Source organism: Hyaloscypha bicolor (assembly GCF_002865645.1).
Source record: "Hyaloscypha bicolor E unplaced genomic scaffold K444scaffold_107, whole genome shotgun sequence".
Taxonomy (NCBI): Eukaryota; Fungi; Ascomycota; class Leotiomycetes; order Helotiales; family Hyaloscyphaceae; genus Hyaloscypha; species Hyaloscypha bicolor.
The window spans coordinates 443,289-510,487 of NW_020194609.1; the positions used below are offsets into that span (position 1 = coordinate 443,289).

A 67,199-nucleotide genomic window follows, 5' to 3' on the forward strand; every position below is an offset into this window, starting at 1 on the left:
ATACTTTATTTATTAATTAGAAATAAAACTTCTATATATTTTTTAATAAATTTAGTTAGCTTTTTATTAAAACTATATATAATAAAAAATAAAAAATAAAATTATAGTTTTATTTCTAAAAATCTCTTTATAAATTAAATAAGCTTTATATTAATAAAAGTATAATTATTAGTTCTAGTATTAATAAAGAAAAAAACTTAATTCCTAATTTATTTATATTAATAATATAAAATATTATAAAAATATTTCTTTTTATTAAATTAAATAAATTAATCTTTATTAAATTTATATTATAAGTTCCTAAAATAAAAACTTTCTTTAGAAATACTTGTTTTTTAGTTCTATATTAGAATTAGAATTCAAATTCTTTAAATATTTTATTAGAATAATAACTAGATATTTTAGTAAAATAGAAACTAAACTAAATTTAATTTTATAAAAAGCTATTTTAGTTTTCTTATTATATCTAATTAAATAATATCTAATATAATAGTTGAATTTATTATAATTATAATATTTAATAATTAAAAGATCTTTAGTTTTTATAAAATATTATTTATATTTATAAGAAAATATATATTTAATAAAAGTAATTAATATAGGCTTTTTAGGTTTTTTCTTAGAATTATATTTTTTAGAAATATAAAAAGATATAATACTAGAAATAAATTTAACTAAAATAGCTTTTATTTTCTTATATTTTTTAATCTTTTTATATATAGCCTTAATTTACTAATTATTAGTAATATAATACTAAATAAAGCAAGTAGTATTAATAAAAGAATTATTATAATATATATATATTAATTTCTAGAACTTTAGTAAAAGCTTTTTATTTAATTTATATTTAATATCTTAAAAACTAATATTACTTTCTATAAATAATTATAAAAAGAAAATATAAAACTTCTAAAATATTTAACTAAAATATATTTAAAGTTTATTAAAGTTATAATAAGTATTTTATATTTTATTAGAATTAAAATATAATTCTAAAAGCTAATAATACTAATTTAAATAATTTTTATTTATATAAGAATTAGTTAAAATAAAAGTATAATTAGTAAATTTATTAGAAATATAAATTAGTATTTTCTTATAACTTATTTTTAATTTAAACTAGCTAGTTATTAAAAATAATATAATTTCTAATAAAAAGAATTAGATCTAGAAGTTTAATTAGTAATTCTAATATTTCTAAAAGAAATATAAGATATAAGAGATTCTAAATAGAAATAAGTAAAAAATAGTTTAGAATTCTTTAAAAAGAAATTTAAAATAGCTAGAATTATAGAAATAATAAAAGTAAATATAATAAAAATAACTAAAACTATTATAAACTAATTTATTATAGCTATATAATATTTAATATTATTCTCGAATTTAATTATTATAATTCTAGTTTCTATATTCTAGTTATCTAATATAGTTATCTAATAGCTAGTATAGGAATATATATAGAGATATTTAGAATACTAGACCTTTTAGAGGCTAGTATATTATAGATATATTTAAGCCTATAGCTTCCTATATTCTAGCTTTCTCTTTTTAGCTTTAAATTGTTTTTATAAAGAACCTTTTATCTTGCTTTTTAAGCCCTAAATACTATATATATAATATTAATATTATAAAATTTAATATTCTCGAAAATAGCTTTATTATAATTATAAATATTTTTATATAAAATAGCCTTATAAATATTTTTTTAATAACTTTTTATAATAATATTAATATCTAAAAATAAAATATTAGACTTTTTAGCCTATTTATATAACTTTTTAATAATAATATAGTTTTTAGTTTTTAGAAACTTTATAATAAAAATAAAGAATTTTATTTCTATAAATTTATTTATAAATTCTTTAGAAATACTAATATAATATTCGATTTAGGAAAAGCTATTAATAGAATATTCTAAATTAATATAAATTTTACTAGAAGCCTTAATAGAAATTAATATAGTTTCTAGTTATATAATATTTTAGGAAATTAATTTATTATATTTCTTTTATTATATTTTTTTTAATAATCTTATTACTAGTATAAATATAAAGCTTATAAGATTATAGAATAGAATTTAAAAATAATAGTTAAATTATTAGCTTATAAATATCTATTATTTTAGAATTTAGTTAAAAAATAATCTTTATTTAAAATTCTTTAATTTTCGAGTTTTTAAATAAATTTCTAATATCTTACTAATATTTCTGAGATTTTATTATTTTAATAGTATTTATATTTCTAATAGTTCTAAATTAGTTTATTTAAAGTTCTTTATAAGATTAAAAGAAATAAGCTTTAAATATTATTATAAATATAATATTATAAATATAATATTTAGAACTCAAAAAGCAAAATAGAAAATTTCTTATAAAAATAATTTAAAGCTAAAAAAATAAAAATTAGAATATAAAAAATTATAAAAGAATATATATATCCTATAATATACTAGTTTTAAGAAGACTAGTTTTCTAAATATTTCTAATATATTTCAAGTATATTTCTCTAGTAAAATAGCTATATTATATATATTTAGAAAGCTATTTAATATTTAACTAAATATTTTAGATATTAGATATCTAGAAATTAAAATAATAATAGAAAATTCTTTATTTTATATATTATATAAATTCTATTTTAGTATTAAACTATATATTAAAAATAATATTTTAGAAAAAGAAATGTTAGTAATATAGAAAAGAATATAAAGAATTTAAATAAAATAAGGAATATTAGAAAAATAATAATAAAAAATAATAAATATATAAAGAAAATATTATAATAAAGAATATATTAATAACAGATTTGAGATTTATAATAAAATTATACTTTATATAAAGAATATTTAATAATTATAATCTAATATAAAACTAATAAATAAATATCTCGATTTCTTTAAAGTTCTAGAAATTATAAAAATATATAAATAAATATATTATTTAAAATTATTATTATTATATTAAATTTATAATATTTTTATATATCTTTTTTAGAACTATAATACCTATAAGCTAGTATTATAATAAAACTAGAACTAATTAAGATTAAAAATAAAGAAAAATTCGAAATAAAATTTATTATAATTTATAAAAAAAGTAAAAAAGAAGAAAAGTATCCCGTTTATTAAAAAGGCTATTTATTAATAAATAATATATAGAAATTATTAAATAATCTAAAGAATATAATTAAAGAATTATAAAAATATTTTAAAAAAAATATTATAATATTATTAGCTAAATAGAAATATAAAAAATAAATACTTTTATTAAAAAACTATTAAAAAACTATATATTTATTTTTAGAAAAACTATATAAAAATTATTAAAAACTTTAAAAACTTTAATTTCTTTATTTTTTAAATATTTTATTTTTATAATTATTTTTATTAGAATTCTTTTAAGAAATAAATAGTAAATTAGCTTAAAAAGCTATTAGCTATTAGTAAAAAATAAAAAGGAAACAAATTTATTTAATATTCTTTAATATTATTTAATATTAATTATATTTTTAAAAATATTTTATATTTATATTAAACTAATAAGAATTATTTAACTTATTTCTTAAATTATTAAAAGAATTTATTAGCTTTAAATAATAGCTTTAATATAAGAAATATATATATAGTTTAATATAAATAAAGAACTATAATAGCTTTTTTTCTTTTAAATAAAAATTAGATAAAATACTTATATATATTAATAATATTTTTAATTTTTTTTTAATTATATTATATATATTTAAGAAACTTTAAATAATATTAGAATAGGAAATAAAAAAAGAAATATATAACTTATAGAATTATATTTCTTATTTTTAGAATAATAGTAATTATATATTAAGTAATTATTACTTTTAATATAAGTAAAATCGGAAACTTAATAATATTCTTGAAATATTAAAAATAATAAAAGTAAATTAAGGCTATAGAAATATTAGCTAAATAATTAATAATAGGCTAATAAGTATTAAAAAGAAAATTCTTTTTAATAAATAAAAAAATAAAAGAAGAAATTAGAAAAAAGCTTAAAAGAAGCTTAAAAAAGACTTGAAAAAGAAAGGCAAGAAATAAGAAAAAGCTAAATATAATATTATAATTAAAGAAAAATAAGATTAATTAGTAAAAAAAGAAATTCTTTTTATATTACTTTTTTTCCGAATAATAATTACGAATTTAGAACTAGCTTTATACTAGAAATACTTATAATATTCTAAAAAAAGAATTTATAAATAAACTAGAAAATTAGATTAATTTTTCTAAGTTTTTAGATCTATAAAATAATAATTTATTTATAAATAAAGGCTAAATTAAAATTTATAAACTAATTAGAAGATTAAATAAGCTTTATATCTAATAATATATATTATATTTATATTACTTTTATAAAAGAGAATTACTAAAGGCAATTTATAAATTAATTAAATAAGATTAATAAATTGTATTCTTAATTCTATTATCTAATATAATAATAAAATAAGATTAATAAATTATATTCTTAATTCTATTATCTAATATAATAATAAAATAATTATAAAAAGTCTTTAGAAGAAATTAATAATTAGAAAAGTTTTAGAAAGCTATTTATAAAACTATTTATAATTTTCTTAGGTCTTTTAAAAATAAGAATATAGAAAAAGAATTAATATAATAAATATATATAATAATATATAAACTTAGTAAAAATACTTTTAGTATTAATAAAGTATTAATACTATATAATATTATTTAGGTATTATAAGAATTAATATATATTAATATTAAATTAATATTTAGTCTTAAATTATTTCTTTTATTTATTATTTAATTTATATAATAATATATTTATATATAATTTTTTTATTTTCTAGTTTTTTTATTAAAGGAATTACTTAATATTATTAATAAAAGTTAATATTATTTTAATTTAAAAAAGTTTTTATATTCGGAAAATTTAATATTATATTTATATTTCTTCTTAGAATATTTATTATAAATAAGTTTTATAAAAATCTTAAAAGCTATTTTTTATTTAAAATAGCTATATTAAAACAAATTTTAATCTAAATTATAAGATAAATAACTAAATAGAAAGCCTAAATTAAATAGAATATTTATATTATTAAAGACTTTTTTATAAGAGAAATAGTTCTAAAATTAGTTATAATTAAAAAAAGAAATTAAGTTCCGGAAATTAATAGAAATTAATATAGTATTAATAATATTAATATTTTATAATTCTGGTATTAATATTTATTAATATTAGAAATTAGATATTTCTATTAAGCCTAATAATATATAAATAAATATTAGATATTATAGATCTAGTTTCCTATTTTAGATAAAGCTTATAATTAGAATTATATAAATTATATAAGATTTTCTAATTAAATAAAAGGCTTTATATATTTAGCTAAATACTAGAGAATATATAAAGAGATATTTCTAGTTTTAGAAAGAAGTATTAATTAGTCTTTTATTAGAATTAATTCTTGGAATTAGTTATATTTATAAATATTACTTTATAGCTTATTTATCTTAATTACTTATATATTATTCTATTATTATATATTTCATAATAAATAAAAATAAATAAAATATTTAGTTTTTTATATTTAATTTAGATTAGCTTTATACTCTTATTATTATAGCTATTAGTTATTTAAGAAATTTAAATATTTTTAATATTATATAATAATTATAATTAATTATAATTAATTAGCCTTAATCTTTTTTAATATACTAATAGTATTTAAATAATTAAATAAGTTTCTTTTATATTTTACTTTTCCCTATTATATCTAAATTTATTTAATTATTAATATATTATTATAGCTTATATATCTTTACTATTTCTAAGGCTTTATTAGCTTTAGAACTTTTATAAATAATTATTAATATACTAATTATTTTTTTCTATAAAATTAATAATATTCTTAATATAAGTATTACTCTAAATAAATTTAGAAAACAATATAAATTAGTCTATTAAAAGTTTAGAAATATAGAAATAAATATATTTTTTAGTTTCTATTATAATCTTTTAATTATTAGAACTATTATTTAGAAAAATCCCTAAAACTAATTATAATATTTCTATATTTTAATAGACTAGATTTAATTTAATTTAATAATTATTTATATTTAGTAAAGAACTAATTAAAAACTAATAATTCTTGGCTTTTTAAAAAAAATATAAGAATATATTAAGCTAGGGAATTATAATACCTATAATATAATTATAAAAAGTATTTCTAATATAAATAAATATATTATAAGACTAATAATTATAAATCTTCTATAGCTAGTTAGAATAGCTATTAGAATATTATAAAAAAAAATTCTTAAAATTAGCTTTTATAAGAATATAATAGCAGAAATAAAGTAATAAAATAAGACTTAAAGATTAATAATTTTCTATATTTTAAGAATTTAAAGCTAAGGAAAATAGAAATAAGATATAATAGTAAATAAGTAAATATAGCTAAAACTACTAAAATACCGAGCTTTAGAAGCAAGTTTAATTTAAACTATAGCTTAGAACCTTAGCTAAAACTAATTTCTTTAGCTAAAACTATATCTATATTAATTATATAATACTAGTTATTATAAAGAGCTTGAAATACAAAACTAAAAAGCCTAAAATTCAGAACTAAAATAAGAATATAATAAGTTTTATAAGTAGAAATACCTATAATAAAAGAAAAATAATATAGTTATATAATAAATAAAAAAAACCTCTAATACTAGAAATACTTCTAAAATCTAAATATAAAACAAAGTTAAAAAGTAAAATAAATAGAATTTCTTCTAGAAAAAATACTATTCTAATTTAAAAGAAATATAAATATAAGAGCCTAGCTTATATTTATATATATATATATATAAGAATATATTTATATACTTATAAAAACTAATAAATACAGATTTTAAAATAGAATTCTATAATTATAAGAAAGCTTATAAAATTATTAAATTTATTTAAAAGATCTAAGAAATAATTAAATATTTCTTATATTATAAAAAGTAATATATAAGAGAATAGCTTTTAGGGCTATTATTAGTATAAGTAAAAAATACTTAAGCTATTTAAGCTATTCTAGAATAGTTTTAAATAAAGTAAAATAAAGTTTAAATAATATAATATAGTATTTAAGTAAAATAAAATAAAATATTATTTAAGAATAACTTAAAAATAATTATATATAAGTTATATAAATATAGAAAATTAATATTTATTTAATTATTAATAAATAAATAAAATACTCATTAAGTAATACTATATAATTTAAGCTTAAGCTTATATAAGGTTATTTAAATACTACTTTTCTTTTATAAAAAACAGATTTTCCTTTTCGAAAAAAAAAATTTTTTCTTTTTATTTCTTCTAATTTGTCTTTAAATAACTTTTAGCTTTTTAAATAAAATATTATCTCAAAAGTACTTTTATTAAGTCTATTACGTAATTTAGATATAATAAGAGTATCTTAAGAAAAGAATCTCTTACTAGTAACCAAAAAAGCAAGAATTTCTAGATATTTCCTAGTTATTAAAGCTAAAATAGGAAATCTAGTAGTATTAGACTTCTAATAATCTAAAGGCTTAGTTTATATATATATTAGTATTAATTTATAAAAAAATATTAAGAGAATATTAGATAATTATTATAATAAAATTTAAATAAAATTTATTTATTTTTTTATCTTTTCTTTTTTCTTCTAAATAAGATACTAATTTGTTTTCTATATTAGATAACTTATTAGTAATATATATATCGTTTTTATTAGAATTAGAATTAGCTATATTAATATCCGAGAAATTAGATCTAGCTTAAAATAAATTATAATTATATTTCTATCTAAATAAAATTAGTTATTAATTAATTTATTAAAAAGTAATTAAAGGAATTATTTATATATTATAATTAGTCTTTAATTTATTATATATTTCCGAAAATATATTACTAGATAACTTAATATTAGTTAATTCTTCTTTTTAATTCGAGAATTAAAAATAAAAACTAAATATAAAGCTTTGTTTTTATTATCTAAAATACCTGTTTTAGAATAATATTTTTAAAGCTTAGCTATTCCTTTATTAATTATATTTATAAATGCTTTATTTTATTAAATATTAATATAATATTATTAATAATATAAAAAGAATTTAAGAAAAAACTTATTTTAAATTTCTTTTTGAAATTTTCTAGTTTATTATATATTTTATATATCTTAGATATAATATAATATATAATAGAATAGTTTTCGGCTTATAACTTAGTAATAGCTTTAATAAATATTGAAATTATATTTAAAATATTAATTAAAACTAGACTTTTACTCTTAAAAGCCTTTAAATTAGAATTATTAATAATTATTTTAATAGTTTTATATATATATAAAAAGTTCTTTAATATATAATAAGTTAAAGACTATTATATTTTTTAATCTATAAAAAATTAGTATTAATTAATAATTAAAAAATTAATTCTTTACTAAATTAAGGAAATTAAGTATTTTCTATATTAAAAGCTTTAATTTAAGCTTTTAATAATTATTAGTTTTTTTAGTTATATTTAAAACCTATAATAGTTTTTTTAATTTTTCTCTAAATTAATAAATTTCTTATAAATTATATAGAAAGCTTATTTATTATTTGCTTTTTTTCTTTTTCTTTTCTATTTTCAAGTTCTTTTATTTCTTATTTATATAAATTAGTAAAATAAAAAATATTATAATTATTTTTAATAAGAGCTTTTAAAATATTTTAAATTATTAAATTTAATATATAAGCTATATAAGAAATATTTCTTTGAAATTTAATACCTTACTTATTATAATACTTTATAAAAGCCTTTAATAAAGTATTATTTAAGCTAGTATTATCTCAAGTAATACTAAATAAAATATATTAGTAATTATATTATTTTAAAGCTTCTAATAAAATAGAAAGTATATAAATACTAGAATATATATTATTTAAATCTTTTATTACTAATGAAATAAGATTTTAATATAAAATTCTTATTTATAAAGTATTTAAAATAAAATTAGTATATATTTTATAAAAATTTAATAATTAATAATTAATTAATATATATAATAACTCTAAATAAAGCCTTTTAATTTATATTTATTTAGATATCTAAAATAATAGAAAAGGTTTTTTAAAATTAATATTTTCTTATAATTCTTTTTTAATATTTAAACTCTTTTTTATATAGCTTAAATTAAACTCGTTTTTAAGTATTTTTATATATAAAAATAGTATTTAACTATAAAATATTAGCTTATATAATAATAATAATAATAATAATAATAATAATATAAATACTTACTAATTTAAATATTTTAAAAGTACTTTAAAGCTCGAAGTAATAATTATTTAAAAAGAGATATTATTACTAATAATAAAGCTTAATAATAATCTCTTAAAGTAATTAATAATAAAACTATTTTCTCTTTAGCTGGATTATTTATTAAAAAGACTATTTATAATTAGTTAAGAGATTTAAAAAAAAGAAGCTTTACTTTTATTTAATAAATAATTAGTAAATAATTCTTTAAATAATATTAATTAACTTACTATTATTTCTATTATTAGAAAGAGTATTAAGATTAATAAATTTATATAAGTTCTAAAAGTAAGCTAAATAATTATTTATTTATTTATTTATTTATTTATTTATTTATTTATTCTATTTATTTATTATTTATTGTATTTATTTATTTATTTATTTATTTATTATTTATTTATTATTTTATTTATTTATTTATTTATTTATTTATTTATTTATTTATTTATTTAGTTATATTTTTCTAAAAAGTTAATTAATATTAAAATTATTAAAATTAAGATTATTAACTTATAAATAGTCTTATACTAAATATCTAATAGTATATATATAAGTATTTTCCGGGTTCTCTTAAATTAGATCTAAAGTCTTTTTTTAAATATTCTTTTTTAAAGAAAAAAGGCTTTTTATTAAAGGATTTTAATATAAAATCAGGATAATTTTAGCTTATATTAAATTTAATTAAGAATTATTAAGACATTTTCAAATATATAAAAGTATTTATAATATAAAATATTATTATAAAAGTAATAATTAAAGATATATAAGTAATTATAAAAATAAAAGAAATAAGAACTTAAAGAAAATAACTTATTCTTATAGAAAATTCTAATATTTTAAAGGGTTTTTAATTATTTTTCTAATTAGAAAAATTATTATATTTTAAAGATTCTAGTTCTTTAATTTCTAATATATAGCTATTATATTAGTAATATAATATAATATATAAGCTATAGTAATTCTAGAGATATTATAAAGGTTCTATTTTATTTACTAAGCCTTATTATTACTTAATTAGATAGTATAGTAGTATTAGGCTCGGGCTATTTTAGAGCCTTATCTAATTAGATTAGTATATTATATATAGTATTATATATAATATTATATATATATTACTTAATTATTTAAAAATATTCTAAAGTAATTAAATAAAGTATTAAATAGAATATAAGTAATAAGAAAAAAACTTAAATAAAATATAAATAAGGCCTATTATTTTATTTTATTTTACTTATTTCTTATATTAGCTATTATATAAATTTTTTAATTACTTTTTAATAGTAAATAAAATATTCTAAATCTTTATTTTAGTTATAAAAGTAAATAAATAATATATTTTTATATTTAAACTTTTAATAATATTAAATAAAATCTTTATATATAAAGCAAATTATTAATAAATAATAAAATATTAAATATAATAGCTTGAGTTCTTTAAAAGACTTAATTAAATAATTAAGACTTTGTTTTTTATATTAGATAAAGAGTTTAATATTATATTTTACTTATTAAATATAATATACTTTTTTATAAAGTATTCTAAAAATCGAATATATTTTATTTATTATAAATTATAATATAAGGCTAGTATTATATAATTAGATAGTTCTAATATATATAAGCTTATTTATTATTTTATTTCTTTTAATTCCTATATATCTAGAAGTCTATTTAATTCTAATATTATAAATAAGTATAATTCTTTAATAATTATAAAAGGCTTATTATAAGAAAAGTAAGATATTATCTAGAAAATATCTAATAACTAAAATACTATTAATATAAAGTTATAGGTAATACTAGCTAATATTAAATAAGAATTCAATTATATAAAAGAGTTCTTTTTAGGCTTTAATAATCTCTATATTAAAAATATATAAAAAGGTATTAATTAAGCTAGAGCTAGTATTAATTTATTATTTATTCTAATAAATAATAAAGCTATGTTTTATTAATTTAATTTCTTATTTTTTTTATAACTATTTAAAAAAAATTATTTTTAAATAAAAAGGCTATTTACTAGACTTTAAAATTATTTAAAGCCGTTTTTTTTATTAAGTTTTTTAATAAAATCTATTTTATTATTAAAAGTAAAATATAGTATTATAAGTTTAAAATAAGAAATATTTAAAAATAGAATATTAAGCTATTAAACTTTAATTTTGAGATATATTTTAGTATTTATATTTTGGCTTTTAATTATATTAAATAAAGTAATATATCTAATAAATAAATAATATTAATTAATTCTTTATAATTATATTATAAAATATAACTTTAATTTTTTAAAAGCTATAAGAACTAAAAATATATTAAAATTCTAATATAATATAATTATAAGAATAGTTTTCTAGATTAATAATATTTTATAATAAATAAAAATAAATATCTTTTTAAAAATATTTATATATTATTTATTTCGAGTACTAATAATTAAATTATAGACTATTTATTAGATTTTAGATATTTATTTCTGGTTTCTATATTATATTTTAGTATTATAAAATAATAATAATAAAATATAAATAATTATTATTTTATAAAAATAAAAGGCAAGTAATTTATTCTTAGTTCTAATAAGACTTTAGATATATTATATATTTTTATAGGCTTTTATAGCTTATTTAATAATATAATATTTAAATATAAGTTTTTAATTAAACTAGATACTAAGCTAGTAAAGTATTAGCTTATTATTTTTAGCTAGAATAATAATAATAGATTTAATAATAAAGTTATTATTAATTCTATATAATAATATATATATATTTTTTTTTTAGATAAAATAAATTATTTCGAGTTTCTTAAATATAAAAAAGATCTTATATTTATTTCTATAAATAAGAATCCTATAAATATTCGAGTCTAGTAATTTAATATTATTATTAAGAAATATAGAAATATAATATAAATAAAAGTTATTAATATATCTAAAATATAAAATAGAATCTTATATAATAAGTTTAGTTAAATAAAATATATAAAGAACTAATTAAAATAAAGAGTTCTATAAAATATTATATTTAATAATTAATATCTAGTAATTAACTTTTTTAGTCTAATTTGAATTTTCTAGTTTATAAAAAAGCTTTTTATAAACTTAATTAAAAGTAATAGCTAGTTTTATTTAGTTATATATATAAATAATTTTTTAATAAATAATATATTAAAGATATTTTAAATATTTATAATAACTATAATTACTTTTATATTATAAAATATAATAAACTTAATACTATAAATAAAAGTAGTAATAAAGTTTATAATAAAGTATTTTAGGAAAGTATTTCTATATTAAAAAAAGAAAATATTATAAGTAAAAGTAGTTTAGATAATATATCTAATAATAATTTATTCGAGACTTTTTAGAATATATAAAAGTAATATAATAAACTTTTAGAAATAGATTAAAAACTTATTCTTTTTTCTAATTTTTAGTAATATAATTATTTTAACTAGTTTCTATAATTCTAGAAAGTAAATAAGAGCTAAATAATAGCTAAATAGCCTATAAATAATATATTTAATATATTCTTAATAAGATTTAAATAATTAAATAGTAATATAATTTATTTTAGAAAAAATATTTAAAATACTAATAATATTTTATATAACTTTTTTAAATAAAACTATTTAGTTCTAGTTAAGATTTCTAGTTTTATTTTAGGTTATTATTTATATTAAAATATCCGAAAACCTTTTTATAAAAGGCTTTAGTTTTTTCTAATATATTTTTAATTTAAATTCTATTAATTTCTAATAATAATATTTTGAGATTAGAAATAAGCTTATATTAGTTAATAATTTTATATAAATCTAAATTGCTTTTTATATTATTAATTCTTTATTTCTTATATTCTCTTTTAGTTTTATATACTAAGTTCTTAAATTTATATATCTCGAATAAATTATTTCTTTTAAATATAGAATTTTATATTATTAGATATAAATAATATATTTTTTAATATTTAGTAGTTTATTAAAAAACTAAATATCTTTAGCTATAATTCGGCTTTTTAGCTATTTCTATTAAGGAAATAAAAACCTTAATAAGTACTTTTATATAGCTATTAATATATATCTTATTTAGTAAAGTTTATAAATCTAAAAGTCTTATTATATTATTTTTAATAAATCTAATAAACTTAAAAAGCTTAGGTTCTAGTATTTAATATTAATTTTATTTAAAAGAAACTAAGCCTTATTCCGGAATAATAGTAACCTAAATCTTATAATTTAATTTACTATATATATTACTATAGATATAAATATAAATAAATAAGATATTAAAGAAAATTAAATCTAGTATATATTTAAATTATTAAATAGATTTATCTGGTTTTCTAATAAAGTTTATATTATTAGTAATTATTTAGCTAATAAGCTTTTTAGATTAGTAATTAGATTTAATTTCCGGTTTAAATATATTATATTATATATTAAAATTACTTTTAATTAAGTAATTAGATAATAATATAAGATATAAAATATAAAATATAAATAATAATCTCTGGTTTTATTAATTATTAGTAATAGTTAAGAATAATAAAGCTATTTATATTTATTTAGAAAAAGTTATAATTATAAATTAGATATTATTATTATATTCTAATATTATTTCTTCTATAAATATAGGTTATAATTCTAGGCTTTTTAGCCTTAATAAATTTAGAGTTTTTATTATTTTATAAATTAACTAGAATATAATAATTAAATCCTAAATAATTTTGGGTTTTAATATTTAAATAAGTTTATAGTTCTTAAATATAAATAATATTTATATTTTTTATATATATAATTTAGAAAAATATAATATAATAAAAGAAACTCTTAGTTATATTTATTTAATAAACTTATAAGCTCTGGTTTCTAGGCTATTAATTATAATATTTATTATAGAATTTTAACTAGCTTTCTAATATTTAGTATTTTTATTATTAATATTTGTATTTATAGTTTCTCTAAAGCTTTTAATTAAGAAAATAAGATTATTAAGGTTTTTATTTAAAATAGTAAAGTATTTTAGGCGGTTTAATAATAAAATAAAAAAGAATAAAAAGAAAATAATAATAGCTTATAAGAATCTTTTTTTATAGACTATTACTATTATATCTTTTTATTTCTTTAATTTAGTAATATTAGTTTTCTAGTTTTATATCTAGAATTAAAATTATTAAAATATAATAGCTTTTATAAAAAAATAATAATATATAAAATAGCTAGAATTCTTTATTATTATAATAATAAATTATATCTAATTCTTTTCTAGTAGATTTAATAACTTTATTATTCTTTTAATATAATATAACCGAATAGTATTTATATTTAATAGAAAAAGATTTATAATAATTAGTATAATAAGTATTTCCTATATAGTTTATTCTAAAAAAACTAATATATTTATTAATTCGAATACTATATATATTATAATATATATATCTTATATATTTTATAGAATTATAAAAGTCTTAATAGCCCGAATTATAATATAAGATAACTATTTTCTTTTTAATTATTTTCGAGAGTTTACTAATATTAAAGAATCTAAAAGCTTTATTAATAGAAACTAGAAAAGAAATAATTCAAGTAATTTTACTAAATTAAGAATCCGATCTATATTAGAAGAATTAGTAACTAATAAGCCTAATAATAATTTATATATAGACTTCTTTTTTAATAACTAAAATAATATAAATTAATATATTATTAAGTTTAGAAATAGAATAGAAGTTAGATAAAAGTTTCGAAATAGTATAATTATATTAAGTTTCGAGATATTTAATTTCTTTTTTATAAAAGATTTATAAAAGAATTTTATTATTTTTTTAGAAACTAAAAAGATTTCAAATAATAAGATTTATTAAAATAATAGCCTAGCTAGTTCGGGTTAGTATAATTAGTAGAACTAAAACTAAAGTAATACTAGTAATTTTAGCTATAAGTTTCTAGTAAAATATAAAAGGTTTTAGCCTATTAAAAAAAGCTTATAGCTTTATAAAAATAAAAAGATATTAGTCTTTTTTCTTTAGATATCTATTATTTCTAGAATCTTTATTAGCTAAGTTTAAATAAAAGAAAGTAAGAAATATTTTCCCGGAAATTAATATAAGTCTATTTTCCAAAAAGAAAATACTAGCTAATTTTGGGATCTAATAATCTATTTTTAAGTTTTTTAGAATCTTTACTATATTTATAAAAGAAACTAACTTGGCTAAGCTAGAGAATAGTATACTAGAATCTAGTAAGCTATAATAGCGGAATTAATATAATAATTAAAGACTTAAAGTTTAAAGAATTTTATATATTAGAAAATATTAAACTATAAAATAAAATAAATAAAATACCTTAATTTTTAGTATTATTTTATTTAAGTAATTTTGGCTTAGCTTTATTTTATATCTATTTCTAATATTCTATTCTTAGTAAATTATATTCTTATACTAGCTATTATATTACTTTTCTCTAAAAAGAAATCTAAATGCCTTTATTTAGGGAATTATTTAGTTATAATATAAATAAAAAAAGAGAAAATAATAGTTATTAATTCTATTTTATATAATTTTTATAGCTTATTTATAATTAAAATATAGTTTTAATTTTACTAGAATAATCTAGTTTCTAATATATTCTAGCTAGTTCTTAATATTTATTACTTATATTATATTTATATCTATATTAATAATATAGCCTAGAAATACTATATAGGCTATAGCTAATATTAGAACTATTATTATTAGGTAGTCTTTAAATAAAAATAATAAATTAAGTCTATTTATTAATATAGGCTTTAATATAGTAATTTACTTGCCTTTTTTCTTAGTTAAAATAATAATATTTAGTTTAATTATACTATTTCTAAGCTACTTAATTAATTTCTAGACTTTCTCGAGTTTAATATATATATTCTTAAATTATTTCTCTATAATAAAGACTTATATATTAAGAATAACTATTTAAACTATTTTATTATTAAATTTCCGGGCTTTAAACTATATAATTTTAGTCTTATAAAAGCTTCTAAAGGATTTTCCGATTTCCTAAATAATATTATATACTAATTTATTAATATTTATAAAGTATTACTTCTTTAATTTGGCCTTTAAAATTATTTACTAGCTTTTAGTTTTAGACTAGTATTTTATATAATAACTACTATTTAGTACTATATATTTTTTAATTATAATAAATATTTTAATACTAGTTTAGCTACTTTTATTATAATTAGAGTTTTTTTTATTACTAGAAGTTTTTCTGTTTTTAGTTTTTTTATTATTAGAATTCTTATTATTATCTAATATCTTATACTTTTTAGATAAGCTAGCCTTATTCTTTTTAATTTTTTTAGTATTTGGCTCTATAAAGTTAATAAGAAAGCCCTTATTAATACTATTTATTTCGCTTATTAAATTATTAGACTTATTATTACTAGTAACTAAAACCTCTATTTTATTATTTTTAAAATATTTTACTAAAATATTTTCTATAATAATTTCAGATATATTCTCAAATATAATATAGGCTATATTTTATATATTAATCTATTTTTAAATAAGGAAATTACTATTTTCGTTTATAAAAATAGTTTAATTAGTAATTATATTAATAATAATAATAATTACTAAACTTGAGATATTATTACTATTATTTAAGTTATTTAGAATCTAGTAAGTAGCCTTATTTAGTCTAGCTATAAATAATATATTACTGGAATTTCTTATTTGTTTTATTTTTATTAATAGTTTAATTAAAGTAATAATAATAATATAAATAATTAAGATTATAAAAGTTAAAGTAATTAGAAAAGTTTTCCTCGATTTTTAATAATATTTTAAACTAATATAGGCAAGTATTTATTTTTAGCTTAGCTTTAAGAATTTACTTTTTCTTTATAATTTACCTAAATAATAAAATATAATCTAGAATAATAAAAGAAGATATTTTATTTAGATTTCTAGAAAAGAAAATAGATACTAATATAATAAAATAAAGAAAATATACTAGAGTTTAAATAAAACCCGGAAAATATCTAGATTTTTTTCTTCTAATTATAAAGGCCTTATTATTAAGGTTTATTATTATTTAGATAATTTTTATTAAACTTATTTTCTTTAGTATATCGAATTTATTTATTTAGTTATATAAGAAATTCTACTTTATTAGAGTTCTATTTATATAATTTAAATATTAAATTCTTAAAGTTTAATATAAGATATTATTTATTATTTATATTTTATTTCTTTTATTTAATCTTATAATAAAGCTTATTATAAAGTATTTTAGAAAAAAGAATTTTCTTGACTTCTTATTTGAGTTTATTATTAATTTTAGTAAAACTAGGCTTTTTATTAGTTTAGCTAGATAATAGATTAGTAGAATTCTTATAAAGTCTATTTATATAAAAAATTAGCTAAATTCTATATAATAGAAAAAAATCTAATTAATATAAATATCTAATTATTTTATTAATCTTAAATAATCTAGTAAGAAAATAGTTTAATTTATTAAATAAATAGTTTATTTTCTATATCTTTTAGACTAAAATCCGGTTTTTACTATTTCTTATTAGTTTACTTAATTTAATATTTCTAAGCTACTATTATATATTTTCGGATATAATTAATAGTAATATTAATTCTCTTAGCTTACTATTATATTTCTTTCTAATTAAGTTTCTTTTTCGATATTTTAAACTTTATTATTTATAATATTTAGTTAAAGTTTAGCCTGAATTTATATTTATAATTAATTATTAAGAGAAATAAGCTAGTTAATTTATATAAGTAAATAGTACCTATAATATTAAATATTAGAAATAAATCTATCTAATTATTCTAGAAATAATTAATAAAAAAGTAAAGTCAGATATTAATAATCTAATTAATAATTTCTATTTATTTATTAATTTAAATATATTTTATAATTAAAAGCTTTAGCTTAGTTCTAGTTAATTTTAATAGTTTATTTATAAAATCTAAAATAAATTAGAATTTTTAGTTATTTATAATAATTATTATAATTTCTAAATATCTGGTATCTGAAATACTTTATTAAATACTAGATATCTTCTAGATATATATAATATAATTACTTTATTAGGAAAGTATACTTGAAATATATTAGAGATATTTAGAAGATTAAGCCCTTTTAGAACTAGTATATTATAGGATATATATATTTTTTTATAGCCTCTTATATTCTAGTTTTCTTTTTTTTTAGCTTTAAATTATCTTTATAAGAAATCTTTTACCTTATTTTCTAAACCCTAAATACTATATTTATAATAATATTTAAAGCTTATTTTCTTTAATTCTATAAATAATTTCAAATAAACTAATTCGAAATTATTAGTAATATAGATATTACTAAAATAATAGAATCTTAGAAATATAAGTAATAGATTTTAGAATAATAAAAATAAAAAGCTTTAAAATTATTAGAGAAATCAGATATTTATATTTTTATAAATATATACTAGTAATATATTAGAAACTTTTCTAAAAACCCGAAAATTAAAGAATTTTAAATAAAGGCTACTTTTTAATTAAGTTCTAAAGTAATAGATATATATAGGCTAGTAATCTAATTATTACTTTCAAGTTCTATTCTATAATCTTATAAGCCCTATATATATACTAGTAATAAAACTATTAAAGAAAATATAATAAAAGAAAAATATAATAGATTAATTTCCTAGAATATTATATAACCAGAAATTATATTAACTTTTACTAAGGCTTCTAGTAAAGCTTTTACTAGTTCAGATTATTTTATTAGTAGCCTTTCTCAAACCGAATATTTTATTAGTATTTCTGGAAAATTTATAAATAAGTTTATAGAAATAGAATTTTCTATTTTTATTATAAAGCTCCTAAAAACTAATAATTATATTATTACTAGAGAATTATATAAATAAGCTAAGAAACCTAATATCTTATTCTCAGATATTAATATTATTATAAAAAGCTATTAGAAGAATATCTAAAAAGCTATTTTATATAAAAATACTTATAATTATAATAAAGCTATTTTTAAAAATACTAAGCTCTATAATACTAAGCTCGAGAATAAAGTCAAATACTATATAGCTATAGTAAATTAGCTTATAATAGCTCTAATTACTTCTATTTTATTTATTCTAGCTATTTCGAACTTCTTTTAAAAGAATTCTAAACTATTTCTTATTTATTTCTATTTAGAATTTCTTATATCTTATATTTTCTTTAGAGATATTAGAGTTACTAAACTTCTAAATCTAATTTTCTTTATTAGAGATTATACTATTTTTTAATAATTAGCTAGTTTAGATTAAAAATAAATTATAAGGAAATACTAATTTATATTTCTTAAAAAATCTCAAGATTATTTATATTTCTAATAAACTTACTAGTAATACTTTTACTTTAACTAATTCTTATATAAATAAAAATAGTTCAAATTAGTACTATTAGCTTTTAGAGTTCTATTTTTATCTAAAAAAGCTATATTCTAATTCTAATAAGATATAAAATACTTATTATAACTTTAATAAGCTTTAAATATATTCTAATTAAGTATTTTAGAAGTTCTATACTTTCTTCTTATAATTATTTATAAAAGGTAATATTAGTCTTTAAAATATTAAATATAAACTAAATAAGAAGCTTTTACTAAAGCTTTAGAAATTAGTATATATATACTATAATAATTCTTCTATTAATATTATTTGCTTTACTTAATATACTATATTACTAATAATTAGTAAATTAAAGCTATATATAAGAAAACTAAGAAATATAAAAAGATAAGAGCTATTCTAGCCAAGTTTATTTCTAGTATTATATTCTTATATATTTCTAAGAAATATATTTTTAAAAAAAAAGCCTAAAAAGCTTATATTAATTACTTTTATTAAATATATATTCCTTTATAAATATAAGTAATATCTTATAAAAACCGAGAATCTTTTAATTATTAAATACTTTAATTATAATAAGTTTGGCTACTATACTAGATATTATTTAGTTCTATATAATAAGGAAATTAAAATAGTTCTTTTTAGAATTAAACCGGGTTTAGTTTCTATTTTACTAAAATATATTATTTTAGTAAAGTATTTAAAGAATTCAAGTTCTAATTCTTATATAAAACCGGAAAACAAGTATTTCTAAAGAAAGTCTCTATTTTAGAGACTTATAATATAAATTTAATAGAAATTAATTTAACTTATTTAATAGAAAGAAATATTCTTATAATACTCTATATTATTAGTATAAATAGATTAGGAATTAAGTCTTTTTCCTTTATTAATACTAGAACTAATAGTTATATTTTTATTAATATAAAGCTTATTTAGTTTATAAAATAATTTTTAGAAATAAAACTATAACTTCTTTTCTTATCTTATATTATATATAGTTTTAATAAAAAACTAGCTAAATTTACTAAAAAATATATAGAAGTCTTATTTCTAATTAATAGATAAAGTATTAATATACTTATAATTATTCTAAATCTTAAAGATTATAATATTATTCTTAGTAGAAAATAAATAATATATATTAATATTCTAGTTAATTATAGAAAATATAAGCTTATATAGCTAAAGAATAAGCCTAAATTTATATAATTCAATTATATTATTAGTACTTTATAATAATAGCTAGAGAAGTAATCTAATAAGAAATATTAAAAAAATACTAATTAATAAAATTCTATTATAAGCTATTTCTAGAAACCTTTTATTCTAAAGTAATCTTTTTTTTCGAATTAATTAGAGGAAATTATATAGAACTATAGAAAAGAAGTTTTTATAGCCTAATTAAGATATAATACCTAAGTAAAAGCTAAAGAAGCAAAAAGAGGTCTTTAATAAAAAGCAAATATTAGATCTAGCTATTTTTATTTCTATAGTATTTAATTATATAACTAAGAGAGAAAATAATATTATTAGTTAAATCTCTATTTATAAAATTAATAAAGAATATAAAGCTCGGAAAAAAGAAGCTATCTCTAGCCTAGAAAATTAATAATTAGAAGAAATAAAGCTTTAGTAGCTATAGAGAATATTATTTCCGGAACTTAAAAAATATATCTTTATTTTCTTTAAAAAGAAATCTAATATCTTTCTTTTTTATAAATTATATAATTATAAGATTTAGATTAAAGGCCTAAAGAAAACTAAAAGTATTAGATATTAATTCCTCTAGTAATAGTTTATTTAAAAGCTTTTAGAAATCAAATATTTCTTGGAAAATAATCTAGCTAAAGGCTTTATTAAAGCTAGTTAGGCTCTTTTTACTTTACTAGTTCTTTTTATAAAGAAAGCAAATAGAGGTTTATATTTTTATATTAATTTCTGCTATTTAAATAATATTATTCGAAAGAATTAATTTTTTTTTCTATTTATTAATAAGACTTTAAGTTAATTATCTAAGGCTAAGATTTATATTAAATTAAATATTTACTAAGTTTTCTATTATATAGCTATAAATTCGGATTCTTAGAAACTAATAATATTTTATATCTATTATAAAGTATATAAATATAATATTCTCTAGAAAGGCCTTATAAATAGCCTAGCTATATATTAATATTATATAAATAATATACTTTTTAAATATCTAGATAACTTTTATATAATATATTTTAATAATATTCTTATTTATTTAGAAAATCTAGTAAAATATAAATAGTATATATAAAAAGTATTAGATTATTTATATTTTATTAGCCTTTAAGTAAATATTAAGAAATCGGAATTTAAAGTTATATATATAAAGTATTTAGGCTTTATTATTTTTATATCTAATATTAAAATAATATATAACTAGTAATTTCTAAAAATAATTAAAGATATATAATTCTTTCTCGGCTTTTATAACTTTTATAAATATTTTATTAGAAAATATAAACGAATTACTAGATCTTTTACTTTATTTATAAAAAAGAAGATTTTTATTAAATAATTCGAATAATATTAAAAGGCTTTTATTTACCTAAAAAAAGCTATAATTTCTATTCTAGTTCTATAATACTATAATTTAGATTTACTTATAATAATAGAAATAAATATATTTAAAAAAGTAATTACTAGTTTACTTTTTTAATAAGATTCAGAAATAGGCTTTTAGTATTCTATAGCTTATTTTTTCAAAATTATACTTCTAGTAAAGCTTAATTATAATATATATAATAAGGAAATACTTACTATAATATAAGTATTAGAGAAATAAAAAGCTAAACTAGAAAGTTTTTAGTATATTTCTTTTAAGATCTATTCTAATTATTATACCTTAGAATACTTTATAACTACTAAAAAGTTCTTTTTTTAATAAACTAAATAAGCTAGGCTTTTATTTTATTATTATTTTAAGCTTATATATTATTCTGGAAAATTAAATAAATAAATAAATATTTTATTATAAAAATAAAATAAAATAAATACTTAGAGCCAGATTAAGAAAAAGTTATAAACCCAAATATTTTTTCCTAAAAATAAGATTAATCTAGAAATTATTTATAACTTATAGTTTATAGTAATATTTTATAAAGTCGGCTTATTTAATTCGGAATTTGGTTCTAAAAACCAAATATATACTAAAGACTTTCTAAAAGAAAATACTTTTATTAGAAATATAATTTCCCTAAAAAAAGATATTTTCTTAAAAGCTTTACTAGTAAACTCTATTATAATAGCCTTTATAGAAGTATTATTAGAAGCTTCTACTAAATATAGTAATTTATAATTTATAAATAAGATTCTATAAAATAATTATATATTATTAAATCTAGAAAAGCTATATATAATAGTTTAAATTAAAAGTAATATTTAAATATTATAAAATAGCCTTCTTTTATATTATAAAAGACTTTATATTATAAAGAATATAATAATTTCTGGATTATTTTTATAAACTGCCCTAATTTATAAAATATATAATAAATTCTTTTCTAGATATTCTAGATATATAAAGCTCTATTAGCTATTAAAGAAATAATATTACTAGCTATTTATAAATAAGGATATTAATTAATACTATAGTAATTATTATATTTATAAGAAATTATATATATCTAGAAATAAGAAATCTAATTTATTTTATCTTTTTCTAGTTTCTAATTACCTCTAATAATATATTATTATAGATTTTAAAAGCTATCTAGAAAGTAAATCGGGCTATAATATAATTACTATATTTATAAATTACTTATCTAAATATCTAATTATAATTCTAGTATAAGATATAATTATAATTAAATAGCTAGTATTTCTGTTTTTATTTTATATAATATACTAAATAGGTATTCTAGAAATAATTATATGAGATTAGAAACTCTAATTTATATCCGATTTTTAAAGCGAATTTTATATAAGAATTAGTATAAAGTTTAAGCTTTCTATAACTAATTATTTCTAAATAAATAAATAAATAGAGATTATTAATTAATACTTTAATTAGAGATTATATTTATATATTAATTATTACTAGAATAATTAAAATAAATAGATTACTATAATTAATTATTAATAAATCTCTTTTTAATATAAAACTATTAGCTAGTTCTTATTTATAACTAAAAAGAGCTATAAGCCTTATATTTCTCTAGACTAGAACTTTTCTATTAAAGCTAATTTATCTAAAGAAAAACTAAATAGAAATAAAGCTAAAGTATTAGTAAATTAATTATATAAATTATAGTAATTTGCCTAAAGCTATATAAAATAAATATAGAAATAATATATAATATAAGCTAATAAGTATTATTATCGAATTAATCTCAAAGTCGGAAATAAAATATAAGTTATTATAAAATACTAGAAATCCGATTATTTGAATTAGAGGCTAGGGAACTAAATAAAGGGCCTATTTGAGATTCTAGAAAAATATAGCTATTTGTTTTTCCTGAAATTATTAGAAATTATAAAGATATATCTAGTCTTCTATATAGAAAAGTTATAAAAAGACTTCTAGAATTCTTTACTAGATTAAATAAATCCGGAACTACTTTTATTAATATTAGAAAATAGTAAATAAAAATATAATATTAAACGAGTTATTATAATTAAGCTAATAAGAAATAGGCTAAAGTATAGAATTTAGTAAGTTAGTTAGAATAAGAATCTAATATAATATTTAGTTTTAGTATTAAGTAATAATTCTCTAGTTTTATAGAGTTTCTATAATAATAATATTAATATATTAGAACTTCTATAAAACTTATAATACTAGCTAGATTATATAAAAAAATAATACTTATTTAGAATTATATAGAAATAATAATAAATTCTTTTAGATTATATAATAAAGATATTAGCCTTTTATATATAATATTTATATTTGAAATACTAGTTTTATTTTAGAAAAGAATATAATATAAAATTAAATAAATTAATAGCTTTTATAAAACTCGGGAATAAGCTTATTATAAAAAAAGAAATAATATTATAATTTCTAGATATCTGGTATTTAAGATATTTTACTAGATATTAGATATCTCTTAGATATATATAATATAATTACTTTATTAAAGAAATATATTTGGAATATATTAAAGATATTTAGAAGACTAAGCCTATTTAGAACTAGTATACTATAGAATATATATATTTCTTTATAGCCTCTTATATTCTAGTTTTTCTTTTTTTAGCTTTAAATTATTTTTATAAAAAACCTTCTATCTTACTTTCTAAGCCCTAAATATTATATTTATAATAATAATAAAGAAAAATTCTTGAAATTACTAGATATAGTAATAAAACAGGCTAGTAGTAATTCTAGCTATAATATTCTTAATTATTAGTAGGCTTATATATTATTTAAATAATTAATTAATTATAATAAATATATTATTATATTTCTTATTTATAAAACTAGAAATATAAAAGTCTATAAATAAATTATCTTATATTTTTAGGGAAACTAGTAATAAATATAATAGACTTAATATTTTATTTCTTAGTTTATAAAACCTTTAATATTTATAGTAGTTTACTATAAAATAATTAATATTTATAAAGAAAATAGGCTATTAATAAAGTCTCTAAACTAGAATTTTTGTCTTATTTTAACCGGAATATATAGTAATTATTATATTATAGATTTATTATAAAAGCCTAGTTTATAAATTATTATATTTATCTAGTATAATAAGTTTTTTATTATAAAGTATATAGCTATTTAATATTTCCTATAAATTCGTATTCTTTTAGACTTTTCTATATTTATTTTCTAGAGCTAGATTTATCTAATTAGCTTATAGAACTTTAATTATAATAAATAGCTTATTTATTTCTTTTATCTTAATAGAAATATAAATTATATCTATTATTTTAATAAAAGCAAGAATTAGATCTAATAAAATAACTTATCTAGTTCTTTTAGCTTTCTTAGCCTGCTTTTGGGTTAGTATAAGCTTATTCTTTTAGAATAAAATATTAGTAATAATATTATTTTTATCTAATTAATAAGTAATTTAGTAATAGAATTATAATAAGAAACTTATTTATTAGATTTATTATTTATTTAAAAGCCTTTTAATATTAAAATACTCGAGAGCTTTATAGTTAGTAATAATTAGTTTTATTTATTATTCCCGAAATTCTTAAATAATAATAAGAAGTTTCTTATTATAAACTTTATAATAGCTTTTAGTTCCTTAAAAAGTTTTAAAATAAAACGAGACCGGGTATTATTATTTATTTTCTAGGCTTTTTTAAGAAAATATACCTATAATAGCTAGGTTTAAATAATTAGTTTTTAGGCAAATTTCTTTATTATATTTATTATAAAGAAATATAAGAGTAAAAAAAAGCAAAACTTTAAGCTAATTAAAAGCATTTAGCTAGATTTTATTAAATATAAACTTTAGTAAAATATTTTTTTTAATTAGATAGTTTAAGAAATAAGAAATATATTTATAGGCTTAGATAAATCTATATTAAAAGTTATAAAAGCCCAAAAATAACTATATTTCTCTTTTTATTATTAGTACTAATTTTAAATAATAGAGGTTTTAGTAAAATCTATTTATATATCTTAATCCGAAATAATAAATTCTAAAAATATTATTTTAGAGACTTTAAATTTGTATTTATAAATATTAATTTATAATCCGGTATTCTAGAGCTTTTATAAAACTATTTCAATATACTATTAATACTTTTTTTATTTTTAGAAAAAATTAATATATTATTAATATAAGCTAAATAAAAGTTATTTAAATAATTTATTAAAATAATATTAATATATTACTAGAAAATTACTAGATTATTATAAAGTTTAAATAATAGAACTATTAGTTTAAAGAATCTATATTTTATTCTAAAAGCTATTTATATTATAGAAGCTAGTTTTATATAAATTTAATTAAAAGTATATTAAATATCTAATTTAGTAAATACTAATAATTTAGCTAATTAATTAAGAGTTTTAATAATAAATAATAGGAAATAATAATTCTTTTTTATTATAGTATTTAGCTATTAATAATTAATATAAAATTATAGGCTATTATTTTTCTTTTTAATAAATAAGACTAGTAATAAAAAAGGGAATTCGAATAGCTTAATAAAACTTTTTTTAAGTTCTTAATAAGATACTTTTCTATTTTTTCGAGTTTATTAAAGCTTATTTTATAAAGATAAGTTATCTTTATTAAGGAAACTAGTTTATTAAAATAAAGCTTATAATTAAAGAATTAAAACTAGAGAAGCTTATTTATTACTTTTTTAAAGAATATTCTAGCTATATTATATAGCTATATAAAAAGAAATATTTAAAGTTCTTAAAATTCTTTAAAATTAAAAAATAGTATATTATTAAAAATATTAAATTCATTTATAATAAGGAAATATATTAGATTACTAGTTTAAATATAGTATCTAGTAGGCTATAGTATTAGTTATTTAATTATTATAAATAGTAGTAAATATTTTTTTAGTTTATAATTCTATTTCTTAAATATATAATTAATCTTATTAATAGTAACTAATCTAATTAAATTACTAGGGTTTTTAATACTTAATTAGAAAGTAGTTATTCTAATAAAATAGTAGAAATAGTTTAGTAGTTATTGCAAAATAGCAAGGAATAGTGATTTGCATAAGTGGTTATCTGATTAAAAGAAGCTCTAAAGGGAGCCTCTGGATCTAGCTAAATAAAAGGGGCCGCTGAGTAAGCGAAGCTAAGCTCCCTAGTACCCGTATATATAATACACCTCCCAGAGGCTTCTAATTCTATATACAAAGGAAATAGCTAGTAAAGTACTCCTACGAAGCACCCCTAGCCAAAAGGAGTGTGTGTGTGTGGTCTATCTCCCCTAATTAAGAGCTAAGAAACCGTCATTCCCTAACGCCTCACATTAAGCTAATAGAACCAAAAGGGGTAGGAAGCAGAGCGTCCCCAGACGTCTCCGGCAGTGCACTCAGTTCCCAAAAAAAAGCCTAGCTCCAGCCCCGGACGGCTCCGCAAGCCCAAAGCCAGGAAACCACATCATATATACTATTAATACTCAAAGTCCCCTGGTAACTTCCCTCTATTCTTTATCTAACCCTTCTTCTCAAGCTATCCACTTAGCTTCTCGTATCCCTTTGCCAAGCGTTCTCGTACGGCCTTTAATTACTCGTCCGTAGGCTATAGATCAAGTTTCCTGGTACAGGAACTAGTGGTTGCAAGCTCTAGAATAGAGTAATTAACGGGCTTCCACGGGTGCTTTTCCGCTCTTGTTTCCTTACAAGGATACGAGTGGCCTTGCGAATCAGATCGTCTAGCGAGAGAAGCAAAGATTGCAAGTAAAGAGCATTCGTTTTACTAAATCAGGGCCTCAAAGATCCTTCCGTATTACTCGAGCATATAAACGGGCTCTCTAAGCGCATTAGCCTCAATTACCAAAGCGAGTTGCTATACTCCCCAAATAGGTATAAACTTGGCTGCTACTACTTGAAGAAAGTCCTTGATTACCAGGAATCCTTCGACTTCTGTAACTCGGTAGGTTTGAGCTCATATAAGAGCTTGGTACTAATCATTGATCCAGGCTATGGGAGATTCTCTACCTATTCTGCTACGGTCCAGAATTCTGTTATAATCCTCCCTTACTTGTTCCCGCATATTGTTCTCCAATGGCTGGAATTTCTCGCAAAGAGCTCGTATAACATTCTAAAGAGAGAGCCTCTACTGGGAAACGAGTAACTCAAGGTGTGGTGCGAGCAGAGCAGGTTCTACCATACGGCGTATCTAATCCCAGATATTCTGATACCGAGAGCTTTGTATTAACTAATTCGATTACTTGACAGAGTACTCCTTAAGCCTGAACGAGTATTCCTCCTTAATATTATTAAAACGAGCTGGATATGGAGCTCTTGGTCGTACTCCCTTCTCTGCTTCTGGCCTCCCATCCGTATCCCATATTGCTAATAAAGTATTTCGCTCGATATTCGATTACTTAATTATTTAATTAATCGTAAGAGGTGGGGGGGGATCTGCAGAGAGCAGGTAAGAAGCTTCTGGAGCATCGGGATTAACGAGGTGCCATACGTTTCGAAAGGTGGAATTGATTTTAAGCTCTATATATTACGCAGGGAAGCTCCTGTAATTAGTAAGGCATATATCGGAGACTGGTGGAGCTGCCATTCTAAAAAGAGGAATAAAGGATGAGAAAACCAGGTAAAACGTGTTCTTTTAGTAGTTACGACCGTAGTGAGAACAAACCGCAATTACTAGAACGCTTACTAATTGCTAATAGAGGTATGCAGCTAGTACGCCGGGCTCATAACTATCGCAAAATAGCAAGGAACAGTGATTTGCATAAGTAGTTGTCTGATTAAAAGAAGCTCTAAAGAGAGCCTCTGGATCTAGCTAAATAAAAGGGGCCGCTAAGTAAGCGAAGCTAAGCTCCCTAGTACCCGTATATACGATAGTAGTTTAACTATTTTAAAAGTATTAAGGTCTAGCCTTTTCTTTCTTATTTAGTATTTAGCTTTTCTTATAAGAAAATCTTATAAAGAAATAAGAAATATATATTTTTATTTCTCGAATTTAGTTTTACTAGTCTTTTTTAAAATTCTAGTTAGAGTATTTTCGAAATAGTTATTCTTTTAATATTTCTTATTAAAATATTAGATTTTCTAAATAGAATCTAACTAATTTGCCTTATAGTTCTCTAGCTAATAAAGTTAATTCCATTAATAGTCTAGTAAAATATTATATTTTATTAGTTATTTTCTTTCTAGAATTATATTATAAGAGCCAAAATTAATAATAAGCAAGTATTATTAAGTTTAGAAATATTAATTAATAGCTAAATCTGTAATAGCTAGATATTAAATAGTTTTACTAGATTATTTATTAAAACTTTATAAAGAAATAGGGGTTTTGAGTTTATATAAAGATATTTATAATACTTTTATTAAGAAATAAATATATTTTTAGTTAATTGGAATATATTTATTTATTTTAGTATTTACTAAATACTAGAAAGTTATAGTTTTATTTTTCTAGCTTATTTTATAATTAATAAGAAACTAGTTCCTACTAATTAGCTAAATAAGATTTATAAATTCTTAATAAAGTTCTTATTTTAGAAGAGCTATTTCTATATCTAGAACTAGACTTTTTCTAACTTATTAATATTATATTTCTTATTAAATAGTAAATAGAAATTAGTATTTTTATTATTTATTTCTGAATTATTAGCTTTCTCTAAATAATTCTCTTTAATAGATATAATCTTATTAAAGTCAGAATAGATACTTTTTATATATCTAGGCTTTCTATAGCTATAATAATAAAGATCCTCTAGCTAGTTTAGTCTTTTCTTAAATTCTTAATAAACTGCTTTTTTTAGTTATAAGAATACTAGCTACTAAGATTAATCTATTAAATATAAAGTTATTATAGCTTCTTAAATTCCGGTAAGCTTTCTAGCCCGGAATAGTATTTAATAGTAAGTAGTTTTTACTAATTATTTCTTTTAGAATTACTAATTTTTAATTAAAAGAAGCCTATTCTCTTATTTTATATATTATTTAGTAAGATCCCTAGAAATATTAAACTTCTTATTATTTAAGCTTTTAAATAACTCGAGATTTATTTTATTTATTAAATTATTATATTAGTTATTCAGTAACTTCTCTAGTTTTATTATTAAATAAATAAACTTTACCTAGAATATCGGAAATAGTTTATTTCTTTATCTTAAATACTAGTATATCTCTTTTACTTCCTAATACTTTATCTCTTTACTTTTACTATAAGCTTATTAGAGAATCTTAAAGATCTATTTAGTAATTAAGATTTATTTAACTAATTCAGGTTCTAATTAATTATAAATAAAGTTATAGGTATCTCTAGTAACTAGTTATATTATATAAATATTTTTTAGTAATTTATTATTAAATTTAGAGAAGTTCTATATTAGTTTATTTCTTATATTAAATATCTAATTATTAATCTAGTAATTATTCTTATTTATAAATAGAACAGGATTTTTAATTCTAATAAGCTATAATTAATTACTATAAACTAAAAGTAAGAGAAAGCCTTAGTATTAGCTATTAAATAATTCTCTTAATAAGAATTTATAATATTTCTAAATATCTATTTATTTACATTTCTACTTTATTACTTTTTCTTATATTAGTTTTTTTCTTATATAAAGTTAACTAGTAATTACCTCTAGCTTATTAACTTTTTTAGTAAGTTAGTTAATATATAAATAGAATTTCTAATAGTATTTTATTTATTTATTAGCTATAAGGCAGTATTTATTAATAAAGTTATTTTATATAAGTAATCTCTACTAGGCCTTATTTATTTTCGGAGTATTTATACTAATTTTAAGTTCTAAATTAGCTAGCTATTTCTTAATATCTTCTTTTAAAATAATATTATAATAGCTTTCCCGATAATATAAGTTTATAATATTAAAGTCTGGCTTTTCTATTTTATTATATTAAGACCTCTTATTTAATATATTTATAATAGTAATACTTGGCTCCGGGCTATTTATAGTAGCTTTAGAAGAAATATTAGCTTTAGAAGTAAATACTAAATAAGTTCTTCTTATTTAATATTAGTAAACTATAACTAATTATTATCTTATCTAGTTTTAAGTTAGTAAACTAAAGCCGACTATTATCTTTTCTTATTTTAAATTAGTAAACTATTACTAATTCTTCTTATATTAGAGAAAGGAACTGGTTCTTTTACTTTTATTAGTATTAAGGGAATATTATTTATTCTAGTTAAGAGTTAGGCTTTAAGGTTAACCGAATTATAAAGAATAATATCTTTCTTTTTTTATATTAATAGAGAACTAATTACTAGAAGAGGAATATTATCTGCTCTAGTTAAGGGTTAGGCTCTAAGGTTAACTAGATTATAAAGGATATTATATTTCTAGTTAAGCTCTCTAGTCCTCTATAGTTTAAGGAGATTATTAAATATTAAAAGCAGTATTCTGTTTTTACTTTCCAAGAATAAATACAGGTTCTTTACTAATAGTATTATATTACCTCTATAGGCCAAGTCGAGTAAACTTAGTATTATATAATAGCGGGATTAATATAATAGTTAAAGGCTCAAAGTTTAAAGAATCTCATATATTAGAAAATACCAAGCTATAAAATAAAGTAGGGAGAATGCCTTAACCTTTAATATTATTCCGTTCAAGTAATTCCGGCTTAGCTTTATTTTATACCTGTTTCTAATATCCTGTTTTTAGTAGATTATACCCTTATACCAGCCATTATATAGGCTCTTAAAATAGAAAGGGATAAAGATATTCGTTTTAGTAAAGAGAGAGCTAGTAAAGAAGCAAATAACTTTATTATATATATCTTATACGGCTTTATACTTCTCTGGTCTATTATATATAGTAATAAAGAAATCTTCTATAATAGTAAAGTTATTTATTATAGTATATTAGATACGGGTTTTATATTCGAGAGCTTCCAGCTAGCCAGAGATAGCCTTGGAAGCAGTAGTACAGGTATAAGTACCACTACCTAATTCGAGACAGGGAGGAGGATTTATATTCAGGTCCTTTTGTCTATTTATAGTACGGTTAAGGTTGGAGGGTAATTGAGGTTCTTGCGGGTATATAAAATCTGCGGTTTGGCTCCCGGAATGGGAGGAATTCGAGTTTTTGGGGGTAAGAGACGCCATTATTACCTATAACAGTACGCAAAGCACCGGGAAAGATGAAATGAGGTCTAATATATCGATTAGAATAGATTTTATATGCCCTTAGGGCCTGTAACAAAAGTTGTCGAGCAAACAGTGAGTTTGGGAAAAATGTTGTAGGTGCAATCTATGTTTCAATAGACTATATGGTTCTATTGACTGAAAAGAACCCTACTGTGGCATTCTTCTGGGCGCTTGGTGATCTGGACGAGGATGGCAATGTCTAGTTTACGGCAATTGTCCCACGAACAGAGAGAGCGAGGGAGAAATACAACGTTGTACGGTGAATGATAGCCTTTTATGCCGCTGGTTTGGGCTGCGTCCCTTTGCAAGCAAACGAATTCTTTCCGGTGGATATTCGAGCAATAAGAACCATGATAATCGATCTCTTCAACTGGGAGTCAAACATCTTGTCGATAATAGAAGGCATTTCTCCCTCCGGAACCTTTGGCTTTTATCTATTGTGTTTCCTAGGCTGTAGTCTTTGTGATCTTTTGCTTCCCTGAGGCTGCGAGCATGACACTGGAGCGGGTCAGGGCGGTTTTCGAATATGGTTTTAGGGCTCGCTATGCCGGGGAATGGCGGAAGCAGTATAGAGAGTAGATGCAAAGTGAGCAAGGCAAGCTGTTCGGGCAGGTGGAAGCGACTGAGTTTCGGAGAGGGGACTATCTGTAAATAGTCTGCAGTTGATAGTTTGACGTGGTCATCTCTGGTTTAAATATGTCTACCAGGTCTGCAAAGAATCCGGCCACTTAATACGGCCGGCTCCAGCGATAGACACGCATTTGCGCTTTGCTCAAAGGCAATGACGTCCCGCCTTTCTAACGCTCGTCTATACCACACATACGGTCCGAAACGTGGGTCGGATATAATCTTGGTGGATTCACTAGAGAATCTTCTTCAAGCTCGTGTCGGATCCTTCGCCATGGCAGCTCATGCAGTTACACGAGTCGATTCGATCTGCGGTGTCCCTTCATCCAGTTTATGCCTTGTGGTGCTTTATGTCCAGTTATTCCACTGGTCCACTTAACCCTCTATCATCCTCCTCAACTCCATCTCTACTTTCCCCACGCACCCCTCAACCTTAATCCTCTCCTGCGCACTCATCTTCCTCAACACATATCCCGCCACCACATCCGGCTCCCTACTCTCTGGCCTCCCAATCCCGACCCCAATCCTGGTGTACTCCGTCCCCCTCAAAAGCGCATTAATACTCTTCAATCCATTATGTCCCTTCGCGCTCGCACTCCCACTCTTAACCTTCAACTGTCCCGGCGCCAACTCAAGCTCATCATGCACAACCACCAACCTTGCATCCTCTCCCCTCCCTTCTTTCTGGAATTGTCGCCACGCAGCAGTAAGACCCACGCCTGAGACGTTCATCAAAGAGCCAGACTGCCAGAGCGTAAATTCGGAGCCTGTGGATACGAGGCCATTGCCGTAAGCTCGGGATTTCTGGAATGAAGGGTAGGAGAGCGTATTTGCGAGGGCGGAGAGGACGGTGTGGCCTGCTGAGTGGAGGGTATTTAGATACGGCCCTGGATTGCCAATTGAGCAGACGAGAAGGCGGACTGGAGTCGCCATTTGTGGCAGAGAGGTGAGGAGGAAGGAGGAGAGGGCAGATTTTATCGCTTCGGACTCGTGGTGTACATAATCAAGAGAAAATGGGGAGTGTCGTTGTTGGCGCCGTTGTTTTCGAGTTAATTTCTTGCCACTGGGATCTTCACCAGGCTGAGACATTTTTGCTGCGACGATCGCAAGGCTGAAGAGTTCTATTTTTGGCGGAACGCGACGAAAGACTGAGTTGTTTGGGAAATGCCAAATAGAGTCACTTTCGACATTTGAGGAACTCTTTGCTCCTTTATTCATTTCTCGATACTATCATCTTCGGTGACTTTATTCGTTCCGTTGCTTTGTCACAATGGTACACTGAAGAGTCACACGGCCGGATGTGGCGCAGCAATGACGGAGCCACGCTGAACCGCAACAACCGAACAGCCTCCCATATGCGACGAAAAATACATTAATCCCCATTAAAAGCACATCTAATAACGCCCGACTCCCCAAGTACCCCTGGTATACAAGCCTGTGCGCCTCAAACAGTGCCGCTGATGCTCAACTCACGAATCTCCTGCAACACCTGCTCAACTCGGCTGTCAAGGTGACCTTGTGCATATTGCTCGCGAGTATCCGCATCGAGATATTGTTGGACCTGGGCCATGCGAGAGTAGGCTTCAGCACAGAATCGCAATTGGATCTTGACCAGGGCTTCGAAGCTGGGATCGAGGTAGGGAACGCGGAGGTCGATGAGTTGTGGGAGTTCGGTGAAGAGTTGCTCATTCAGTTGCTCATATGCAGCTTTGGCCATCTCAGTCTCCTTCTCAGCGCGCGGCAGCTTCGTTACATCCTTGTCGGGCTTCTCGACAAGCTTCTTGACCTTGGCGCGCATGGCGTCGTAGTCGAGCAGCTTGTGGTTACGTTTCTTGATACCTAAATGTTTGTCAGCTTTGAATCCGCAGCAGACCGCGAGTCCATACACTCGTTGATATCCGGGAAGTATGCACAGAAACGAGAGATGGGCTCGAGGACGGTTGTTCTGTGGACAGGTATTAGCTGGCGTAACTCCAGATTCGTTTGATACGCGTATACCGGTATGGGCCATCGAGCGCCTTAATCGTCTCCGCGTCGAGATCCTCCACTGCCTGCTTGTAGCTACGGCTAACTCCATCCTTCGCGCCGGCGTCGCCGTAGAAAGCGTCAATTGTTTCCGCGATGCGCATTTGGGAAGCGGTCATGGCTGCCAGAGTCAGCGAGGTTCTCGGGATCGATCTAACCACACGTACCTCTCAGAGAATCCAAGTAGCCCTTTGACTCCTTCTGCAGGCGGTTCGCAGCTGCCTCCATCGTGCGATAGCGTCTATATTTCTTGAGATTAGACATTTGCTCCTTGGTCTTCTTCCCGTCTTTGCCCTCCGTCTTCACGATAAGGCGCTCCATCAAAGCGATCAGCAAGGCAGGTACTTGCTCCATAAAAGACTCCTTGGCAAGGTGGGCCATGAATGAGTCAAGAGATGACTCCAGAGTTGCACGCTCCATGGTTGGGTTGTACAGGTTCTTGGTTGGGGGTGGGGAGTCTGTGTAGGAAATTGCGTACGGACCTTTCCTCGACCTCGTAGTCCCTATCATTTGTCTTCTCTACATGCCCAGTCTTCATCATGACCTGCGTTGTCGCCCGATTCACATTCTTCTTGAAGCCTACACTTGTTAGCGGTGCTCGCGGGGGGGTCGAAGGTGAACATCGGCTATCCTACCTGCCCACGACATGATTGCGGAGTGCCTTCACTTTGTCTGCGGATATCGTTTCTAAGGGGAAAAGAAGCCTGCTACAAGAGCAAAGCGTGGTGGAAAGGAGTCCAGAGGCAATCTGGTGATGTTTGTTCTTGGTGTTGAAAGAAGTTGGCTTGAAGCGAAGTGGTAAACTGACGACACACTGGAGTGGCTGAGCAGAATGCCCGGAGCGGAAAATCTCTAACCTCCGACCCCCAAACATCCGGATTATTTTATTTCATCCTTGACAAGACATTCACACAAACAACAGAGTCACAGCAGTCAACACAATGCCTTCTCGAGGGAATCCCAACGTGCCAAATAAGCAACGCAGGATCGCAAGTCGAGTCAAGGTCCAGAAGCGAAATGCTGTCAACAAAGTTTCCAAGAACCCCCGAGGATCCGCACGAAGCAATGTTCTCCTCCCAACTAGCGGACCATTAGCACTGCCATCTGGCAAGAAGGCACGGAAGTTGGAGAAGGCGAGGAATCATGCACGACAAAGGGCTGTCGATAAAGCTATGCAGGAAGAGGGAGAGGTCCAGATGACGGGCATGTGACGGATTAAATTGAGAAGATTGTATGCTGATCATGGACAACAGATGCTCCAAAGACTACTAAAGCAAAGACTACAAAGAAGCAAGACAACAAGATGGAGGTTGATGCCATATCATGATCAATTAATGGCGTAGTAGGCGTATTGAGAAAAGCTGCATGGCTGGCATCCTGTTGGGGCAGGCTCGCGGAGGACCTTCTTGTGCTCGAGAACAACCCGACCAATGCATACAGTGGACAAATTACTGAGGGTACAGAAGGTCGGGGTCGAATTGGAGAGCACGTCATGAAGCATATGTCCATATAAACCGCACGACAGGCCGAGAGGAGCGGAGAACAATTGCTTCATTGCATACGTCTACCTCTAGTATTTGTTGGGCAAACTGTTGCAGCATTTTTCAACCAACAGTATGGTTCACGTGGTCCAAACTATCTCTGTCTGCTTGCTTTTTAATCATCTCTTTCCGCCATTCCATACCCTGGGTTTCTGCCCCATGTTCACCATTCTCCGGCGTGTCAAGCGTGTAACCCCAGACACTTTAGCGAGTGCTGCCTAGTGGGGTTGCTGTAACGGCAAGGGCTGAGGCGCTCAACCCGCTCTCTGGGGTCTTTCAACAGTCAATGATCAGCGACATGGAACCCCCTTCCTGTTTCCTTCTTGTACCTTCCTCAAACACCCGCCAGATAAAATACTTATTGGCATCTTCTATTGCTTTTTCACAACGAAGTTGTTTTCGCGCTGCGCGGAGATGATACATACCAATTGCTGGGCGCGTGGATTTGAGAGGTTGCTCCGACTTCATTGAAAACTCGGGAATCAGCTGAGGTTACATACTCAAGATATTTCCGACCTTTATTATAGTGCGCTTGCTGCGTTTCTTTGAGCAAACCAGCAATGATATAGTATAATATCACACGATCGTTTCGACCCATTCCCCATCGCAGATACATGGAAAGTCGTACGCGTTTCGAAGCGAACAGGAACCTCCAAAATACAGCTGCTCAACCAATAGCCCAAGGCAATTGAAGGAAGACAGAGAAAGAAGCCTCCATGCGCGACTATTCACAAGATATAGCGGAAGTTCTCCTGCTCCAAGTCCGTCTCATCCACGCCTGCAGAGGGCAGTTCAACCACGCCGTTTCCACCATCAATCTCAACCAGCTTTCCCGGCTCGGCCTCGATAACTACGCCTTGAACTCGATCTCTTCTCTTGTTCTCCCAGTCCATATACTGTCTTAATAGTAAGATATCCAAGATCCCGAGACACAAACAAATGATACACACCCTACAACCAGTGCGATAGTGCGGTGCCTCTCTTGCAAAGAAGACCTGCGGCCCTGAAATATTGCCAGCGCAGTACGCAAGAAACACAACGGCACTCACAGCTGTCTTCTTGGTATACCCAGCGACATCACTGGCAATGATGCTCAAACTAAGAGGAAAGCCTGAAGCATAAGCAGCGAAGATAAACACGCCACCAAGCCGACCACTGGTTTGAGATTCTGGTAGGTAGCCAACGAGACACCACCCAAGCATGGCGATACAGAGGAGGCAGGCAATGATGATGCAGCGGGACTTTCTAAGTTTCGTTGCTAGCAAGGCGGCGGTGAGAGTGAAGATAACTTGGCAGCCGCCTTGAGGCATGCCGAGGAGGAGGGTGCGAAATTGGTCGTGGCCAAGACCTTTGATAATCACTGATGTGAACTGGAGATAGTAAGCACATGGAAGAACTCAACAAAAAGGCACCGGCTGACATTTGTGACACCGCCATTCGGCAAGCTCGTGAAGGCTGTGTAGAAGAACAGGAGCCAAGTCTTAGGATCTGTCAATGCTTCAATGGCTTGGTGTCTCTTCCAATGCGTGCTCTTGAAGCTATTAATATTCTTCTGAGGCCTGCTGTGAGCAATCTCCCGTTCATGGGGAGTCAGCCACCTCGCTGTCGTCGGGCTGTCTGGCAGGAAGAGGATCAATGTGATCGACCAGGCAAAGGTAATGAGACCAAATATGATGAACAGCCACCTCCACGCAGCAATCTTATCATCAATCTTGCCAACTGCATACGCCAGCAGCCCGCCAAAGATGCTCGCCAGTCCATTGCCAGCGAACCAGATGCCATGCCGCAACGAATGTTCTGGCGGCTTGTACCAGATGCCGGTGATCAAACTAAAGCCAGGACTGATGATGCTTTCGAAAACGCCCAGCAGAGTCCTAAGGATAAAAAGCGAGGTGAAGCTCGAAGCTGCACCGTGGCACATTAGCACTATGGACCAGCAGAGGACGGCGGTGGAGAGGTATTTCCCGATTGGGAACTTGACAAAGCCGATAGAGCCGGGAAAGCTGGCTACGAGATAGCCGAAGTAGAAGGCGCTGCTGCACCAGGAGTATTGCTGCCCGTACAGATGCGTGTCTGTTTGGATTCCCATGACAGCCGTGTAGCCCAAAGTGACCTTATCGAGGTATTGGAGCATGTAGGTCATGAACATCAGCGGCATCAAGCTAAGGAATTAGTTGGTGGATGAAATAATAGGAGAGGCGGGGAGCCACTTACTGTGCATCAATCTTTCGAAGTATACGTTTCTCCTCGTCGTCCACAATGACGATGGGTAGGCGAGCTTTCTCGTCATTTTGGAAGTTAATCTCTTGATCGATTTTGACCTCCATCTCAGGCACAAGGCACATGGGCAAGGAATTGAAAATGGTGTGACTTGGGAGGTGAGGAGTTGAATCAATAAGTGGCTGAATGCTATCTATTCGAAGTGAAACCTGACCAGAGACATGCCTATATATGTGCTCCTGCCATCTTCAAGCTTCACTCGAAGTAACAATCCAAAGTGATGCATCCGTCCTCCCGCGAGCAGTATCTGGCCTCCAACGGCTAAGAAGGGAAGATACACACTTGGATAATCAGCCCGGGGTATTGATAAGTCAAAAGGCAACCGCTGGTCAAGTTCTCCGATTTCAACAAGCTTCATCTGTTATTAGTGAAGGATCAAGTCGTAAGGCCGAGATTGTAATCAATGGAGGATCGTGTAACTTAAAAAGACTGCGATTCTGTTGGTTGGGTTTTCCGAGGCTTGTGAAGCCACCTTCCCCACTGCTGACCGACCAGTCAACTCGGTCGATGATTGGTCAGAATTTCCGACGACAAGCACCACCGGATTTTCCACCAAGTGATAGGCTCCTTGATCTCCGTCCCTTTAGACTCCCAGATTGACCCACCTTTCTCATTGAAGATACAGCAGCTTTTAGAGTAATCTTGCGCTTGGTTTGTGTTGAAATCACAGAATTCCAGCTTATCGTGGGGACCATGAACGATGTCGCAGCGGCCGGAGGAGGATCTACGTCGCAAGAAAGGTGACAACCTCTTCATCGTAATGGACTTGGAAGACGGCTGACCTCGAAGGTTGCGATGCATGTCGCTCGAGTAAAGTCAAGTGTGATGAGAAGCGGCCAGCCTGTGGAGCTTGTACAAAGCGGAATCGTCAATGCTCCTGGCCGGGATTGGAACTGAGGCCTGCCGCTCGACGGAGAGGTTACTGGTCTTTGAGGTCCGGAGAGCCAAGGCGGTGCCCACCCCTGATCCCAAGAGCCAGCAGTTCACTCATTGAGGGCTTCTTCGCAGAAACAGGTCCCCCCCTCCAGACCCAGCTTGATCATGCGTCCCAAGACGACTCCTTTCTGGACGTCGAGTCGTGGGCAGATAGGGAGATGGACAACGAATACACATTTTCTCCCATGTCCTTTGCCTATTCTGTAGACCATCTTCAACCATTAGCCTCAATATCCGCTGGGTTTGGAGGCACTGAACCCTTAGTTCTGTTCCCAGGGTTGGGAAATTACTGCGCACCTGGATTCCAATCTGTCTTTCAAACACTATCGGACCATCATATCCCAGCCGCAAACTCCCTAGTTCTCAATGAGACAGAGGTCCATGCCCTCGACCATTATCAAAAAGCTTTCTCAACCTACAGGACCACTAAACTACCGCGATGGTCAACTCACAGACTTCTTTTGGACCTGGCCTCCGAGAACTCTATGATAATGCACTTCATTCTCGCAGTCTCAATCAATGACGTTTGCTACCGAAAAGAGAACGAAGCATCTGCGGAGGCAAAGAGCCACTTCAAAACAGCTCTTCGAGACTTCGTCAAGATTGTCAAGGAAGACTCGACGGAAAACTACAAACTCGCTATGGCGGCTTTCCTCTTCTTGTACCTGTATGTCCCGAAACAACAATCACTACTACAACATACCATTGATCAGTTGAGCACAACGGTGAGGGACTTCGTCAAACACCATAAGCTTGACAGCTTGTGTCTGGAGAGCTCGTCAGAAACACTATCAGCAAGGAGTTTTATCCCTTCTGATCGCAATGTACTTGCTCGTCTTATAATTTGGACGTTCGATGAGGATGTCAAATGTGGGTTTCAGGGGTACGGCGGCCATCTTGCCAAATACTTGACAGCACATCGGGAGCGGACCATGGCTGTCTACGAAGTTTCTCGCGTGGCTCTTCGAGCATTCTGGGGTACCACCTACCCGCAAGATCAAGCAGACGACGACGATGACAACGCCATGGAGTTAGAGCTGCTCTGGGTGCTAACTGCCTTGTGGCAAGACATCAATGAGCTTACTCAGAAAGCATGCCTCGACTACACCGAGTCATGCGAGGATATCAATCAAAGGTTTAATCTAGTGCCGAAGGTCCATTCCCTGTCTATGAAAGCATAGTGACTCACTGACAAACTATAGAAATACTGCTCTGTCTTCCAAAACTCAGCCATGACGGATATGCCTCGTTCTCGAGTTCAAATGAACGCAGATTATGATGTGGTTCTGTTCAACGCCCTCAAGGTGTATTATTTCCGAACGAAAGTAGCGGAGACTGAGTCAGAAACCCCGCCAGAAATTCAAGCAGCATTGAAGAATATCCTGACCATTATTCGGCGGACATTTGCTTCCAATGGCAACGAACTACATGACCGGTTACAGTGGCCTCTTTTCCTTGCTGGCGTTGAGACGGATGATGGTTTTTATAGCGATTGGATACTTTCGAGGATTTCGAAAAATCGTGCCAGAGCGGCTCTGGAGACAGTAATCCAGCGTCAGACTTATTCCGGGAAAAGTTTAAAGCGCTTGTCGATACACCAAATTCGGAGTTTGCTCTTTGGGGGTCAGGAAAATGAGTATTTGACTTTGCCTGATGCAGGGCGGGATTCGCTTTGGGACGCGCTTGAGGAGCTTTAATATTGGACGAATGAGACCATAATGGTTGGGATGGGGCGTTTTTAATTTGTTGATATGGGACTCCACTTTGAATTTAGATCTTGGTTTTACTCCACTTGTCTACGAACCATCCTTCAATCTGACCACCATATTATTACTTCCAAGCTAGAGACCAATTGTCCCCGCGAAAATTGATAAACCATCGACCATGTCAAGCAAGATCCATCCAACGGTCCAACCCCTTACCAATCACTTCTCCCAATATTATCTGCGGCCCCGGGAGGCTTATACACAACTTCCATGGCGCTGGAGATGTAGCCGTTCGGTTTGCATAGCTTCCAGGCACTGGCCCTTAGTCTACTAATCGGAAGTTATGACCAATCAATGGACAGACAAAGATTTTGATCCTGGCCCCGCTCCTTCGAGCCCCACTTTAGCCAACGAAACAGCCTCAACTCCAGCTCACCGCATGACCCATCGCTCGCAATCGGCAAAACAAGGACGGCAGTATAAAGTTTCACTCTCCCGTAGCTACGGGAACACTTCTACGTTAAAACCCCCATCTTCGGACACTCTCATTTTCTCACCATGGCTCAGTCAAGCCTCGACGTGATGGGCTTCCAGCACATAATCAACAAATCAATCGATGAGCTCGACTCGGTGCTTAGAGATATCAACAAAAAGGTACCCCCGTAACCCTGAAAACTGAGTATCAACCGACCCTCTTCAGATCCACGAAAATCCCGAGCTAGGCTACTCAGAATTTAAAGCCCACGACAACATAGTTTCACTTTTAAGAGATCAAGGCTTCGCTATTACGCCCCACGCCCACGCCCTAGAGACGTCCTTCGCTTGCTCCTACGGAAACGGTGGACGGATCGTCGCTTTCAATGTTGAATACGACGCGCTTCCTGGTATCGGCCACGCCTGCGGACACAATCTCATCGCCACAGGCTCCATAGCAGCATTCCTCGGTCTTGTCGCGGTCCTGAAAAGTAATCCTTCCCTTGAAGGCACCGCCCTCCTACTCGGAACACCCGCGGAAGAAGGAGGCGGGGGCAAACTCAAGCTCATTGCTGCCGGCGCGTACGAAAATGTCTCAGCATGTCTTATGACACATCCATTCTCTGCCCCCGGAAACGTAACATACGGATCCTGCATGGCGAGTTCAAAGTTCAGGGCCACGTTCACGGGGAAGGCAGCTCATGCTGCGGTGGCTCCATACGAAGGTATCAATGCCCTTGATGCCGCGGTGCTCGCTTATAATGGAACAAGTATGTTGAGACAACAGATCAAGCCCGATCAGAGAATTCAAGGTGTGTTGCTTGAGGGTGGAGAGAGAGCAAACATCATCACGCCCAAGAGTGTGCTGGATTACAATGTCCGGGGAAGCACCCTAGGAGAGACGAAGGATTTGCAGAAAAGGGTGGTAAAGTGTTTTGAAGGAGCTGCGATTGCTACGGGATGCAGTGTTGAGTTCCTGGAGTAGGTTTCAACTAAATGGCTGAGGGGTGCATGTTCTGACCTGACCTAGAACAAATACTTATGCAGACCTGAGACCAAGTCGAGCTCTTTGTGTTGCATTCTCCGAAGTCATGAAAAGTGTTGCTCCAGATCACAGCTGGACTGTTGGGGAGACACCCGAACCAGGAGCATACTCAACCGACCAAGGCAAGTCTCTCATTCTCCTGGGAACATTAAGCTAACATAGATTAGGCAATGTCTCGCACATCTGTCCTAGCTTTCATGGCGTTTACGCCATTCCAGTAAAGGACAATGCAGTAAACCACACACCTGGGTTCACGAAGGCTGCAGGAACAGATGACGCCCACACACTCACAATCTTGACAAGTAAGGGGATGGCTGGTGTTGGAATGAGAGTCTTATTTGATGATGCATTTGCAAAGATTGTTAAAGATCAGTTTGAGGAGGCGCAGAAGGCTGAGGACTGGAGCCGGTGAGGATTATCATTCATTACTGCCCTAAATTGCGAAATAACCTTGCGAAGACGTTCTTTTCTCGTACTCAAATAATAGTTGGTTTTCTTTATGATATCGAACACCTTACACCTAGCAAAATGATAATGACAGCCTCTTGACCCTTGGATTGAATTATTATCTTTTGTTGCAGTTGCCGAATACAAATGGATTTTGGTCTGATTCAACATTTGTCGTTAACCTTTCAATACCTCCCAAAGCTATCGTAGATTCCTTGATCCCGCCTATCTTGGAGAACTCTTCCACCAGCGTTGAATTCTTCGACATCTGCCGTATCATTATTGACTATGGGGTTTACTTCTCGAATCGAGGAGAGGAGCACTCATTGCGGCCGTGCCACATCAGCACCTGAACCAGAATTTACGACCAATCAATTGAACAATCACTCGATAAGAACTCTTCCCCTTATGCGGCACTCACACGCCGGCGTGGCGAACATGGTACGGCCACTGATCAAAGTTCCAGCCATGATCACGCCAATACCATTCCCTGGAAACCCATCGCAACTCAGGCCGGGAACTCTATACAGTTTCTGCCCAACCCAGCCGATGTTATGAGCTTTATAAAGAGCAACGCGAAAAAAAAGTTCTATCGCATCCCTGACATCGAACGCGTACAAGAGAGTCGAGGTAATGTATTGAATCGACAAACGTACATGCATAGCGAAGGCGAGTATATGCACCTAAGTGGCAGTGTAGACCTCCTCAAATCGTAGTTTGTTTGCAATCTCCTGGCATATCTCTTGGACGCTATCGACAATCGTACCTGAAAGTGCTTCTAAGTAGGCGAAGACCAGAGAATCGAGCTCCGCCTTGAAGTTTGGAGTTGCGGTGCAGTATTCCCCGTAAGAACCGGGGATATGAGGATGGATTTTGCCAAAGTACGGAGCAACTGCGTATATTCGTAGCAAAAGTGCTCACCAATTCCACCGCGTTGCCAATGTTCCCCTACTGGAATGTTTGCTCTTCCTGACCCTATGTCTCACGTGAGCAGCGCCGCCCTTGCTCAGGCTCCGCTCAGGTCAGGCTCATCTTCGGCTCAGGTCGGCTCAAGACTGTTCACCGTATTTACGCGACGTGGCGTAGCTAAGACTAATCTCACTAGAAATTATCAACTTTAACAAGGGGCCTAAAAAGGCCCCCCCCTCAGCTAAGGATCCTAAATATATTACTACTACATATTAGGCCTCCCTTAAGCTATTAAAATCAACTCGTTAAGCTCTAACTAAAAATTGCAATAGCTACTTACGGGGTTTATAAGAGGAATCTGCGTAAGCCTTAGGCAGCCATCTCGCTTAGCTATCGCGCTAGTGTGGACTTAGTCTCACCCACTGGCTTTTCTTTAGAAATAATCTCTTTTTCTAAAACTCACTCTCAAATCACGTGAAGTCTTGTTTTACCTAGTCGACCGTTACCTGGTACAAGTCTCACTTCTGCCTCCTAGGTCCTTGATCTCTCAGGTCATTTGTCACGTGCAAGAGTGCTTTTAGGCAGTAGGATTACTAAGCAAGCCGGTATAGCTGTACGTATTAAAGAGCCTCGTCCTAGCTCAGCTCTATTTATTCGTCTTTAGCTTTGATGTCCTTTCAATACAGACTGTATTGATCCTGATCTAGGTGCTCGTGACAGATATAACAACCTGTGAACTGGCAGTTGAGATTATACGTCTTGGTAAACCTCGATAATCCGAGCTCCATCTCTTCACCACTTCTATGTCGAATCCTTATCTCTATTCTACCCTTATAGGGGATGCTTCATTTCGAACTATCGAAGTACTCCCAGGCCAAAAGGCTGACCCCATGAGGTGTCATATTCTTTGCCATTCGTCCCCTTCCGCCACCACGTATGAGGCTTTATCTTACGCATGGGGTAATCCGATCTTGAGTCATTCAATTTTCATTGAGGACAAGGAGTTGAAAACCACAACAAATCTCCATTCGGCATTTGTGCGACTACGTGATAAGAAAGAATCACGTATACTCTGGGCTGATGCGGTATGCATTAATCAAGGAGACGCAAATGAGAAACCCGGTCAAATTCGACTTATGCGACAAATCTATCACAAGGCTCAGCGTGTTATAGCCTATCTCGGAGAGGCCGCTGATAATAGCCAGGAAATCTATGATCTTATGGGCCCTATTACTCTCATTGCATTTAATCGCCAGCATCGACTTTGTGAAGAGGAATACGAAGAAAGCGGACTCCCACCTCGATCACATTCTACTTGGCGCGCTTTTCATCAACTCTTTCGCCGCGCATGGTTCACCAGGTACTGGGTGATACAAGAAATCATTTTGGGGCGAGAAGTTGACCTTATTTGTGGCGAATGGGTCCTACCATTTAAATTGTTTACTCGTTATATCATTAGAGGTGCAATTTTAGAATTGCCCTTTACAGATACACGAGCGAACAATGAACAGGTTGGAATGGCCCAACTTATGCGCATCTCTCAGCTGCTAGACAGCGGGTCAAACTCTTGGAAGCTGATCCACCTCTTACGTCTATTTCGTCTTGCTCGAGCTTCAAACGACCACGACTACATATACGCGATCTTGGGTATTGCGGCGGAAGCGAATGACTCCGCATTGACGATAGACTATACGGAGTCCGCAGAAGATACCTTTCTCCGATTTGCAAAATACTTTGTAACTCAAGGAGATGGTGTACAGCTTTTGTATAGTTCTCATCTGAAATCTGCAGCTTCGACGCTACCTTCGTGGGTTCCAAACTGGGCAACAAAAGATCTGATACTCTCCAGCATTGCTCCGGACCCTATATGGGATCGTGTTTCTCAGTTTTCCGCTGGAGGTGAATCACAAGCGTCGATAAGTCTGAAACCAAGTTCGAATGATCTGATTGTAAGGGGTATTATCTTCGATCGTCTCTTTAAAATCGGCAAAATACATGAAAAAGATCCGAATGATCAATCATTAGGAAGTAGAATGTGTGAGGTCCAGTATTGTATGGAAGAGCTCCACGATCTTTTTGCCACATTTCTGCGCTATCCCAGTGGAGGAGATCCTGGGGATGCTAAATGGAGGACACTCATGTGCAATACGTCTACAGGAACCTTTGGACAGCTAAAACCGCCGCGAGAATATGCTCAGGGGTTCAAGGCCTTGGAAATACTTGTTGATGGTCTAAGAAACGGGAAATCTCTAGTACTGGAGGAGGCAGACTTATATTTCCAGCAAGCAAAACGGCCTGTAGGAGAATCACTGGAGTGGTGCTATTCCAAAAGGCGCGCTGTAACAGTGAAAGGATATTTAGCCAAGTTCCGCTTTTCGCGCAGGCCGGGGATGTTGTTGTTATCATCTTCGGCGCGGTTATTCCATTCATACTACGACTGGTATTGAGTGGATACAAAATTGTTGGCGAATGCTATGTCTACGGGATAATGGACGGAGAGGTATTACGTATGAAGGATATGAAGGATGAAGACATTATGATACATTGAGAAGAATCTTTAAAGCAGAATCTTTGAAATTTGGCACTATGAACTGCGCTTGCTATTGTGAACGGATCCTCTGTGCTCAAGGCTAAGTTTCAAGAACAATAGTACTTGAGCAAATCACCTGCGAATTACCCTTCTAATTTGCAAGTCTGGAGATTTCTGATTAGAAATCATATTAGCCAAGGAACTATCACTAGTATAGATCTTTATTAATACTAAAGTTAGAAGGGGTGAAAATCTCTGACTTTGCCTCTTTTCTTAAGGCCAGCGTTTAACAAACGCTAACGTTAGGGAGCCCGATTTTGCTCCTTTTCCTTACTTGATAAGGCAACCTTAGATAAGACTAGGTCCAATTTTAAACGCCAGTGTCTGTTAGGGGCCAGAGTAAAATATGTAATACCTTTAAGGAGCCAGATTTTGCTCCACTCCTAATGCTACCGTCTACCAAACGCCACCGCAATAGATGAGCTACCGTATAGGAGCCGAAACTTACCCTTCTTTGACATTAGCATCTGTTAAGCACTAGCCCTACAAGTTGATTTTCTATCTATTTCCAAAATTGCTCGCATATCTATAAAGTAATTGCACATAGAGTATATGAGGCTGTGGCAGAGCCTATGAGAGTCAGGGGGGCAGAAACAAGGTACAGAGACAGGGTGCAAAAGCAGGATTCAGGCGTAGGGAGCAGACGCATATGAGCAGAGGTAGAGGATTAAATTTTGGTGGGCTCACTGGTTTGGCGTGTCGCGTAAGAATTTAGAGTCGCGCAGCATAGATATGCAATGCAAACAGTCCCGCACCGTGGGATTATTCTCTGTCGACTCTTCAAGGATCACGGAAGCTGTTAGCATTGGCTATAAATAGCCTGTAGAATAGGGCACATAACAATAAAATATATTGAATTAACTACTGAAAAGATAACTAGCTAAGCTCTATAATAGACAGCTATACTATATATATAGGCTAAAGGCCCTATTTATTTATTAGGCAACTTTAATAGAGATACTTAACCTATATATATTACATATATAAAAGCGAATAAAGATCTTATTAAATTAGCTAAGTAATAAAGCTAGAATTATATATTTATAATATAAACCAAGTAAATAATACTAAATTAACTACTATTTTATAATAGTAAATAGCCCGTATATATAGCCCTAAACTCCCTAAATTATATATATTAAATTTTTATATTAGCTAAACTAATTCTAGCTATATAGATTATTCTAGCTATATAGAATATTCTAGCTATATAAGGTATTCTAGCTATATAGAATATTTTAGCTATATAAGATATTCTAGCTTTATAAAATATTTTAGCTATATAGAATATTTTAGCTAAATAAGGTATTAAGCTAGTATATAGCTTTATAGTATTTGATTTTAGAGCTTATTAAATTTATTAGAGGCTTTAGGCCTCTAATTTTAATAGTTTTCTTATATATTATTAAAAATAGTTCTAAGAAAATAATTTTTAAAAATTATTGCTTTATTTATTAAAGCTTCTAGAGTTTTAATATTTAAAAATTAAAAATAGTTCAAAAACTAGCCTAAAAACAGCCTGTAATTCTATAATTATAATATAAATAGCTCTTTAATATAATATCTAAAGGCCGTAAATAATAGAAATTTAATAAATATATTAGTTATTATTTTTTTAATAGAAATATATTTAATAATAATTTTATTAAAGGCTATTAGTATTCTAATATAATAATAACAAATATTAATATACTTGATTTGGCTATAAGCTATAAGGTTTCTAACTAATATTATATAACTTTAATTATTACTAAATATAAGAATTAAAAAAGTAATATTTAAATATTAAATATATTTAAGCTTTTTAAATAAAGCCTTAAATTACTAACTTTATTTAATAGCCTCTAATAAGCTAATATATTCTAATTAGATAATAGAAATAGTTATATAATATTATTTAATAGAAAATTATATAATAGATCTTTTATTAAATAAATATAAATACTTTATAATAAAATATTTATTTATTATATTTCCTATAAAATTTATATTACTAAAGTTCTAGAATTTTAAGCTTTTAGCCTTTCTAATACTATATAAAATATTATAATTTATAATACTTTTTAATATAATATTTTATAAATATATTATAATATTAGTTAAGCTATTTAATTATATAAGTAATATTAAAGCAAGAGCTCTTTAAAACCCATATAATATAGCTTATAGCCTTCTAATATAGGCTCTAATTAGCTTATTCTTTTTTTAATTATATTATAATTATTATAATTCAGCTTTTAATCTAGTTAGCTAATATAGTTGCCTATATCCCGTTACCCATATCCCGTTGCCTCCTAGATACACGTGACGCGGCCGCCTCGCTAAGGAAGTATACTTGGAATATACTAGAGATATTTAGAAGGCTAAGCCCCTTATAAACTAGCGTACTATAGGGTATATATACTCCCTTATAGCCTCCTGTATTCTAGTTTTCTCTTTCTTAGCTTTAAATCGTCTTTATAAGAGACCTTCTACCTTGCTTTCCAAGCCCTAAATATTATACCCGTAATAATAATTAAAATATTCTAGTTATTTATAAGAAGATTTATAGGCTTAGCTTTTTCTAGCTTAAATCTTTTTATAAAACTTGTAATATATTTATTTTAATTAAGAAATAAAATATATTTAAATATTTAAAATTAGAATTATATTTCTCAAATTCTTAATTTTTTATAAAAAGACTATTTTATTAATAATTATTTAAATAATTTATAAATTATAGCCTAGAACTAATATATTATTTATATAAAGCCTAATAATTATATTATAATTTATAATAATAAAAATAATTGGCTTATTAAAATAGTAACTAAAACTAAGGAATTTAAGTCTTATAAAAGCTTTAATATATTACTTTTTCTTTAATTACTTAAGCCTATATAAGAAATTAAATAAAAAAAATATTAAGTTTTTAAAATATTTTAGAATTTAAAGAACTTATATATATATTTTAATATAAAGCTTAAAATATAAATAAATACTAATTATATTAATTTAATATATTTCTAGATTTTTATAAATCCTTAAAGCTAATAAAATTCTTAGGCTTTTAGCTCTAATAATAGAATTAAAAGTTTCTAGAAAATTGTTTTCTAGAATTTAACTAAAGCCTTAATTTACTAATTAAGCTTTATATTAATTAATTAGGGCTATAAATATATATTTAATAATAAATATCTATTTATAGCCTATAGCTTTTTTTTAAAAAGATAATAAAATAGTTTTTTTTTAAATATTTAAAGCTTATAGTTTAGTAAATTCTTTATTAATTACTTATTTCTAATAAGTTCTATAAATAGAATTATTTATAGCCTTAATATAAGTTTTAGAAATTAAATACTTTATAATTATTATATTTATATAATATTCTATAATTAGTAATTCTTTCTAATTATAGGAATTAGGGTTTTCTAAATTAGTATTTCTTAAATTAAAATCTAAAGCTTTTATATTTATTATTATAATATTTCTATAATTTCCTGAAATACTTTATTAGAAATTAAATAATAAGAAAATACAAATAAAAAAGTTATATATATTTTTTAAAAGTCTTATAATTATAGGGGCTTTAGGCTATTTTCTAATAAATTTTATAAAATTAAATAAAACTATTTTCTTTTCTAAAAGCTTTTTATTCTAGTTCTATTTTAATTACTTATTATTAATTTACTAATAATATATAATATTATTATATAAATATATAAATACTAGTTATATTAAATTAGTAAAATTATTATTATTTAAAACTAAAAATTATAAATTATAATATTAAAATATAATTTCTAAATTTATTAAATCTAATAAGATCTAGTTTACTAATTGAGTTATTTATAAAATATAAGATTATATAATTATATTTCATATTTTATATTTTATTACTTATATTTCGTATTTTATATCCTATAATTATATATATAACTTCTAAAGAAATAGCTATATTAATACTAAAATCTTTTTAGAAAACGCGAAAAATAATACTTTTTTTTAATTATATATAAATTCTTTAATTCGGTCTAATATTAGATTTTTTAAATATTTTATATATCTATATTACTTTTAAGATTTTAGTTATATACTAAAAGCTATAGCCTTTTATATATAACTTTCTCTTTTATAATATTCTCTTATTTTATATATTTATTTCTTACTTTATTTATATTTAATTTATTTCTCTATATTTAATTTTATTATATTTATATTAATTAGATACTTAAAAGTATTTATTAGCTTTAATTTTAATATAGAATTACTAGAATTTAATTCTTTTTTAATTTATTTAACTCTTATAATCTCTTATTATTTATATATCTAATAAAAATATATTATATTAATTATTAAATACTTTTTTTAAATAGTTTCTAATTTAATAAAGTATTTATATAATAACTTTAAATTTATATAAACTATTAATAATAGTTTTATTTCCAGTATTTTATTAATTATAAATTTAATTAAAATACTTATATTAAAGCTATAGGCTATATTATAAAGTTTTAAAGCTAAAATACTTTTAGTAACTCTTTTATATTTAATAAAAAACTAGTAAATAATATTAATATATCTAGTTTTATTTATTAGAACTAAAATATATTTAATTTAGAAAAAAAGATTTCTATTATTTATAAATAAAGTATTTATAAAAATAATTAAATATAAGAACTTTTTTATTAGCTTTATAAATTTTAGTTCTTTAATAATATTTTTAATTTATTATTAAATATATTTATTAAATGCTTTTATATTAGCTTTCGAGAATTTAATAATTTAAATAATATTTAATAGATTATATAAAGCTTCTAGTTAATAAACTAATATAATATATACTTTTTTAATATATTAGGTAATATATTAGCTTTTAATAAAAAGATTTTAATAAATAATACTTCTATTATTTATAATAATAATATTTTTTATAGAAATAGTTTAGAGATTTTTATATTAGTATTTTTATATAAAAGTAATTCTAGTAATATTTATATAAATAATACTTTTATTAAACTTGAAATTATAATTAAAAATAAGGCATTTATATTTTTTAGCTAAGATTTTAGTTTTTTAAAGCTTTAATTACTTTATTTTTATAAAATTATTAGTTTTAATAAATAAAGTATTATTAATTTAAAGACTAATAATTTAGAAGAATTATTTACTCTAAAGAAAATAAGAGTTATAAATTAATTATTTTATAAAAAGCTTATTAATATAATAGAAATAATAAGTTTTAAACTAGTAATTTCTAGTTTTTAGTATATTATATAATAGTTTTATAATCTTTAGAATAGAATTATTTTTTGGATTTAGCTTTTTAGTAAGCTTATAAAGTAAATTAATATAAAAATTATAGTTAAATAAGGTTATTAATTAGATATAAGCTTATAAAATACTATATAAATATAATTTTATAATATTTATTATTATAATAATAATACTAAAAATAATTCTTTAGCTAATATATTAAATAATAGATAATTATATTAATATTATATATTTTTTACTATTATTATAAGTTTAAATAACTAGTTTCAATTTCTTAAATTCTTTTTTTATATTTTTATTCTTAATTTTATTAATAAACCGAGAATTAAAAATATATATTTCCTTTAATATCTGAAATCTAAATATAACTTTAAATATATTCTTTTTTAAAAAGTTAATAATTTCAATTTAATAGAAATACTTATATAAATTATTATTTTATAAAAATACTATAATATTCGAATTCTTATAAGAATATTCTTTATTATATTTTAATAAAATAGCAGGAATAATAAAAGAAATTATATTTATATTACTTTTAATCTTATTATAAAATTCGGAAATAGTTTTAGATTTAAAGCTATTAGTAATAATCTTAATATTTCCTATATAAAAGAATTTTATAAAAATTTTATAAAAAGTAGTATTATTATATAATAGAGCTAGTATATAATTCTTCTTATTAATAGCTACTAGCTTATATAGCTTATTCTAATTACTAAATTAATTAGTATTTTTTTTATATTATATAAAAATATTCGAATTTAAAGAAAGTTTATAAATATTAATAATACTAGAACTATTTTAGGTATTTAGGATATTTATAATTTAATATCTAGCTTAAAGCTTCTGAATTTCTATTATTATTTTCTTAAATATTACTAATTACTATAATATAATTAATAATAAAATATTATATTTAATTATTTAAAATAAAATATTATAAATTAAAAAAATTAGAATAATACTATTAGGTTCTATAGAATTATTAATAGCCTTAAAAGCTATTTGAAATATAGTATTTATTATAGTAAAAATTACTAAATTAAGGCTAGTATAATTACTTTATTTAGTTAAAATCTATATACTTATTTCCTAAAGCTTTATATTTTATTTAAACTTTTTTCTAGCTAGTTTAATTAATTCTTTTACTATTTAATATAATTTCTTATTTTATAATCTTTATATATATTAGTTATAAGCCCGGTCTTATATTAATAAGCTTCCTAATTAGTATATTATAAAGAGTATTTAAGAGCTTATTTAATTTATTTTTTAAAAAATTATACTTTAGTTTATATTTCTATTATTAACTAATTAATAGAAATTATTTCTATAGTTTCTATAATTTCTAAAGCTTAATTATAATTATATTAGAAGCTATAATAAAGATTATTATTCTAAAAAACTATAGTTTCTGGATAGATTAGTTTAATATTTTCTATAAAGTAGCTAGTAATAAGGGCATCTGAAATAAGATTAATTTATTTAATAATAAAGTAATTAAAATAAATATAATAGCTTTTTTCAGGCCCTTTTCTATAATTAATAAGCTTATACTAAAGGAAATAGAGAATTACTATATTAGATATTAAGTTAATATAGAAAATTAGAATAAAAATATTTAATTTATAATTAAGAAAGAATTAAAACTAGTATTTTTATAGCCTATAATATTTAGAAATATTAGAAATTACTATTTAGTACTTTTATAGAATTATAAAATTAAGAAACTAGACTAGATAAATAAACTAGTATTCTATTATATAATTAGATAATAGCTCTATTAAATAATTAATATAGAGATTCTTATAAACTCTATTTTGGAATTTAAAGAGAATAAATAAAGCTTTATTAATAAAATATAATTCTATAAATATAGTATAAATTACTATTATTTAGAGAATATATAGCTTAGTTCTACTATAAATAAGTAAAGAAGAAATAAGCCTAAAGTACTAGTTTACTAATTAGAAAAAGGTATTTAACTATACTAGAGTTCTTAAAATTACTAAAATTAAAAATATTCTAATAGTAATTAAGGTCTTAATAGCTTTTTAGTAAAAACTTATATTAATCTAAATAATAGAATAATTTAGTAATCTATATAATAAAAACAAGCTAGAGCTTCTAATTCTTATACTTAAATAGTATAGCTAGGTATTTAATTAAATTATTTTAGAAACCAAAATATTAAATATTTAGGAACTTTTATAATTTTTATTATATTCGAGAATTAAACTAATAAAAAATTAGATAATAAGCCTAATTCAAATAAATATAAGTATTATAAGTACTTTTATAAGAGTTCTAAAATCTATAAATATAAATATAACTTACTTAGCTATATTACTATAGAAATTATAATTACTAAATTAAGTAAAACTTAGATAAAATTCAAGTCTAATAAGAAATAAATTAGAAAAATTCGGGAAAGAATCTTAATTAAATATTAGAAGAATTTAAAACTTTAGCTAGAAAAGAAATATAATATAAAAATTACTAGTAAACAAGCTATAAAAAAGCTAATATCTAGTACTAGTTCTAAAAAGAAGCCTAAAGTATTAGAAATCTAATTTTCTAAGAACTTTAATATTATTTTAATAGATTTTATATTTATAATCCAGAGTTTAAATTAGGAAATCTATATAATACTCGATTTCTTAAAATATTTATTCTTTTAAAATATTTTATTAAATAATTATAATATTATATATCTAGTTAATAATAAGAATCTAATTAATTCTAGTACTTTTATTAAGGCAAAAATTAATAATTATATAAAAATAGAAATAATTAGTTTTCTAATTATTAAATATAATACTTATATAATTAAAAATATAGTTAATAGACTTATAAAACTATATACTAAAGATCTAATTCTTTATAATATTATAATTATTAAAGAATTCTATATAAATATTATTTTTAAAGCTTATTTAATAAAAAAGAAAGCTTAATATTATAAATATAATCTTATAATTAAATTAAGAAATTATAAAGAAAATATAGTATTAATATAATTAGAATATAGATTTAATTTAGTTTTCTTTAAATATAAGCTATTTTTTCCTTACTTTAATATTCTATTTAAAATTTCTATTAGTATTAGTAATATATTTATATTTCTAATATTTAAATATTTAATTAAAGCTTAATATAAGAAATTAAGGAAATATCTTAAACTAAAAAGTAATTTAGAAAAAAATAGTATATAAAAGTAAAGTATTTAGCTTATAAAACTTTATAAAAGCTTATTAATTATATATATAATATAAAAATTAATAGACTAATAAGAATTATATATAAATTTTATATTTAGATATATATTAGATAAGTAATCTTATATAGGCTAACTAAAAGAAAGTTTATTTAACTATTTTAGAGAATTTTATAGAACTTATTTAATTACCTAAATAGCTATAATAGTTTAAGCTAAATTCTAATAATTAAAAATAAATTTAGTAGAAAGCTTTTTAGATATCTTTTACTAAATAAAGGAAATTTAGTAATATTTAATATAATTAGCGATTTTAAATAATAGATATATAAATAATATAATCTTTTAATTACTTATATTAAATATAATTAGAAGAAAGTAGTTATTCTAATTTAAAAAATATTAGTTTATTAAATCTAGATAAAAGAAAAAGATATTAAAATCGAGCTTTCTTTTTTATATATATATAAACTAAATAATAATACTAAATAAATAAAATAGGAAATTATAAATAAGGCTATTATAATATACTTAATAGCTAATTTATTTAAAAAGCTATAGCTAGAAAGCTCTATAGCCGCAATTTACTTATATAATTAAAGCCTCTTATATATAAATTATTAGAGAATACTAAATAAAGTACTTAATTCGTAATTTTATAATTATTTCTATTAGTATAATCTAGAGCTTATAGCTCGAATAATAATTAATTTTATATTTAATTAAAATAGAATTTATATATATAATTCTAAAATATATCTAATAATTAAGAACTATAAAGTAAAATAAAATAAAAAAGTATTTAAAATTATATTATATAAATATATTTAGATATTTAGTTAAATATATTATATCTAATATTTATAAAATTTAGATTTCTATATCTAATAAAGTAATTATTATATATAATATTATATTTAATAAGAATATATTTTATAAAAAGAATTATAAATATATTAAAGGCTATAATATAGAAATTATAAAAAATATAATAGAACTATTTCTAGAAAATGAGATTTAGAATATTAAATTAATTTTTAAAAATAAGAAATTATAATATAATAGCTTATTAGAATAAATAGAAAATAAGTCTAAACTAGAGAATAATAAATAAATAAACTAATAATTAGAAAAGCCTATAAGTATATTAATTAGTTATAATTCAGAAATAAAAAGCTTTATAGCTTTACTAGAAATAGAACTTATAACTTTATAAAGTACTTTAGAGCCAGAAAGTATATTAGAGTCTAGAAATAATAGAAATAAAAATACTAAGCTTTTAAAAAGGCTTAGTATTATAAAAAGAAATATAATAAAATATACTAGAATTATTAGAGAAATATACTAAACTAATAAAAATAGAAAAGAATTTTTTTAAAACTAGTAATAAAGTCTACTAATAGCTTCTATAAATAAAGTAGAAAGCTTATTTATAAAACAAGTTAATAGTTTAATAAAAATAAAAGAATTCTTTATAAAAAGAGTAAATAGTTTAGCTAAAATAGAAAATTAAATAGTAAAACTAAAGAGAAAATAAATAAGAAAGCTAATTATTAAAACTAGAAATAAACTAATTTAAATATACTTATATAAAAGAAATAATTAGAATAGAAATCTAGATAAAGCTAATAGTAATATAATTACTATAATAAATATACTATTATAAATAATAAGTAAATCGAATTAGATTAACTATTTAGAGTCTCTTTTAGGGTTTCTTTAGCCTAATTAGCTAAAGAATTATAAAAAGGAATTTAATTATAAAACTATATATATTATAATTATAATAATAGTTTAATTAAAAATATATCTAAAATAAAATATTTCGGGTAATATAATAATAAGAAAAATTTATATTAATAATTTTTTAAAGGCTCTAAAAATATAAAATAATTTAGAGAAATATCTAGTTAGAAAGTATTTTAAATTAGATACTAAATTAGAGATTAATAACTTTAAAGCTCGAAATTATTAGAGAATTATTTCTAGTAATAAAATAAATATATTTCTAATTTATTTAAAATAGATATTTATATATAAAATTAATTCTAATAAATATATTACTTAATATTATTTAAGACTAGTAATTTATAAAAATCTTTAAAAAAAGATATTATTTCTATTTATATATATTACTATACTTATAATAAGGTCTTTTTAAATAGCTAATATAATTATAGCTTATTTTAATCTGGAAATAAAATAATTTAATATTATAAATATATTTATTAATATAAAAAGAGATTTTAATAAATCTATAATAGTATATAAGCTATTAAATAGTTTTAAGGTACTAGAATATATAATAGAGGTAAATTAAGCTTTATATAGGCTATAAAACTCTTTTATTCTATAATATAAATACTAGATAAATACTTTTAAAAGAATTAGATTTTCTAAACTTAATAAAAAGTCTTATATTTATATAAATATAGATTATAAAGTTTTTATTATTTTCTATATAAATAACTTCTAAATACTTTATTATAAAAATAATAAAATACTTGCTTAATTAATTATTACTTAGATTAAAATAGTTTATAAGCTTTATAATATATAAAATATAAAGTAATTTCTAGAGATTTATATAATTAGAGATTAAAAAGCTAAAAAGCTTTAGTTAGTTTATAATATCTATATTAAGAAAATTACTAAAAAGTTTAAAATAGTAAATAGAAAGTATTTTAGTATTCTATTACCTAAAATTAATTTTTAGAAATATAATAATTAAGCTTATTTATATTAAATTAAGATATATTAAAAGAAAATTAAATTACTACTTTATACTATAATTATAATTAGGGCAAATATAGCTTTTATTACTTTAATATTCTTTTAGTTCTTAATAAACCCTACTCTAGAATACTTTATAGCTATAGATTAAACTTTCTAATATCTATTTAAAACCCGGTTTCTAGTAATTTAATATAATAGAAAATATAAAAAAATATAGCTATAGATTATATCTAATACTTTATATATAAATAATCTAGATATATAATAATTAAATTATAGATATATAATCTTTTTATTTAAAGATTTAATATTATAGAAAGCTATTTAATAAAGCTTTATAACTATTTCTTTAACTAAATTAGAAATATATAAAATTACTTATATAATAAAAGAAACTATAGCTCTTTAAAGGCTATTTAGAGATCTAAGTTTAGATTTCGGAAAGCTTTAAACTATATTCTATAATAATAAATAAACTATTTAATTAATTATTAAAAAGAATAAAAGAATTACTATAAAGCTTTATTATATTAATATTTAGAATATATAACTATATTAAAAGTATAATAAAAGTATATTTCAAGTTATATATTTTTAAATAAATAATATACTTATAAATAAATTTATAAAAAATCTATTTTAATTTAAATTCGAGAACTTTAGAGTTTTATTAAATCTTTAGAATATTAAAGCAAAAATCGAAATAATTAAATAATATAAAAAGAGGCTTTTATTTATATCTTTTATTTATAAAATCTATTAAAATAATAGAGCTTAAAAGCTAATAATAGGAGATTTAAAAGCATTTTACTATAGTATTAATAAGCTTATATAAAAGGCTTTTTATTTAATTAGACTATTTCTTATTTTTATTAATAGCCTTTTAAACCTTAATAAAAGAGCTCTTATTACTATTCTTTTTATTAGATTTAGTAATTTCAAATATAATATAAATAAAGTACTTAAAAGCAAATAAATACTTTAAAATAATTAGAATCTATAAAAGAGAATTAAAAAAAGAGAGCTTATAATATCTTTAGTAATTAGAAGTTTTATAAGAAAGAGCTATATAATAGAAATATAAGAAATTAGAATAATTAAATAAAAATAACTAGAAGTATATTTCTAATAATAAGAACTTTAGTAAATAATATTATAATAAGAATTATTACTTTTATTTTTTAGAATAAATAAAATTATATTAAGTTAAAATAAGCTTTAAAATAATATAAAGAACTTATAATAACTTATATAAAGAATTTTTCTAAAACTAATATAAATAAAATATAAAATATAAAGCTTTAATATAGATTTCTTTATTTTTAATAAAGAAATACTAGAAGTATTAGAAGATATTATAGAAATCTAAACCTTAATATTTTATTAAAAGTAAGCTTTATATTAATAATTAAAAGATATATTTATAATAGACTTATAAGCTATTTAATATTATCTAAAGTTAGTAAAAAGTAAAATAAGAATATATTTTAAATTAAAAATATCTTGGATTTATAAGCCAGAATTAATTTAATAGTAATATAAAAAGAAATAAAAGCTATATTTATAATAATTAGAAGTTTAGAAAGAAATTTCTAGAAAAATATTAAAAAAAAGTATTTAATTAGAGGCTCTAAAATTAGTAAAAAAAAAAGAAATTTATATAAGATTTCCTTAAAATTTAGTAATTTAGAGAAATAATATATACTAAGCCTATTTGAATTAGAATATTAATATAGTTTTATAAAACTTATATATTAAATAAATTTTATTATTTTAAAACTTTCTAATTAAATAAAATAAATAAAATATAATATTATATTTTTCTGGGAAATATATTATAATAAAAATTACTAAATTAGAGCTAGTATAATTACTTTATTTAATTAGAATTTATATATTTATTTTCTAAAGCTTTTTACTTTACTTAAATACTTTTCTAGCTAATTTAATTAATTCTTTTATTATTTAATATAACTTTCTATTCTATAATTTTTATATATATTAGTATTTTTATTAATTCTATTAATTTTAGCTATAATAATAAAATAAATATATTAAATTAGGCTATAATAATACTTTATAATTATAATAGAATTATAAGCTTTTATAGAAATAATTTTAATTTTAGTTTTTATAATATTTATAAATTAAATAAATTTCTTATTAGTAAACTATTTTCTAGTATTTATTATAATCTAAATAAAAGGGCCTAAATAAATATTAATTTAATATTATTTTAAAATATTTTAAATATATAAAATATTAATATTCTAAAGCTATTAGCTAGCTTAATATTAAATACTTTTATTAATAATATAGAATATAGAATTATTATAAATATAGAAAATATTAATAATAATAGAATAATTAAAGCTAATATTATTTCTTAAATTAAATTTAAATTATTTTAGTAATTATTCGAATTTCTAATATTATTTCTAATATTTTATAAGATATTTTATAAGATATTTAAAGGCTTCTATATTAATATTATAGTTTATTTATTCTAATATATTTCGGAGCTTATTAATAAATAAATATTTTAATTCGATTTTTATAAAAAAGTAGAAATTATAAATAAAGAATTCAAAAATTAAGCTTTATAATATAATATTTTAAAATAAGAAAAAGTATTTAAAATATTATATTATAAATATAAAACTTCTAATAAAAATAATAAAATAATTAGTAAAATTATTAAAATAAATTTTTAGTTTATTTATATTAATTAAACTAAATAAAAATAGAATTTCTATAAATATAATATATAATTATACTTATTTAATTAGTATTCTTATTATTATAAATCTAATAAAAAATATAGATTTAATATTAAATTAGATATTATTATTAATATATTATAAAGCTTAAAATTAGTTAGAATTAATAATTAAAAATTTAAAAACTCTAGTATTAATTATAATTATATAAAAGTAATAAATATTATATTTTAATATATTACTAATTATAAATATTTAAATATCTTTTATTTATTTATTAGGCTCTAAAATATAATTTTTATTTATTATCTAATATAAAAAAAAGAGAAATAAGGTTATTTATAAAAGTATTAATTATAAAAATAATAGAAATAAAAGTAATAAAAGTAGTAAAAAAGCTTTTAATAGAAATAAAATAGAAATCTAAATAATATTTCTTTTTTTTATTTATTTCTATTAATAAAGTTTTAAAAGTATTATTTACTAGTTTATTTTTATTATTTTTTTTCTTTTTTTCTTTTTAACTTTAGTAATATATTATATATAAATATTATTAAAATATTTATTAAAATTATAAGTATTTCGGAATCTAAAATAGTAAATATTTCTATTTTTAAATTAAGTCTTTTTAGTTTTTTATTTTTCTAATATATATTTCTATAAATAATATTTGAGTTTTTTATATATAAAATATAATTTCAAAATATAATTATTATAATTATAGAACTTAAAATAATTATTAAGAATTCTAAAATTATAACTAGATTTATATTAATAATTTTCAAATAAATAATAGTTTAGAGAATTCTAAAAATAATAGTATTAATTAGTAAAATAGATTTTAATATTAATATATTATTTTTCTTATAAGTAATAATAAATAATTAAAGCTTATTAATAAGCTAGCCGAGTTTATTAAAAGAATCCGAGATTATATATTAGTATATTAGTAAGCCTTAATAGAAAATAGAAATAAAGCTATATTATAATTTATATAAATTATTAATTAGTATTTAAATAAGCTTAAATATTTTTTTTTTTAGGCTTTTTTATTATTATAATTATTAAAATAATAGTATTTTATTTATCTAAATTTTAATAATAGAAACTAAAGCTTTTAAAAAAGCTATAAATATTTATATAAGCCCTTTTATATATATAATATAAAAGCTAGTTATTATAAAAATAGTTTTATACTAGTTTCTTTAATATAATAGAAAAATCTCTTATTAGTACTTTTTCTAGAAACTTTATATATTAGTAAATATTAAAGAAAATAATAAATTTATAATTAAAACTATTATTAGTTCTATTATATTTCTATATTTTAAAATATATCTTTATTATTTTTTTAATAAACTTTCTAATAATAATAGTAAATATTAATTAATAGAAATTCGGGTTTAGTAATAATATAAATAATAATAAAAATAGAAGTAATAAATAGCTTTAATTTAAAAGAAATAAATAAATAGCTTAATTTTTTAAATAGAAATATCTAATTTTATTTAAAATAAAATAAACTAATATAATAAATTCTTAAAAAAAACTTATTCTAATTAGATTATTATTAATAATATTAGCTCTATTTTATTTTTTTTTATATTTTTTTTTAAGTAAAAGTAATAAAAGATTATATAATAATAAGGTTTTTATAATTCTATTTAATATAAATATTATTATATTAAAATTAGATTTAAAGATTTTATAAAAATATATAATTAATTTAATTATATATTATAATATTAAAGTCTTTAAAGTTATTCTAAAATAGATTTTATAAATTATTATTATTCTTTTTATATAAAATATACTAATATATTTAATAATTAAATATTTCTAAAAATTACTTTTTATTATAATTATTAAATTAATATTATTTTCTTATTTCTTAATTAGTTTCTTTTTTTATTAGTATTTATATTAAACTAAATTTAGGTTTTCTTTAATATATATATATAGTTTATAATAAAAGAAATTTAAAAATAAAATAGTTTATTTTAATAATAAAAATATTCGAATATTTAAATATTTAATAATAATATTAAATATCTAATTTAGATAATTATATATTAGAATTTATACTAAATTTTTTATATTTCTATAAGTTTAGTATATATTAGTAATATAATTAAAAATTAGTAATATAGTTTTTTTTTTACTATTATATTAATTTTAATTAATTAAATATTAATATTATAGCTAAATTTAATTTAGAAAAAGAAAAAAAAATAGCTTAAACTTCTAATTTCTATATTAGAAATTCATATATTAATAATCTATAATTATATATTAATTTAGAATTAAATTATATTTTTAGAAAATATATCTTATTAGCTAATTATTATAAAATATTAAAAGAGGCCTTAATAAGATTCTTTATTATAATTAGAAAAATACTATAAAGTAGTTTATTAATTTTTTAATTTATTTAAGCTATAATATTAATTTTAAAAAAATATATTTATTTACTAGATAATATATATTTATATATAATAATAAATAATAAATAAAAAGCTTAATTTTATTAAGCTATTTTCTCTTATCTCTTTTATTTTATAATAATAGCTTTAGTAATATAATTAAATTAAATATTAATAAAAAGGAAATAATTATTAAATATATAAATTAAAATATAATAATTATATAATTAATTAATTTTTTAGATTTATAATATTTTAGAAAAGTTATAAATAAAATAAAATATATAATATTTCTATTATTTTTTATTATATATATATATAATATAAAAATAAGAGAATTTTAATTATTAATTATAATATAAACTTTATATAAATTATAAAATATTTTTCTTTAATTTTTATTAAAATTCCGAAAATTAGTATTCTAGAAAAATAACTATATTATTAATTTTTAACTATATTATTAATATATATTAAATCTATAAAAATATAAGGAATTTAGTATAAGTTCTAATATATAATTATTAGATATTTTAAATATTTAGATACTAAATATCTAGATATTAGATATCTAGAAATATTAAGAATATTAAAATAAATATTTCGTTTTTAAATATTTTATTTATAATAAAAAATTTAGAAAATAAAATATTATATTTCTAAAAAAATCTAAAGTTTAAAAAATTTAATTTAATAATAAAATTAAAATAGTAATTAAAGAATTTTAAGAATATATATAAAATATATATTCTAAGAAAAGAATTTTATATATATAAATATTATATAAATAAAAAAATAGTTTTTTAAAAAATAATTTTAAAATTAAAAAAAATTAGTTTTAAAAAATAATAGAAATTAATTAATTAATTAATTAAATAGCTAGTTATTTATTAATTAATAAAAGCTAGTATTTTCTTTATAGATTATTAAATATTTCTATAAAATTAATAAATAGTTCTTTTTTTTAATATAAATAAACTAGATTTATTTTAAATTATTAAATACTTTTAAAACTAATTTAAAATCTTTTCTAATTTATATTTATAAACTAATTAGTATTAATTTACTAGTAATATATAATATTATTATATAAATATAAAAATATTAATTATATTAAATTAATAAAATTATTATTATTTAAAAATAGAAATTATAAATTATAATATTAATATATAATTCCTAAATTTACTAAATCTAATAAAATCTAGTTTATTAGTTAAATTACTTATAAAATATAAGATTATATAACTATATCTTATATTTTATATTTTATATTTTATATTTTATATTTTATAATTATATATATAATTTCTAAAAAAATAAATATATTAATATTTATTTTTATAAAAATAAATATTATAAATATTATAATTTTTCTTTATTTAAACTTATATAGCTTATATTATTTTAATATAAATATATAGTCTATAAAATAGGCTTTAATAATTATATTATTTATTTTTAAGTAATTTTTCTTAAATATATATATATATATATATATATTTTAAAATATTTAATATTAAAATTTTATTTATTATAAATCTTTTTAGAAATATTTCTATTAAAGTTTATTAGTATCTAATTCTATAAATAATAAATTATAATTATAACTATTTTCTAGAATTATATAAGAAATTTAATATCTAATAATATAGCTTTAGTTATTAATATTAAGCTTTAATTTAAATATTTAGAAATTTTATTTTATTTAAAAATATAAATAATAATATATTTAAATTATATATTATAATTATCTAATAATAAAGTTTTTAAGAATTTATATTTAAAAATATTATTATAATATATAGCCTTAATTTTATATTTTAATTCTATTTTTATTAAAGCCTTAAATTATAAAAATATAATTCTTAGCTATTTCTTAGTTTTAATAAAATATATTTATAATTTATAAATATATAAGTATTTTTTTCTAATAAAAATATATTATAAAAGCCTTAAAAATTATTATAAATATATTTTAATAAAATTATAATTTATTTAAAAGCTTTCTAGTTTATTATTTTTATTATTTTAGCTTTAGGCTTATAAAACTTAAATAGCTAAATTAGTAATATTAGAAATAATTATTAGTTTAGTTTTCTAATATAATAATTACTTTTAGTCTAATATTAATATTTTATAAAATATTATTTAGAATATATATTTTTTTTAAATAATTAGTAATTTTTATTATTATTTTCTAAAATTTAATTAAAAGTTTCTTTTTAATAAAACTAGTAATAATATATATAATAATATTTTTATTTTATAGCTATAATATTAAAATTAAACTTCTAATAAGCCTAAATATATAAAATATTCTAATAAACTTTATAGTTTATATAAAAACTTCTAGAATTATTTATAGAAATATAATATTTTTTATAATAACTAGAATCTAAGCTTTATTTATTATAATTATTAATATTTTATATTTAATAAAAGCTTTTTATAAATAAATTATATAATAGAAACTTTAAAAATTAATTATTTATAATAAATTATTTCTATTATAAATAGGCTTTTCTAAAGCTATTTAGCTAGTTTTAGTATTATTAATATTTATTATAAATTCTTAAGTTAATTTTCTAAATTATAAAAAAAGTTCTTTATTTTTATTAGAAATTATTAAAAACCTTATATTAGAATTTTTTTTTTATTTTTTTTTTTATTTTTTAAATTTTTTTATTTTTTTTTTTTTTTATTTTTATTTTTTTTTTATAATTAGATTTTCTATAGCTTTATTTATTATAATTAAAATACTTTTTTTAAAATTTAAAGCTTTTTTTTCATTTTAGCTAATAAAATAGATTTTTTTAAAATTTATTTTAAATTTATTTTTTATTTATATTTATTAAAATAAACTATTATTATATTATAATTAATAATAATTTTATTAATTTCTAATTATAATATTAAAAAATTAAAATATTTATTTAATATTTTAAAGATTTTAGAAAATCTTTTTATAAAATTAATAATTTCGATTTTATATTATAAAATATTTAATTTTATAGCTATTATAATAATAATAGTATTTTATTATAATAATTTATAGCTAATAAAAGCTTTAATTTTAGTATTAAATTATAATTTATTTAAAAAAATATATAATATTTTTAATACTTTTTATTATTTTCTAATTATTTTAAGAAATAATATATATTATAAAGCTTTCTAAATATATAAACTTATAATTATAATACTTATTTTAATATTTTCTATTTTTATATAATTATTAAAAAGCTTTAAAGCTTTAAAATTAATTTTATTTCTTATATTAAAACTTTTTATAAAACTTAATTTTATAATAATAATTTCTATTTTTAGGCTAATTATATTTTATAGACTTTAATTAACTAAAAGCCTATATATTTAAATATTTTAGAACTTAAAATTAGATCTTATAAGCCTAGTAATTTAAGGCTTTTTTATATTAAAATTATTTTTTATAATATATTTTTAAGAAATATAAATAAATTAATTTAATAATTTATAATATATAAAATAATTTCTAATATTTATAATTTATTAAACTAGCTAAATAATAAAACTAAAATTATATATTTATAATATAATTTAAATAAATAATATTAAATTAATTACTATTTTATAATAATAAATATTTTATATATATAGTTTTAAATTTTTTAAATTATATATATTAAATCTTTATATTAGCTATATAAAATATTTTAATTATATAAAATATTTTAATTATATAAAATATTTTAATTATATAAAATATTTTA

At 22.6% G+C, this 67,199-nt stretch overlaps 7 protein-coding genes across 7 annotated transcripts; 4 read left to right on the top strand and 3 right to left on the bottom strand.

The window, feature by feature from the left end:
* Positions 1-33,514: 33,514 nt before the first annotated feature.
* On the bottom strand, positions 33,515-34,072 carry K444DRAFT_644221 (peptidyl-tRNA hydrolase; the record flags this gene model as incomplete). The annotated part of the gene is made up of 1 exon (XM_024884935.1): positions 33,515-34,072. The coding sequence occupies one exon, from the start codon at positions 34,070-34,072 to the stop codon at positions 33,515-33,517; it is 558 nt and encodes a 185-aa protein (XP_024734966.1).
* A 511-nt stretch (positions 34,073-34,583) lies between these two features.
* On the bottom strand, positions 34,584-35,812 carry K444DRAFT_644222 (protein hob3; the record flags this gene model as incomplete). Its single annotated transcript, XM_024884936.1, has 6 exons — positions 34,584-34,978; positions 35,026-35,084; positions 35,138-35,285; positions 35,332-35,405; positions 35,647-35,743; positions 35,800-35,812. 6 exons carry the CDS (start codon positions 35,810-35,812, stop codon positions 34,584-34,586), a joined length of 786 nt encoding a protein of 261 aa, XP_024734967.1.
* Positions 35,813-36,077: 265 nt separating this feature from the next.
* Positions 36,078-36,977, top strand: K444DRAFT_614620 (uncharacterized protein). The gene is made up of 2 exons (XM_024880561.1): positions 36,078-36,367; positions 36,418-36,977. The coding sequence occupies exons 1-2, from the start codon at positions 36,106-36,108 to the stop codon at positions 36,489-36,491; spliced, it is 336 nt and encodes a 111-aa protein (XP_024734968.1). The 5' UTR covers positions 36,078-36,105; the 3' UTR covers positions 36,492-36,977.
* A 326-nt stretch (positions 36,978-37,303) lies between these two features.
* K444DRAFT_21368 (putative vitamin H transporter) lies at positions 37,304-39,009 on the bottom strand. Its single transcript, XM_024871104.1, has 2 exons — positions 38,126-39,009; positions 37,304-38,075 (listed from the first exon to the last, which is right to left on the bottom strand). Exons 1-2 carry the CDS (start codon positions 38,861-38,863, stop codon positions 37,434-37,436), a joined length of 1,380 nt encoding a protein of 459 aa, XP_024734969.1. The 5' UTR covers positions 38,864-39,009; the 3' UTR covers positions 37,304-37,433.
* A 561-nt stretch (positions 39,010-39,570) lies between these two features.
* K444DRAFT_664828 (uncharacterized protein) lies at positions 39,571-41,742 on the top strand. The gene is made up of 3 exons (XM_024887010.1): positions 39,571-39,725; positions 39,775-41,075; positions 41,124-41,742. The coding sequence occupies exons 1-3, from the start codon at positions 39,686-39,688 to the stop codon at positions 41,616-41,618; spliced, it is 1,836 nt and encodes a 611-aa protein (XP_024734970.1). The 5' UTR covers positions 39,571-39,685; the 3' UTR covers positions 41,619-41,742.
* Positions 41,743-42,077: 335 nt separating this feature from the next.
* On the top strand, positions 42,078-43,701 carry K444DRAFT_614624 (uncharacterized protein). The gene is made up of 4 exons (XM_024880562.1): positions 42,078-42,281; positions 42,328-43,082; positions 43,132-43,268; positions 43,314-43,701. Exons 1-4 carry the CDS (start codon positions 42,186-42,188, stop codon positions 43,556-43,558), a joined length of 1,233 nt encoding a protein of 410 aa, XP_024734971.1. The 5' UTR covers positions 42,078-42,185; the 3' UTR covers positions 43,559-43,701.
* Positions 43,702-45,212: 1,511 nt separating this feature from the next.
* On the top strand, positions 45,213-47,098 carry K444DRAFT_614627 (HET-domain-containing protein). The gene has a single exon (XM_024880563.1). It carries the CDS (start codon positions 45,306-45,308, stop codon positions 46,947-46,949), a length of 1,644 nt encoding a protein of 547 aa, XP_024734972.1. The 5' UTR covers positions 45,213-45,305; the 3' UTR covers positions 46,950-47,098.
* The last annotated feature ends 20,101 nt before the right edge of the window (positions 47,099-67,199 follow it).

Excerpts from the sequence above, each read along its gene's own strand:
- K444DRAFT_614620 (XM_024880561.1), top strand. The coding sequence starts at position 36,106 with ATGCCTTCTCGAGGGAATCCCAACGTGCCAAATAAGCAACGCAGGATC. Across the intron at positions 36,368-36,417 it reads GGGAGAGGTCCAGATGACGG|ATGCTCCAAAGACTACTAAA; the intron begins GCATGTGACGGA and ends CATGGACAACAG.
- K444DRAFT_21368 (XM_024871104.1), bottom strand. The coding sequence starts at position 38,863 with ATGCCGCTGATGTTCATGACCTACATGCTCCAATACCTCGATAAGGTC. Across the intron at positions 38,076-38,125 it reads CGAATGGCGGTGTCACAAAT|TTCACATCAGTGATTATCAA; the intron begins GTCAGCCGGTGC and ends TACTATCTCCAG.
- K444DRAFT_664828 (XM_024887010.1), top strand. The coding sequence starts at position 39,686 with ATGTCGCAGCGGCCGGAGGAGGATCTACGTCGCAAGAAAG. Across the intron at positions 39,726-39,774 it reads GGATCTACGTCGCAAGAAAG|GTTGCGATGCATGTCGCTCG; the intron begins GTGACAACCTCT and ends CTGACCTCGAAG. Across the intron at positions 41,076-41,123 it reads GGTTTAATCTAGTGCCGAAG|AAATACTGCTCTGTCTTCCA; the intron begins GTCCATTCCCTG and ends GACAAACTATAG.
- K444DRAFT_614624 (XM_024880562.1), top strand. The coding sequence starts at position 42,186 with ATGGCTCAGTCAAGCCTCGACGTGATGGGCTTCCAGCACATAATCAAC. Across the intron at positions 43,083-43,131 it reads TGCAGTGTTGAGTTCCTGGA|AACAAATACTTATGCAGACC; the intron begins GTAGGTTTCAAC and ends GACCTGACCTAG. Across the intron at positions 43,269-43,313 it reads AGCATACTCAACCGACCAAG|GCAATGTCTCGCACATCTGT; the intron begins GCAAGTCTCTCA and ends AACATAGATTAG.
- K444DRAFT_614627 (XM_024880563.1), top strand. The coding sequence starts at position 45,306 with ATGTCGAATCCTTATCTCTATTCTACCCTTATAGGGGATGCTTCATTT.